Source organism: Lolium rigidum, chromosome 3 (assembly GCF_022539505.1).
Source record: "Lolium rigidum isolate FL_2022 chromosome 3, APGP_CSIRO_Lrig_0.1, whole genome shotgun sequence".
Classification (NCBI taxonomy): Eukaryota; Viridiplantae; Streptophyta; class Magnoliopsida; order Poales; family Poaceae; genus Lolium; species Lolium rigidum.
In genome coordinates this window covers 168,716,417-168,788,505 of record NC_061510.1, presented here as the reverse complement: position 1 = coordinate 168,788,505, position 72,089 = coordinate 168,716,417, and the positions used below count along the sequence as shown (strand labels likewise).

Sequence of the window (72,089 nt, the reverse complement as noted above, 5' to 3'; positions counted from 1 at the left end):
TAATTGATTTGAGATTTCAAAAATTTTCCTGGCCAGTAATAATAAACTTAATACCCAGAAAATGTGCATTTTTCAAAGTTTTCAAAAATTCGCGAAAATTATACCGTTGGTCCTATTTTTCGAAGAGGCACTCGGGAGCACCGAGAGGATGACCTGTGGGGCACCGGAGGGCGCCAAACCACAGGCCGGCGCGGCCTGCAAGGTGGCCGCGCCACCATGTGGTGTGGGCTCCCTCTGCCCCACTTCGTCATCTCTTTCGCCCGAACACTCTCTCTCCCGAAAAAACTCGTACCAAGTTCATCTCTCTCGCGTTTTTGCTCCAGAGCTCCAGATTTCTCGATCTCTTTGCTCAGCCCAGATTTCGTCCGAAATTTGGCACATTTGCTCTTCGGTATGTGACTCCTCCACCCATCCAAGTAGAATTTTGTTTGGTTGAGTATATCTTGAATATTTTGCTGCTGTAGGTAACATGTTTGGTGAGCTTGCATGCTTGTTCTAAGTGGTAGAAACTAGTTTTGATGCATGATTAGTACTCTAGCAAGTTCTTATGGTAGTTTCCCTCAATTTTATGTCACCAAATCAAATTTTTTATGTTGGTTGTTGAAATTTCAGAAAATGGAATGGAATAGATATCACTTGAACCAGCAAGAGTTGGAAGTCCAACAAGTTATGGTAGTCAATCGTGAAGAGGGAGTATACCCCTCTTACTACCCGTGCGCGGATTTCATGAGAAGCGCGGGGATATTTGAAGATGTTCAAACTCTAATTTCTCGTGCAGGGCTGAGTAACTTTGTTGAAGGAGAGCCAAGACAATATGTAAAATTAACTATGGCTTTTGTGCAGGACTTCAAGTTTAATTGGTCGCGATCTAACCCCACGGTCCAGTATAAAATTTACAATAAAACTGTCAACTTGCCATTTAGTGCTTTTTGTGCAGCAATTAGAATACCGCAATGGGGGTCGTGCGAGAAGATAAGGGGATCGCCGCAAGAACTCTCGGATCTTTACAAGATGATTTGCGATGGAAGGAGTTTCTCAGGTGAAAGTGGTAAAATCACTAGTATTCAACTCCCGGCTATCCGCTACTTTGCTTATTTTATTACCAAATGCGTTCTCGCTAAAAGGATTGGTGGTAAACTTTCTATCCCGGATTTGGCTTTTCTAGCTGCAGCATCTGCAAAATAGTAGGTCTTATAATTTGGGGGCATTAATAGCTTATAGACTTGCTACTAACCGTGAGAAAGGTGGAATGTGTGGAGGCCTCATCGCTTCCCGTTTACTAGCTTTTCATAATGTAGAACCTCATCATTTTGATATTCCGTTCCCCATAGAAAGACTTGACATAGCCTCTATGATTAAACATGAATTTGTTTCAGATTCCTCCAACTTGGGTAACCTGTATTACAAGATGATATTTTATAAGAAAGTTTGGAGAATAACTAAGAAAACTGAGAAACTAGTAAGATTGCTCGCACTTGTTTTGTCTAACCTTGATTCCGGGGAGATTGGTCGGTCACAGAAGGTGCACTAGATGCACATATAGAGAGAGGAGGCCAACATGCAAGAGACGACATCGAGGTCGAGGAGCACCTCGACTCATCATCCGATGCAGCAAGTTCCTCGCACCAACATGGTGGATATGCGGAGCCTCCACGCTTTTCTTCTGCGCAGGAGCTTTATTATGACTATTCCACATATGATCCACCGGCGTGGAACCCAGACCCTCGATGGGGTTGAACTCCACTTAGGCCAAAAGCCTAAGCTTGGGGGGGAGGTATACCGGCATCACTCATTCTTTGCATATTATGGTTGCTGGATACTTGCACATACTTGCTTTGTTCGTTTGAGTGGTTTTCTAATGAGAGGAAGATGATATTTGGGGAAGTGCTGCCTGAAAACAGATTCTGGGCTGTTACCATAAAAATTCGTGTGCCCAGCCAGAACGTTATTTTGAGTTGAAAATTTTTGTGCAGGTTCCCCAGGTTGTTATCTAACTTTCATTAGTTGAACACTTTTTGAACTGAGCAACGTAAGATTTTTGTAAAAATCGATTTCTGTACTGCTGTCAGGTTTTGGCAGATTTCTGCCATCTCGCTTTTCTGTGTTTCTTTTAGTTTGCTATTTCTTGTTTCCACTTTGTTTCTTTCCCAAAACACAAAAAGACCAAAAATATTTCTGTTGTTTCTCTTCACCATTTGTTTATCTTGGTTTCTTGCATTTGTTTCGCTTTATTTGCTATTGCTAGTTTGCTATAAGAAAACCCAAAAAGATTTTGCTTTGTTTGCTTGTTTCCTTTTGTTCTTGTTCTCAAATTCGAAAACACCAAAAATATTTGCTGTTCTTCTTTGGTTTGTAAAGTTCATCATGAGTTCAATGGTCTTCGGTGGCTGGAGCGTGGTTTTCATTTCATATTATCCAAGCTACACAAGTGAAAAGGCAATAATGACGATCTACGACAATCCGATTGTGGTGAGAGGCTGGTATGAACTCTATTTGTTTTCATTTTTGTACATATACTCATCCATGTGAGCATGCTTAGTTGGTTCATGTGAGGTATATGTTATTTGAGAAAGTCTAGTAGTTTATGATCTCTCATGTTTAGTTCCAATCTATTAATATGAGTAGCATGTCATGGATGTTTGCTTGCATTGTTTTATTCATAAGTAAGTATGGCATTGTGGTATCCTCCTCTCGAATAATTCATTTATATCGACTTGGCACATGCTCACGCATGCATATGACTGAACAAAAAGTCAATTAAGCCTCGATGATCTATATTGCTTCAGAGTTCTTGTATCACTTTTATGCCTCTGTTAATTTATTTTGCCGCAAGCATGATTATGACAGTTCCTGCTCTCTTGATTTGTCGCTCCCTAGTCTTTTTGCTAGCCTTCACTTGTACTGAGCGGGAACGCTGCTCGTGCTTCCAAACACATGAAAACCAAGTCATTCCAGAGTGTCCACCATAAATACCTATGCATGGCATTTCAAACCATTCCAAGTAAATTCTCATGCGCTACCTTTAAAACCTTCAAAATGCTTCTTAATTTGTGTTAATGTTTCATAGCTCATGAGGAAGTATGTGGTGTTTAGCTTTCAACCTTGTCATTTACTTTTGACGGATTCTCATATGGAATAGTGGCACATCCGCTTATCCAATAATTTTGCAAAAAGAGCTGGCAATGGGATTCCCAGTCCCGAATTAATTAAACTTAAATAGACACTCCTCCATGGTTTGTGATTGTTGGACGGCACCCGAAGGATTCGGTTAGCCATGGCTTGTGTAAGCAAAGGTTGGGGGAGTGTCATCATCATAATAAAACTAAAATAAAAAGGCACTCCTTCATGGTATGAGATTGTTGGCGGGCACCCGAGGATTCGGTTAGCCATGGTTTGTGCAAGAAAGGTTGGAAGGAGTGCCACATAAATATGCAATAATTCATGGGAGCCGCTCTTGAAAGTCCGGTTGGCGAGGTAGTTAGTGTACCCATTACCATTCGTTGACAACAACAAACACCTCTCAAAATAATTTTACTCCTGATTTATAAAAATGAAAAGCTCTAGCGCATGTTAATCCCTGCTTCCCTCTGCGAAGGGTCAATCTTTTACTTTTATGTTGTGTCTCCATTATTTCTTTGAGCACTTTCTTGAGAGCACAACTGTCATTCTTAGTATAATATGCTTGTCTCAAAATATGATTGATTGTGGTATAACTTTGATGCTTTTATCTTTGACAATCACTACTTCTAGTCTTTCTATGAACTTCAAAGGTGCCCGGGCATTTATGTTTTGCCAATCAAATACGAGCAAGCGAGATACCACTTTATCATACTCTCTTATGAACATTGCAATCCTGCTTATATACATGATTCATGATGCTTACTATTAATTGTTGGTACCTCTTCATGATTGATATAGCTGTTAGATGATCTTATTTGCATGTGCCTTGTTATGAACTGCTCAAGTATTAGCCATATCATGAGAATATATACATCATATGAGCAAATGTGTTCGTGAAAGTTCTTTTATCGCTCAGTTGTTAACTGAATTGCTTGAGGACAAGCAATAAGCTAAGCTTGGGGGAGTTGATACGTCCAAAACGTATCTACTTTCCCGAACACTTTGCTATTGTTTGGCCTCTAATTTGTGTATTTTGGATGCAACTAACACGGACTAACGCTGTTTTCAGCAGAACTGCTCCGGTGTCTCGTTTTTGTGCAGAAATCCAACTTTCGGGAAAAACCTCGGAATTTATGCAGAAGGCCCTATTTTCCCAGGAAACTAACGGAGCCAGAAGGGCAATTGAAGTGGAGGCCCGAGGGCCCCACACCACCAGGTGGTGTGGCCCCCTCGGCCGGCCTCCGACGCCCCCCTTCGGACTACTTATTCGCCTCGACCTAAAAACGCCTGGAGAGAAGTCGAAGTCGCCAGAAACCCTCCAGAACGCCGCCACATCGCGAAACTCCGTCGCGGGAGCCGAAGTCTCCGTTACGGCACTCCGCCGGGACGGGGAATTGGAGGAGATCATCACCGCCATCACCGCCAACGCCTCTCCATCAACCAGCAATGTTTCCCCCATCCATGTGTGAGTAATTCCCCGCTGTAGGCCGAAGGGGATGGTAGGGATTGGATGAGATTGGTCATGTAATAGCATAAGATTGTTAGGGCATAGTGCCTAGTGTCCGTAGATGGTACTTTTATGATATTGTTGCAACTTGTTATGCTTAATGCTTGTCACTAGGGCCCGAGTGCCATGATCTCAGATCCGAACATGTTATTGTTTCATCATGATATTCATTGTTTATGGTCTTACCTATAAGTTGTATACACATGTCGCTGTCCGGAACCAATGGCCCCGAAGTGACGAAATCGGGACAACCGGAGGGAATGGTAGTGATGTGAGGATCACATGTGTTCACGGAGTGTTAATGCTTTGCTCCGGTACTCTATTAAAAGGAGTACCTTAATATCCGAGTAGTTTCCCTTGAGGCCCGGCTGCCACCGGCTGGTAGGACAGAAGATGTTGTGCAAGTTTCTCATTGCGAGCACGTACGACTATAATTGGAACACATGCCTATTGATTGATTAGTACTTGGACACCGTTTTATTATTATCCGCAAATGCCCTGCTATGATTGTTACATGAGTTTCTCTCATCCATGCAACGCCCGTCATCCGTCCCCGTGCCTACGGTATTTTAATCCTGCTGTTTACTAAAATCACTACTCGCTGTCTTTGTTACTCTGCTCGTTGTTATTTCACTACTGCTATCGCTATAAAGCTGTTACTACTCGATAAACTCTTGCGAGCAAGTCCGTTTCCAGGTGCAACTGAATTGACAACTCCGTTGTTAAGGCTTCCAAGTATTCTTTGTCTCCCCTTGTGTCGAATCAATAAATTGGGTAATACTTCCCTCGAAGACTGTTGCGATCCCCTATACTTGTGGGTCATCAGCTCCTCCAGTTGAGATCTATCAAAATTGAGAGATCAAATGCGATCTATCTCCTTGGAACTTTGTAAAGGTGGCATAGAGGTACCCCTTTGTGACACTTGGTTGAAACATATGTAATGCAATGATAATCCATGGAAATCCGAGCTAATTAGGACAAGGAGCGGGCACTATTAGTATTCGATGCATGAGGCTTGCAACTTATAGGAGGTTTTATGCATAACACATATGAATTATTACTACCGTTGACAAAATTGTTTACATGTTTTCAAAATAAAAAGCTCTAGCACATGAGTAATCCCTGCTTCCCTTTGCGAAGGGTCCTTCTTTTACTTTATGTTGAGTCAGTTTACCTACTTATTTCTATCTTAGAAGCAAACACTTGTGTCAACTGTGTGCATTGATTCTTACATACTTGCTTATTTGCATTCATCATATTACTTTGTGTTGACAATTATCCATGAGATATACATGTTGAAAGTTGAAAGCAACTGCTGAAACTTAAATCTTCCTTTGTGTTTCTTCAAAACCTTCTATTAAAAATCTATTGCTTTATGAGTTAACTCTTATGCAAGACTTGTTGATGCTTGTCTTGAAAGTACTATTCATGAAAAGTCTTTGCTATATGATTCAGTTGTTTAGTCATTATCTATTTGTTAATAAACTATAGACCATTGCTTTGAATCACTTCATTCATCTCATGTGCTTTACAATAATATTGATCAAGATTATGATGGTAGCATGTCACTTCAGAAATTATCCTTTTTATCGTTTACCTACTCGACGGAGAGTAGGAACTAAGCTTGGGGATGCTTGATACGTCTCAAACGTATCTATAATTTCTTATGTTCCATGCTAGTTTTATGACAATACTCACATGTTTTATATACACTTTATATCATTTTTATGAATTTTCCGGTACTAACCTATTAACAAGATGCCGAAGCGCCGGTTCTGTTTTCTCGCTGTTTTTGGTTTCGTAAATCCTACACAGAAATATTCTCGGAATTGGATGAAACAAAAGCCCATGGTCTTATTTTCCACGGAGTCTTCCAGAACACCGAAGAGGAGACGAAGAGGGGCCACGAGGCAGCCACACCATAGGGGGCGCGGCCCCACCCCTGGCCGCGCCGCCATATGGGGCGGGCCCCTCGGGCGTCCCCCGACTATGCCCCTTCGCCTATATAATCCTTCCGTCGCGAAAACCCTAGTATCGAGAGCCACGATACGAGAAAAGTTACTGAGACGCCGCCACCGTCAACCCCATCTCGGGGGGTTCTGAAGATCGCCTCCGGCACCTCGCCGGAGAGGGGAATCATCACCGGAGGGCTCTACATCACCATGCCCGCCTCCGGACCGATGCGTGAGTAGTTCATCCTTGGACTATGGGTCCATAGCAGTAGCTAGATGGTTGTCTTCTCCTCTTGTGTTATCATGTTTAGATCTTGTGAGCTGCCTATCATTATCAAGATCATCTATTTGTAATGCTACATGTTGTGTTTGTTGGGATCCGATGAATATGGAATACTATGTCAAGTTGATTATCGATCTATTATATATGTGTTGTTTATGATCTTGCATGCTCTCCGTTGCTAGTAGAGGCTCTGGCCAAGTTGATACTTGTAACTCCAAGAGGGAGTATTTATGCTCGATAGTGGGTTCATGTCTCCATTGAATCTAGGCGGGTGACAGCAACCCCTAAGGTTATGGATGTGCTGTTGCCACTAGGGATAAAACATCAATGCTTTGTTTAAGGATATTTGTATTGTTTACATTACGCACAGTACTTAATGCAATTGTCTGTTGTTTGCAACTTAATACTGGAAGGGGTGCGGATGCTAACCCGAAGGTGGACTTTTTAGGCATAGATGCATGTTGGATAGCGGTCTATGTTCTTTTTCGTAATGCCCTAAGTAAATCTCATAGTAGTCATCATGATATGTATGTGCATTGTTATGCCCTCTCTATTTGTCAATTGTCCAACTGTAATTTGTTCACCCAACATGTTATTTATCTTATTGGAGAGACACCACTAGTGAACTGTGGACCCCGGTCCATTCTTTTACATCTGAAATACAACCTACTGCAATCATTGTTCTCTGTTGTTCTTTGCAAAAATACATCATTCTCCACACCATACGTTTAATCCTTTGTTTACATCAGGCCGGTGAGATTGACAACCTCACTGTTAAGTTGGGGCAAAGTATTTTGATTGTGTTGTGCAGGTTCCACGTTGGCGCCGGAACCACTGGTGTTGCGTCGCACTACACTCCTTCACCAACAACCTTCACGTGGCCTTCATCTCCTACTGGTTCGATAACCTTGGTTTCTTACTGAGGGAAAACTCGCTGCTGTACGCATCACACCTTGCTCTTGGGGTTCCCAACGGACGTGTGCTTCACGCGTTATCACAGCGCAGCTCCCGCATGAGCTTGATGTCGCGCGCCTGCCCCTGCCCTGTTGTGTTCACATGCGCGGGAGCCCTTCCTCTGCCCAGTTGTTGCGCTGCTCCACACCCTAGCTGGACCCACATGCTGCATGTTGTTGCTTCTTTCTCTCTCTATTTTGCATCTAACTCTGTTTAGTATAAGCGGTAGTACCGCCCATGAAAGCGGTACTATCGGTTTGGGTCGTATTTTGCATGTCTTCTGCACAGTTTTGGCGCAAAGGGTAGTACCGCTTCAACAAGCGGTAGTACCGGTTTTGCGCGAATCTGACCGTTTTTCCAACCCCCAACAGTCATATTTCTAGGCCCCTATATATACCTTTCTCCCACCTCCGTCCACACTAGTTCTTCCCATCCATTCTCTATCCTCCATTGTTGACCTTGAAGAGCTTGATCCTCCTCTCGACCCCCCACTATTTCTTGCATCTTTTTGGGGGAAAGGAGAGAGGAGATCTAGATCTAGTGCTCCACCAAGTGAACCCCCCTCCTAGTGAGGGGATCTTGCTAGATCTAGATCTTGGAGTAATTTGGTGGTCCTCCTCCTATTTTGTTCTTCCACCCTTATTCCCCCAATAGCTTTTGTAGCTTTGTTGGAATTTGGGAGAGAAGAACTTGGGCATCTTAGTGGTGTGCTTAGCCATTGCATTAGGTGTATCAGTTTGGGTTCTCTCCGGGGTTTCGGTCTCGTGTGAGTTCCCTCTAGGGTTTATTGGGTTGACCTTAGTGGTGTTGTTGCCTTTGTGGCCTTGTCGCCTTTGTGGCCTTGTTGCCTTTGTGGCGTAGTAGCCTTTGTGGCTTTGTCGCCTTTGTGGCGTGATAGCCTTTGTGGCGTTGTTTCCTTTGTGGAGTGTGCTAGACTTTGTGGTTTTGGAGCCGGTTGTGGCGTGTTGGAGCCTTTGTGGCCTTGTTGCCGGTGTGGCGTGTTGTAGCCCTTGTGGCCTTGTAATTGAGAGCATCCGGTGTTGTGGAGTTGCCTTAAGCTTGATACTTGGGTGTCTGCCCCAAGTTTTTACGGGTTCGGTGACCACCCTCCAGGGTCCCTTAGTGGATCGAGGCTTTACCTTTGGTGGAAAGGCTCGAGGAGAATAAGGTGGCCCTAGCGGCTCATTGGAGTGCCTCGTGCCTCCACACCGCTCCAACGGAGACGCAGCACCCAAGGGTGTGAACTTCGGGATATATCGTCGCCTCCTCCTGCACCGGTTACTTCTTAACGCGAGCTCCTTTACCCATGTGCTTTACATTGTGATAGTCTTCATGCTTGATGTTCTATATCTAGTTTGTTATAACCTTGTTGCTTATCATGCATATCATAGGTTGTTGGTGGGCAAACCCTAGTTGATAGGCTTTATGCTAAACAAGTAAACCTTGAGTAGTTTTATTCCGACTTGTTTAGCCCTCAAGTAGAAGTTTTTATAACCCGCCTATTCACCCCCTCTAGGCGACATCCTTGTACATTCACGGAGGTTGGATCATTTAGGGTTTTTGCGTCGAAGGCAATTTATAGGCGGAAGGGCGAGGTCAGTGGGCACCAGGAGGCCCCATACCACCCCATGATGCAGCCAGGGGGCGCGCCAAGGGCAGGTGTGGTCTCTCCCTGGCCCTCCTTTGTCTCTGCTCTGGACTCCGTCTTTGTATCGGGAAAAATAGGAGCTTTGGCTTTTGTTTCGTCCAATTCCGAGAATATTTCCTGTACAACTTTTCTGAAATACAAAAATATCAAAAAACAGGAACTGACACTGTGGCATCTTGTCAATAGGTTAGTTTCGGAAAATACATAAAAGTGCTACGAAGTGTATACAAAACATATAGAAATTGTTGTAAAACAAGCATGGAGCATCAAAAATTATAGATACGTCTGCAACGTATCAGCATCCCCAATCTTAACTCCTGCTCGTCCTCGAGTAGGTAAGTGATAACAAAAATATTTTTGAGGTGACATGAAGCCAACATAATCTTGATCAAGTTATTTTAAAAGCATTGTGAGCTGGGATCAAAGTACTCTAATTATAGGCATGATAGATATAATTCTAACAATAGAACTTAGCAACTATGTTATAACAAGAGAAGTAACTCAAACAAAAGATCATGAATAATGATGCACTGAAAGGAATTGTTTGGTTTTTGGCATAGAGAAAACATAGCAAAGTGGTATTCAGATTGTCCTTTATGAAGTAGAAAAACATAAATGCCAGGACACCTTTAAAGTTTAAAGGGTGACTAGATACAGATAATTTGAGAACAAGGAATAACATAATCATGAATTAATCAATAATAAATTTTGGGATTATGCACATTATACTCAGAATGACAACTATGCTCTCTTAATTGGTGCATACAGGGTGAAGTTATCTCTGCCCTACGAAGTTCTTCTGGAAACCGCACAGAGTCAGAAACTAGAGAGATATTTATCTATTAAATTTAATTGTGTATTTATTTTGCCCCAATGGAACACTATATACAGTGGGCAAGGGGATAGTAGGCATCATAAGGGGGCATGGTGGGACTAAACAAAGAGGATGGAGGAGGGCAGCTGGCTGGCCGAAACCATGTCGCCCCCACCCCCTACCCCGGGTGGCCGGCACACCTGGTCGGGATGGCCACCCCTCCCTTTTTATTTTCTTTCTATTTGGCTTTTCCCTTTTCTTTTTATTTGGCTCCCTTCCATATGGCGCCTAATAAATAGGGATTCCCTCTTTAATTTAAATAAAAATAATATTTTTATGAAATTAAATATATATTAGTATATTAATTCATCTAATCAACATATTAAACATATCCTTCAATTTCCATTGACACCTCCCGAACTATTCTGAACATCTTTCGGACTTCTTCGGAACCATATTCCAAATATATCTCTCAACTCCGATGAATCCAAAACTATCTTTAGTTTCATTGAATCCTTAAGTGTGTTACCCTATGGTTGGGAATAACATAGCTATGAACCGGGACTAGTTCACCGACAATATGATCACAAGGGGGGGGGGTCCAAAGAACCATTACAATCACTATGTATTCCACGAAGATATGATCGTCGTTTGAACCTATGCAATTAGTATTATTCCTTTTGTTCAATCGATACGGGCACTTATAAGTCATGATCATCGGTATCTCGATACATAGTTCGGTATCATTACCGACAAGGCTATTTCACTCGTTCACATGTGATTATGATACGTCTCCGACGTATCGATAATTTCTTATGTTCTATGCCATATTATTGATGATACCTACATGTTTTATGCACACTTTATGTCATATTCGTGCATTTTCTGGAACTAACCTATTAACAAGATGCCGAAGTGCCGGCTCTCGTTTTCTGCTGTTTTTGGTTTCGAAATCCTAGTAACGAAATATTCTCGGAATTGGACGAAACGAAGACCCGGGTTCCTATTTTCACCGGAAGCATCCGGAACACCCGGGAAGGACCGGAGGGGGGCACCGGGCCCCCATACCATAGGCCGGCGCGGCCCGGCCCCGGCCGCGCCGCCATATGGTGTGGCCACCCCTTCGACCCTCCTGCGCCGCCTCTTCGCCTATATAAAGCCTCCGTCGCGAAACCCCCGAGGCGAAAAACCACGATACGGAAAACCTTCCGGAGCCGCCGCCATCGCGAAGCCAAGATCCGGGGGACAGGAGTCTCTCGTTCCGGCACCCTGCCGGAGCGGGGAAGTGCCCCCGGAAGGCTTCTCCATCGACACCGCTGCCATCTCCACCGCCATCTTCATCACCGCTGCTGCTCCCATGAGGAGGGAGTAGTTCTCCATCGAGGCTCGGGGCTGTACCGGTAGCTATGTGGTTAATCTCTCTCCTATGTGCTTCAATACAATAATCTCATGAGCTGCCTTACATGATTGAGATTCATATGATGATGCTTGTAATCTAGATGTCATTGTGCTAGTCAAGTGAGTTTTACTTATGTGATCTCCGGAGACTCCTTGTCCCACGTGTGTAAAGGTGACAAGTGTGTGCACCGTGTGGGTCTCTTAGGCTATATTTCACGAATCACTTATTCACCGTTGAATGGCATAGTGAGGTGCTTATTTATATCTCTTTATGATTGCAATGTGTTTGTATCACAATTTATCTATGTGCTACTCTAGCAATGTTATTAAAGTAGTTTTATTCCTCCTGCACGTGTGCAAAGGTGACAAGTGTGTGCACCGTGTTAGTACTTGGTTTATGCTATGATCATGATCTCTTGTAGATTGCGAAGTTAACTATTGCTATGATAATATTGATGTGATCTATTCCTCCTACATATGCATGAAGGTGACAGTGTGCATGCTATGCTAGTACTTGGTTTAGTCTTTTGATCTATCTTACACTAAAGGTTACTAAAATATGAGCATTATTGTGGAGCTTGTTAACTCCGGCATTGAGGGTTCGTGTAATCCTACGCAATGTGTTCATCATCCAACAAAAGTGTAGAGTATGCATTTATCTATTCTGTTATGTGATAAATGTTGAGAGTGTCCACTAGTGAAAGTCTAATCCCTAGGCCTTGTTCCTAAATACTGCTATCGCTGCTTGTTTACTCGTTTTATCTGCGTTACTATCGCTGCGTTACTCTATCGCTGCGTTACTACTCGCTTGTTTACTCGTCCTGGGCAAAGCACTTTTCTCGGTGCCGTTGCTACTGCTTATTCATACCACCTGTATTTCACTATCTCTTCGCCGAACTAGTGCACCTATTAGGTGTGTTGGGGACACAAGAGACTTCTTGCTTTGTGGTTGCAGTGGTTGCATGAGAGGGATATCTTTGACCTCTTCCTCCCCGAGTTCGATAAACCTTGGGTGATCCACTTAAGGGAAACTTGCTGCTGTTCTACAAACCTCTCGCTCTTGGAGGCCCAACACTGTCTACAAGAATAGAAGCTCCCGTAGACATCAAGCACTTTTCCGGCGCCGTTGCCGGGGAGGAAAGGTAAAAGGCACTCATACTCCGGTTCCGGGTAACAGATACTTTTCGGCGCCGTCGTGTGTGTGCTCGAAGCTATTTCCTTTAGATCCCGCAATTGCATCTTTTTGTTTCTTGTTTACACTAGTTTGGCATAATGGACAACAATGAGCTTCTTATTCTATTTCCTGATTTAAAACATGGATTGTTTGATGCGAAAATTAAAAAACCTATGAAATCTTATTTGCATGCTGGTAGTAATATTAGTATGAACGCTTTGAACACCATTGTTGATGATAATATAGAAAGTTCTAAGCTTGGGGAAGCTGGTTTTCATGATCTTTTTAGTCCCCCAAGCATTAAGGAGAAAATTTTCTTTGATGATACTTTGCCTCCTATTCATGATGATTATAATGATAGTGGTCTTTTGGTACAACCTACTATGGAGAATAAATTTTATTGTGATTATACTATGCCTCCTACACTTGATGAGAATAATAATGATAGCTACTTCGTTGAATTTGCTCCCACTATTACTAATAAAATTGATTATGCTTATGTGGAGAGTAATAATTTTATGCATGAGACTCATGATAAGAATGCTTTATGTGATAGTTATATTGTTGAGTTTGCTCATGTTGCTACTGAAAGTTATTATGAGAGAGGAAAATATGGTTGTAGAAATTTTCATGTTACTAAAATGCCTCTCTATGTGCTGAAATTTTTGAAGCTACACTTGTTTTATCTTCCTATGCTTGTTACTTTGCTCTTCATGAACTTGTTTATTTACAAGATTCCTATGCATAGGAAGCATGTTAGACTTAAATGTGTTTTGAATTTGCCTCTTGATGCTCTCTTTTGCTTCAAATACTATTTCTTGCGAGTGCATCATTAAAACTGCCTGAGCCCATCTTAACGGCTATAAAGAAAGAACTTCTTGGGAGATAACCCATGTGTTATTTTGCTACAGTACTTTGTTTTATATTTGTGTCTTGGAAGTTGTTTACTACTGTAGCAACCTCTCCTTATCTTAGTTTTATGTTTTGTTGTGCCAAGTAAAGTCTTTGATAGTAAAGTAAGTACTAGATTTGGATTACTGCGCAGTTACAGATTTCTTTGCTGTCACGAATCTGGGTCTATCTCCCTGTAGGTACCTCAGAAAATTAAGCCAATTTACGAGCATGATCGTCAGATATGTACGCAACTTTCATTCAATTTGAGCATTTTCGTTTGAGCAAGTCTGGTGGCCTAATAAAATCCATCTTTACGGACTGTTCTGTTTTGACAGATTCTGTCTTTTATTTCGCATTGCCTCTTTTGCTATGTTGGATGAATTTCTTTGATCCACTAATGTCCAGTAGCTTTATGAAATGTCCAGAAGTGTTAAGAGTGATTGTGTCACCTCTGAACATGTGAATTTTTATTATGCACTAACCCTCTAATGAGTTGTTTCGAGTTTGGTGTGGAGGAAGTTTTCAAGGATCAAGAGAGGAGTATGATGCAATATGATCAAGGAGAGTGAAAGCTCTAAGCTTGGGGATGCCCGGTGGTTCACCCCTGCATATTATAAGAAGACTCAAGCGTCTAAGCTTGGGGATGCCCAAGGCATCCCCTTCTTCATCGACAACATTATCGGGTTCCTCCCCTGAAACTATATTTTTATTCCGTCACATCTTATGCACTTTGCTTGGAGCGTCGGTTTGTTTTTGTTTTTTTGTTTTGATTGAATAAAATGGATCCTAGCATTCACTTTATGGGAGAGAGACACGCTCCGCTGTAGCATATGGACAAATATGTCCTTAGGCTCTACTCATAGTATTCATGGCGAAGTTTCTTCTTCGTTAAATTGTTATATGGTTGGAATTGGAAAATGCTACATGTAGTAACTCTAAAATGTCTTGGATAATTTGATACTTGGCAATTGTTGTGCTCATGTTTAAGCTCTTGCATCATATACTTTGCACCCATTAATGAAGAAATACTTAGAGCTTGTTAATTTGGTTTGCATATTTGGTTTCTCTAGAGTCTAGATAACATCTAGTATTGAGTTTTGAACAACAAGGAAGACGGTATGGAGTCTTATAATGTTTACCATATGTCTTTTATGTGAGTTTTGCTGTACCGTTCATCCTTGTGTTTGTTTCAAATAACCTTGCTAGCCTAAACCTTGTATCGAGAGGGAATACTTCTCATGCATCCAAAATACTTGAGCCAACCACTATGCCATTTGTGTCCACCATACCTACCTACTACATGGTATTTATCCGCCATTCCAAAGTAAATTGCTTGAGTGCTACCTTTAAAATTCCATCATTCACCTTTGCAATATATAGCTCATGGGACAAATAGCTTAAAAACTATTGTGGTATTGAATATGTACTTATGCACTTTATCTCTTATTAAGTTGCTTGTTGTGCGATAACCATGTTTCGGGGACGCCATCAACTATTCTTTGTTGGATATCATGTGAGTTGCTATGCATGTCCGTCTTGTCTAAAGCAAGAGAGATCTACCACCTTCATGGTTGGAGCATGCATATTGTTAGAGAAGAACTTTGGGCCGCTAACTAAAGCCATGATTCATGGTGGAAGTTTCAGTTTGGACATATATCCTCAATCTCATATGAGAATAATAATTGTTGCCACATGCTTATGCATTAAAGAGGAGTCCATTATCTGTTGTCCATGTTGTCCCGGTATGGATGTCTAAGTTGAGAATAATCAAAAGCGAGAAATCCAAAATGCGAGCTTTCTCCTTAGACCTTTGTACAGGCGGCATGGAGGTACCCCATTGTGACACTTGGTCAAAACATATGCATTGCAAAGATCCGGTAGTCCAAGTTAATTAGGACAAGGTGCGGGCACTATTAGTATACTATGCATGAGACTTGCAACTTGTAAGATATAATGTACATAACTCATATGCTTTATTACTACCGTTGACAAAATTGTTTCATGTTTTCAAAATAAAAGCTCTAGCACAAATATAGCAATCGATGCTTTCCTCTTTGAAGGACCATTCTCTTTACTTTTATGTTGAGTCAGTTCACCTATTTCTCTCCACCTCAAGAAGCAAACACTTGTGTGAACTGTGCATTGATTCCTACATACTTGCATATTGTACTTGTTATATTACTCTATGTTGACTATTATCCATGAGATATACATGTTACAAGTTGAAAGCAACCGCTGAAACTTAATCTTCCTTTGTGTTGCTTCAATACCTTTACTTTGATTTATTGCTTTATGAGTTAACTCTTATGCAAGACTTATTAATACTTGTCTTGAAGTACTATTCATGAAAAGTCTTTGCTTTATGATTCACTTGTTTACTCATGTCATTACCATTGTTTTGATCGCTGCATTCACTACATATGTTTACAAATAGTATGATCAAGGTTATGATGGCATATCACTTCAGAAATTATCTTTGTTATCGTTTTACCTGCTCGGGATGAGCAGAACTAAGCTTGGGGATGCTTGATACATCTCCGACGTATCGATAATTTCTTATGTTCTATGGCATATTATTGATGATACCTACATGTTTTATGCACACTTTATGTCATATTCGTGCATTTTCTGGAACTAACCTATTAACAAGATGCCGAAGTGCCGGTTCTCGTTTTACGCTGTTTTTGGTTTCAGAAATCCTAGTAACGAAATATTCTCGGAATTGGACGAAACGAAGACCCGGGTTCCTATTTTCACCGGAAGCATCCGGAACACCCGGGAAGGACCGGAGGGGGGCACCGGGCCCCCGGACCATAGGCCGGCGCGGCCCGGGCCCCGGCCGCGCCGCCATATGGTGTGGCCACCCCTTCGACCCTCCTCGCGCCGCCTCTTCGCCTATATAAAGCCTCCGTCGCGAAACCCCTGAGGCGAAAAACCACGATACGGAAAACCTTCCAGAGCCGCCGCCATCGCGAAGCCAAGATCTGGGGGACAGGAGTCCCTGTTCCGGCACCCTGCCGGAGCGGGGAAGTGCCCCGGAAGGCTTCTCCATCGACACCGCTGCCATCTCCACCGCCATCTTCATCACCGCTGCTGCTCCCATGAGGAGGGAGTAGTTCTCCATCGAGGCTCGGGGCTGTACCGGTAGCTATGTGGTTAATCTCTCTCCTATGTGCTTCAATACAATAATCTCATGAGCTGCCTTACATGATTGAGATTCATATGATGATGCTTGTAATCTAGATGTCATTGTGCTAGTCAAGTGAGTTTTACTTATGTGATCTCCGGAGACTCCTTGTCCCACGTGTGTAAAGGTGACAGTGTGTGCACCGTGTGGGTCTCTTAGGCTATATTTCACGGAATACTTATTCACTCGTTGAATGGCATAGTGAGGTGCTTATTTATATCTCTTTATGATTGCAATGTGTTTGTATCACAATTTATCTATGTGCTACTCTAGCAATGTTATTAAAGTAGTTTTATTCCTCCCGCACGTGTGCAAAGGTGACAGATGTGTGCACCGTGTTAGTACTTGGTTTATGCTATGATCATGATCTCTTGTAGATTGCGAAGTTAACTATTGCTATGATAATATTGATGTGATCTATTCCTCCTACATATGCATGAAGGTGACAGTGTGCATGCTATGCTAGTACTTGGTTTAGTCTTTTGATCTATCTTACACTAAAGGTTACTAAAATATGAGCATTATTGTGGAGCTTGTTAACTCCGGCATTGAGGGTTCGTGTAATCCTACGCAATGTGTTCATCATCCAACAAAAGTGTAGAGTATGCATTTATCTATTCTGTTATGTGATCAATGTTGAGAGTGTCCACTAGTGAAAGTCTAATCCCTAGGCCTTGTTCCTAAATACGGCTATCGCTGCTTGTTTACTCGTTTTCATTGCGTTACTACTGCTGCGTTACTACCGCTGCGTTACTACCGCTTATTTACTCGTCCTGGGCAAAGCACTTTTCCGGTGCCGTTGCTACTGCTTATTCATACCACCTGTATTTCACTATCTCTTCGCCGAACTAGTGCACCTATTAGGTGTGTTGGGGACACAAGAGACTTCTTGCTTTGTGGTTGCGGGGTTGCATGAGAGGGATATCTTTGACCTCTTCCTCCCTGAGTTCGATAAACCTTGGGTGATCCACTTAAGGGAAACTTGCTGCTGTTCTACAAACCTCTGCTCTTGGAGGCCCAACACTGTCTACAAGAATAGAAGCTCCCGTAGACATCATATTACATCCCCATGACCTAGTCATTAGCGTCGCAGCTTTCATGAATGTAATATCACTGAGTGGTCCCTTTATAAAAGTATCTTACCATCGTATGGACGGAAAAAATCCCGCTCTTGATAACATAGGCCTCAACCATTCCATCGATATACCCAACTGCACCTTTATGATCACACTATCAATACAACTAAGGCAACATCCGGAGATGATGATTAATACGATCTCACGGTCTAAGGATTAAGTTACTATGGACTTTATGAACATTGCAACATTGAACTTGATATCGATTGATCATGTTGCAATACTTATTTTGTGGGAATGTCCACCATATCATTCATCCAATGAGATGACCTCATTGTCAATGACGCGCGTGTGTGTCCATGATCGGGAAAACCTCGACCAACAATTGACCTCAATGAAATAGTCATGCACTTGTGTGCTTATTAGGGACTACCCTATTTTTACAATATAGTTATATCATGCATGGCACGAAACTAAGTATGAACATTTAATCCACCTTTATTTGAGATTAAAGAAAGACTTACAAGTATCCCTTAATAGATAGTAGCAAGGGTATAAAGACCTTAACTAGTAGCTCCTCGTGGTTCGACTATCTTATTTCGAAACTAGCTAGAACTGAACTGTGCACTTCCAGTCATCAAACTATTTTCTGGCGCCGTTGCCTGGGAGCTCGGCGCTTTTGGTCTTTGGTATTAGTTTCTAATTTATTAATATCTTTACTAAAGTCATTTAATAGTTTCAAGTAAACACCATGTCCGATCTTGGGCTCATGAATAAGCTTGACACAGTTGAATACCTCGGGAGATTCAATCGACGATATGTGAAAGAACTTCCGAATGGAAGTGATGTGAAATATGCAATTCATCCACGTCTCATTGCTATTATGAAAGATAAACGTTATGCAGGAGATGATCCTGATGAGGATCCCATTAATAATTTACATTTCTATACTGAGTTTTGGGTGCCGGTGAATTCTGTAAAAGCTTGAAGGACATCTAATACCATAACATAATCAAGGTTAAATTCATTTGTCGTTTGTTCCACTTTTTTGGTTTCTTTATAAACATTCAGACAATCATAATCTATTTCTATTTCACCTTTACTCCCAAGATCAAAACCCCAAGTTTCTCTATTTCTGTCAACTTTATCTAGGTGTATCCAAGCTTGTTCAGGAGTAAGGTCCATAAAACATCCACGAGATAAAAAATCTAATTCTCTTTTATTACCTTGATCAAGTCCTCCATAAAAGATATGCAAACATACCAAGGTGGTAAATCATGATGGGGACAACTTTGAACCATACCCTTGTATCTCAAGTAGGCTCTTGTCAAACTTTCACCACGGCGGTTCTTGAAATTAGAGATGACCCTTCTCGACGGATTTAACCTTGGGGTAAAATCGATATATGAACTCCTTTATTAGATTCTCCCAAGTATCAATTATTTCTGTAGGAAAAGTTCTATACCAAGATAGGGCAGTGTTGGTTACAGATCGACTAAACAATTTAAGTTTCAATTCATCATCAGAATAGTTTCTCAGTTTAATAGTCCAACATAACACAGTAAAGAAATGTAAATTATAATAGGGATCCTCATCAGGATCATCTCATGCATAACTTTTCTCTTTGATAATAGAAATTAGACGTGGATGAATTGCATATTCCGCATCACTTCCATCGGGAATTCTTTCACATATTCTGGATCACTTCCATTATACTCGACCACCTCAACCCATTGAAGCAATGCAAATGGTAGTTGATACACCTAAAGAAGTGTTGATCGAGAGGCGACCTTATGAAGACCCGCTTCCTTTTCCAAGGACAACATCGAGGCATGTTGGAGCTCAACTCCTTCCAGAGCAAACGAACAAGGAGGAGAAGGTAAAAGAACCGGAAGAAGTTAATAATGAGGAACCCAGTGATGAAGCTATGGAAGAAGAAAAGGAGGTAACTAAGGAGGGAATTTTGGCTATGCATGCACGTTGTAACGTAGTTGAGCTTGACTCTGAAGCCTCCCAATTCGTAGAAGGTACGGTTAAAGCTAATAATGTGGGTAAGCATGTTCTTCATTGCACATTTGGTGGATCTTCTTATTATGGTATTTGTGATATTGGGACAGTCGTTAATGTTATTCCTTATAGACTTTATTTCAGCATTCAAGATGAACTCGAACAAGCAAGATTAGAAGACACATATATGACAATAATGCTTATTAATAAAACTCTTTGAGGCCCTATGGGAATAATAAGAAATGTGCCTATTAGCATTGGACCTTATAAATATCCCATTGATTTCGTTGTCATTGATATGCCATTGACTCTCATTGTCTAGTCATTTTTGGAAGAACATTTCTGAACACTGCAAGGGCTAACATTGATTGTAGGAAAGAAAATATCGCCCTCAAGTTTGGGGAGGAAGTTAGCGCTTCCACTTTTCAAAATTTGAGCACAAGCCTATAATTAAATATTTTGAGGAATAAGAAATTGAGGAAGAAGGTAATCTTACCAATCTTTTTTTATCCTTTATGATACCCCTGAAGATGACATCGAAAGAAGTTTACTTGAGAATGATGAACTATGAGAGATTTAGATAAAGAGGAGATTGATGAGTATTTAGACCCCTCTCATGTTGTTAATTCCTCTCTGAATCAAAGTTATGAAACACCTGAAAGAAAGGGAGATGAAGCTTTACCACCTCCAGAACCGAAACCTCTCCCACCGGATTCTAAATATAGGTTTCTAGATGAAACAAATAAATATCATGCTATTATAAGTGCTAACCTTGCATAAAAAGAGGAGGACCAACTAATGATGGTACTTAAATGCATTGTAAAGCCTTTGGGTATTACTTAGATGACTTGAAAGGGATTAGTCCCTCGATAGCCACTCATAGAATATTCATGGAAGAAGGATCTCAACATGTGGTAGTTTTCAAAGAAAACTTAAACCTGAGATGAAGGAAGTGGTAAGAAAGGAAATCATCCTCCTTCTTGATGCAGTGATTATTTATCATGTTAAAGAGAGTGATTGGGTGAGTCATATTCATGGTGTTCCTAAGAAAGGGGGATTTATTGATGTTCCAAATAAACACAATGAAATGGTCCCTCCTCGAACTGTTCTAGGACATAGAATGTGCATTGATTTTAGAAAACTCAATAGAGAAACTAGAAAGGATCATTACCCATTAACCTTTATATATCAAACATTAGAAAGGCTTGCCATACACTCTTACTTTTGTTATGTAGATGTATACTCCGGTTTTTCTCAAATAGCTGTTCATCCTGAAGATCAATAGAAAACAACGTTCACTTGCCCCTTTGGATTATATGCTTACCGCAGAATGACTTTTGGTTTATGCAATTCACCAACTACCATTCAGAGATGCATGACTGCCATATTTGTTGATTATATTGAGAAAATAATGGAAGTATTCTTGGACGACTTTTCTCTCTACGAAATTCATTTAACCATTGTTTGCGCAATTTGCATAAGGTTTTGTAGATATGTGAAAACACAAATCTAGTCTTGAACTGGGAAAATATCATTTCATGGTTCACGAAGTGATAGTGCTTGGTCATAAGATCTCAGGCAAAGGAATATAAGTTGATAAATCAAAAAGTGGAAGCCATAGAGAAAATACCACCTCCACGAGATCTTAAAGGTATAAGAAGCTTTCTTGATCATGCCGGATTTAATAGAAGGTTTATTAGAATTTTTTTCCAAAATTGCAAGACCTCTAACTAATTTGTTACAAAAGAATGTTTGTTTTAAATTTGACGAAAACTGTCTTATTGCTTCCAACATTCTTAAACAAACTCTTCTTAAAGCTCCAATGATCAAACCACCTGATTGGAGAAAACCTCTTGAGTTACTTTGCGAGGCAAACAATGAATCCTTTGGTGTTGCTTTGTGCCATCATGATGGTAAAGAACTAAATAAATCATGTTAGCCGCAATCTCAACAAGGCGCAAATAAAATACCCAATGGTTGAAAAAGAATTCTTTGCAATTGTGTTTCCTACTGAAAAAATTAGATCTTATATTACTAACTAGAAAGTTAGAGTCTATACTGATCGTGAAGGCTTGAAAGAAATCCTTGAAAGGACAGATTTAAGCCTAAAATGATCCGTTGGATTTTTCTTTTGCATGAATTCGATCTACAGATTTTGCAAAGAAAGGAAGAACCACTTGAGATTCAAGAACATCCAGATGAAGAAAGACCATAGAAAAAGGTGGCTGCAATTTGTGTGCCCCCAGGAACTCTCCACCTTGACAAAGGTTTTTTCCCTATTCTTTGTGATGGTGCTAGCAAATATTTGTTACCCACCATATACGAAGGAAAAGGGAGAACAACCTAAAAAGTTCAAAAAGATAAAAATATCTCGGTAGAGCTTACGGTGAGTAAGTCAAAGGTATTTCTGCTCTTTTCAGTTCTTAGTCTCTAGTTTTTCACCTTTTAGTTCGTGTTTTTGAGTTCCTTGCGTTTTCTGAGTTTACAACTAGTTTTTCGACCTTGGTACGGGTGGGATTCCGCCGCATGCACCCGTACAGATGGTCGCTATTCTCTCCGCACTTTGTGTTTCGTTTTCTTCCAACTATGTTTCTCTTCGGCTTGAGTACGGGCGGATGGTACGACCAAACGCGCCCGTACGGACGGTCGTTATTTCTTCTGTATCCTTCGCCATGTTTTCTCTCGTTTTAAAGAAAAAATACCGCCTCTAAGAGTCAGTAACTCTGCGACCGAACTGTACGGGGCCCGTACCAAAATTTGGGAAGGTTTTAAACCTACATTGTTTGTTTGGATTTTTGGGAAATCATCGGGTACGATCGGGTGGTACGGGCGGCACCCGTACCGATGGACGTCGTGTGCACCAGATATTCCTTTTTAACTCTTTTTGTCTTCCTTATTTATTGGGATTCTTTCTCGATATTTTCCTTTACCTAACCCTTAATAAAGTTCCCAAAGCTTCTTCTTCTTCAACTCTTTCAGATCTTCGTCAAAAGATGCGTTATTCCACTCCGGTCAAAGAAAAACCTCTCGGTTTCATGGCTCGGTCTTGGGGCAGCTTCCAGACCTCGTCCATCGAAGCCGATAACTGCGAAGTTCAGGGCCTCATCCCGAAGAACCCGGAGTCGTCCTACGACTCGTTCTTTGAAGATTACAAGGTCTTCATGCATCAAGCCTCGCGCGAAAAACCTCTCGGTTTCGTGGCTCGGTCTTGGGGCAGCTTCCGGACCTCGTCCATCGAAGCCGATAACTGCGAAGCTTAGGGCCTCATCTCGAAGAACCCGGAGTCGTCCTACGACTCGTTCTTTGAAGATTACAAGGTCTTCATGCATCAAGCTTCGCGCGGTTGGAAGCAACCAGAGCACTTTGCCATGGTGACACCTGAAGACAAGGAGGAAGCTAAGAAGCCTCACGGGAAGGGGTGTGTGGAGTCGCTCAAGCTCATCTCCACCAACTACGAGTCAATGAAGTTGATGTAGGAACCTATGAAGAAATCACCGCGCACACGTCTACAACGAAGAAAGTCACGTTGAACGCCCGCATCAGTGTCAAGCCGCTGGGGAGTGGGATTTCAACCTCAAGGATGAACCAACTCCACCAAACAAGCCACTCATGAGGACCAAACAACATATCAACCACCATATCAACCAGCTGGAGAAGTATCAGAAGGAAGAACTCGTCCATCGAGACATATTGCGTCGGCGTCTCCTGAATATGGACAACAAAAAGAATGTGTTTGGTGACGCGACATTTAGGATGTGTTTGGTAGATCGTATGTACTCTAGGTGGAGCAGAAAACATGCTGATTTGTTGCCCAGCTGGCCTCTAGGTTGTGGCCAGTGCGGTTCTTAAAGCACCAAAAAGATGCCTTGGGCCATGTCCCGGTTGAACGCTCGAATCAACCATTTCCCTGGAGCCTGCCCCATTCTCGCGCTAGCTTGCACATGAAGATTTCTACGCTCACCCTCCCTCAAACTCATTCACCCTCCTTCACCTCTACTACATTCAAATCACCACAATCATGCTTCAAATACATATAAGATGTACGTGAAAAATAGGTGTGTCATTGATATGAATCCATTCCGACCGGTTTCGAGTTTTGAGTTTTATCAGTCGTAAATTGTAAATTTCACTTTATTGTTTAAAGATTTTTTTGAATGATTTTTTTTTCCAAATTCGCCACACACAGTCGACCGTTTGAAATTTTCTTTCAGAAGTACGTCACCTCACCATTACGCACAATTCTCGTGTTGTAAGTTTTTCGTTTTAGTGGACGTAGATGAATAGATAAATAACTCACTAGTATATTGTAACTAGTACGTATGTGATAGTTCATTTGGGTGTACTGTAACCTGTTGCTCAAAGTCTTACTTGTCTTCTTGATCATCTTGTTCATCGGTTCAAAGTCTCACTTGAGCCGTCGTGGTATGCATTGTGCCTGACTTCGTGGATGGCGATATGGTCATGGTAGGTGAGTGGTGAGAGAGCGTAATCCATGGTGGTACCACCGCCGTTATTGACAACATCATGGTGGTATTTACATGTGCGTCGTGGTAGACCTTGTGCACTTCGTGGACAGTGACATGGTCATGGAAGGCGGGAGGTAAGAGGTGGCAATCTATGGTGGTAGCCAACGTCGATTGCGGTAGTATAGTGGTAATTTTTGCGCGCCATCATGGTAGCCATGGTGTCGTACTTCGTGGAAGGCGGTGTGATGATGGTGGTGGTAGGTGACAGGTGGTAATCCGTGACGGTAACCGTTGTGCCACCGTCATTGTCGGCAACATGGCGGTAACTGGTGTGGCCAGCATCATTGGTGCATGGTTTCGTGAAACGGAGACGTGGTGATGGTTGCGGTAGGTGAGAGGTGGTGATCCATGACGGTAACCGTTGTGGCCATCATCAGCAGCAGCGGCATGGCGGTAACCGGCGCGGCCACCGTCCTTAGCGGCGACATGGTGGTAATCGCCATGGCCATGGTCGTCATCGGCGGCATGGTGATGGTTCTGGTAGGTGAGAGGTAATGTGACCATGTTGAGAAAAGGTAAGGCTAAATCAAAGCACGCGGGCAACCAAACAAAGTGTCACTTTGGTAGCAATCCATGCATCACGATTAACTAAACAAGTGATAAAAAGTTAGCTGGTAGCTCGCTTGCAACGCGCAACACCTCCCATCTTCATCCGCTAGTAAGCCCCAAATCAAAAACAGGCTACCAAACTGTCGTCGTGGTGAACGAGCAGATGCCATAGGATGGCTTAAGTTGGGGCCGAATGGACGTATGAGGATTCGGGGGAGGGTTTGTGATCAGGTGTGATGAACTTCCGGATGGTTTCCTCAAGAACTTGGCCAGGGCCAGAGGTTGAAGAAGAAAGACACAAGGAAGAACTCGCTCTAGATCATCATGTTCATTGATTTCCACATGGTTACAGGTTTCTCAGTACAAGCTATTCTGTGTTCTCGCTACGTGCCCGTGAAGAAGGGCTGCCCCCTCTCCTTATATAGGGGAGAGGGTGGCTTACAGGGCAAGAAACCCTAATGGCATCTTTGACTGGACAAACTACTTTACAAAGCTACTTTAATCATAGATGACACCGGAGTCCTCTTTAATCGGGGGCGCTGACGTCCTCCGGCTTCTTTGACCGTCATCCTTCCCTTTATCGTCATCCCTTCGTATAAAGTTACTTTGCTTAGCTCATCCTTGTCTTCTAGCTCTGGAGAGAATCTTTGACCAGCTTTGCCGACAAGCCCTTCCTTCCGGTGGCCCGGTACCTTTTCTATTCGGTTCCGGTATCCCTCTTATGAGGATACCGGCTTAGCCTGTTCAGCCAAATGCCTATCTTAGACTCCGGCATGAACGTCTAACCGGTATCCTGATGGCTCAAACCATCCGGTTTGGCATGCCTTTGGCATACCGGGGGTCATCCCCCCAACATTAGTCCCCGAAGCTGGTATAGTCTGGCGGATCCTATCCAACAGACCATGCCGAGTTCTTATGTCTGTGATACCGGTTTGATTCATCCGGCGTCACGCTCGAATCCGGCATCTTTGCCCGGATCCTCCTTATCTTTTCTCTGCAAGTCATACCCCGGTATCTTATCTTCCGGTAGCTTAACCATTAAACGCTTCCTCGGCGAAGTCGAGAATATCTCGGGCCCCGCGCCTGACAGAGACATGCGCACTGTGACTGACGCGCCAGTGTCAGTTGTCATTTCACTTCGACTCCCGCGCGCTCATTTAATGCACCGCAGCGGATCCCACTAGCCGTTCTAGATCTCTGTGTGCCCCCGTGTGGCCTTCGGTTTTTTTGCGTGTATCCCTTCGACACGTGGCGGCCCATGGTGTGAACCGCCGTGGGCCGCGAGGCGAACCGCCGCGGCCCAGCGGTTTCCAGCCCACTTCCCTTCTTCTTTATAAGCGCAACCGCCGCTCCTCCTTCATCTTCTTCGCATTCCCCACTTCCCTGCGCGCAGAGTTCATCGCCTCCGTGCCTTTGCCATTCTCCGTCGCCGCCGCTTGTTCGAGCCCGCCGTCCGGCGAACTTACTCCTTTGTTCCGCCGGACCTCGCCGCGCGGAGATCCTTAGCTGTAACTTCACCGCGCCCGCAGCATTTGTGTTTCCTCAAGCTGTTCTTCGCCTCGCCGTCGCCGGACTTCCTCGCCTGCCCCAGGCTCGTCGCTCCTCCAGCAAACTTCTTCCCTCGCGACTTCGCCGCCTCGAGTTAGGCTCGACGCGCCTTTACCTCTTTCTCTTTTGCACTTTGGATCTCGGGGACGGTAGAGTATTTATTCGCTCTTTGTTTTGCTTTTCCTCTTACTCGTAGATCTTCGCGCGAGGGTTCGTTTGGGGGAAAACTCGTTTCTCGGTAGATTTCGGCATCTCCTAGATCTCCATGTCTAGCGAGGGATCTCTCCCTGCCGCCACTTCTAGCACCCAAGATAGCAACGCCTCCGATGGGCTAACCGACGACCTCGCCCGGATGGGCCAGGCATCCAGCCGGAAGCAAGAGGCCGGCACATCTAGCCGGGCCTCCGGAAAGGACAAGACACGCAGAGCCTGGAGAAGTTCCGACGTGACCCAATATGAGATCGACTGGCTCTACCGGTCCAGGAGGATTCCGGAAGGAGTTACCTGCCGGCTTCCTCGCGGCGAAATCCAACCGGTGCTCGAACCGGGTGAGGCCGTTGTTTTCCTTGCTCACTTTGAGCGTGGCTTCGGCCTTCCTGCCTCAGATTTCTTTCGCCAACTCCTTGACTTCTATCGCCTCCAACCTCATCATCTCCCCGGCAACGCCGTTTTTTATCTTTCTTGCTTTGTGGCCTTCATGGAGGGCTACATTGGCATCCGTCCCGCTCGCGAGACGTTTGCCCGCTTTTTCTCCCTTCGGATCAATTCGGTCCAGGGCAAGGACATTCCTAAGCCCAAACCCCCCGTTCAATGCGGGTCTTGTATTATCGGCTCCCGCCAAGGGAGCCCCTTTTTTAAGTTCAACGGCCTCGAGTCTTGCCGCTTGTGGCAGACGACGTTCTTCTATGTGAAGAACGCGGGCGACGAGGACCTCATCAACTTGCCGGCGTTCAACCCGGCGCCACCCGCCAAGACCAACTGGCATTACAACCCCGGAAGGGATCACACCGAGACGAACCGGGTGGTGCGCTTCATGCAGGGGTTGATGAGGGACACCAAGATCTGCTCCGACGATATCATCCGTGCCTTCATCAGCTGCCGGGTGCTTCCCCTTCAGCAGCGCGCGCACAAAATTAGTGAGATGTACGGCCCCGGCGATCCCACCAAGATGACCGGCTTGGCTTTGAGCAAGGAGGACGTGGTCCTAAAGGCGGGCCAAATCTGCCAAACGGACATGCCGGATGACTGGGAGTGGGGCCTTTGCCCTCTTAGTGCCAGGAATCCTCCGTCCAAAGATGTAAGAAGATATGTGGCTCGGGTCGTGTTACCGGTAACTTTTGTGCAAGTGTCTAACCTTTCTTTTTTCCTTTGCTTTCAGGCCAAGGCCCGCTTCCCCCGGATTGATTCAGACCGGCGAGGCCCTGTCCAGAAGAGGCCCTTGGACAAGTACGATCCGGATCCTGTCATTCATTGGCTGGATCTGAGGATGGGCCGGACTCCAGCTTCCCGCCTCGGCAAGTCTCCGCCGGAACCAGCTGGTTCGTCTGATGATTTGACCATACTTGAGGTAGCCTTTCTGTTCGTTTTCTTATGCACTTTTTGCTATTTCCGTTCTGTAGACATTCCCTCGATCGGCAACAAACCACAGGTCCATGAGCACGTGCCTCCGTTGCAAGCTGAGGTGGGGGACGAGTTCCTCGGACAACCTTATGGCCGAAGGCCGAAGAGTGATCCTCCGGCCGCTGATGCCGGCCCCAGCCGTGCCTCTTCCGGCAAGCGCCCTCGGACCGAGGTCATCGGCGGGAAGCAGGTCAGCACCAAGCGCTACAAGCAGAGGCGGATGCCGATGTCTTCCGGGTAAGTTTTATCTCTTTTTATACTCTCTTTGTTTCCACCGAATTCTTCTCCGGTTGCTTTTTTCCAACTCGTTCTCCTTTTCTTTCTTTCAGCCCTGCACTTGAGCTTGGCTCGGCCGGCTCTGCTGGCTCCGCCGGCTCCGCGAGGACTTCAACTCCTCCTCCTCACTCAAGTCCGGCACCATCTGGTGCCGGCAACACCTCTGCCTCCCCTTCGGGGGCACTACAAGTTCGGGGCGCGCGGCCCCAACACCTCCGGATCACCGCGCGGAGGAGGACTCTACCTCCCCTCCGGAGACCCAAGACACCGGCGCCGGCAACATCGGCGCCGGCCAAGCTGATGTCGGGCGGGCGGAACCTCTGGTTCCCTCTTCCCCGAAGAAGAAGAAGAAGCCAAGCTCTTCCCCTACCGCGCCGGATGCTTCCGCGCCGGTCTTTATTCCTCCTCCTGAGGCCACGCCGACACCGCCGCCCAGCCAAGGATCTTCCGCGGCCAAGCAGCCGGTGCCGTCCAAGACCCCCAAGATCACCACTTTTCTAAAGCCCGGGGCTTCCCGCGGCAAGGCTGTGGAGGGCGGCACCTCTGGTGGCTCGGGAGATGTGGTGCCGCACGTCGGCCCCGCCGCGCTCGTTGCACGGGACAAGCCCACCGGCCTCCTAGGTCGGATCGTTGAACCGAAGCGCGCGGGCAAGGACCCGGGGCACCTCCTCCCCTATGCCCGGAAGTGGAACGAGGCGGATATCTCTGCCTCAACCCGCGGCCCGGGGAAGGACCGCCTTCTCGCGCCGGATCCCGCCGGGGCTCGGTCTCATCGAAGAACACTTCACGCGCGTTAAACGCGCCGTGAAAGAGTTCGACAGTGCTTGGTACGATGCTACCAACAATGTGGTGGTAAGTTCTGCTAAACCTCTTTCATAATTCCTGTTGATGCCGGTTTCTTTTTCTTTCCGGATCTTATCTATTCTCCCAGTCCCCGAGTTTTGTGGTGAGAGCGCAGCTCTTGGCGCAAAACTTTAACTTAAAACTTAGCGTGAAACCGGCACTGCCAGTCCCCGAGTTTCGGGTTAAACACCTTCCTCTTAGCACACAACTTAGTTTAAAAACCTAGCATGACACCGGCGCTGCCAGTCCCCGAGTTTCGGGTTGAAACTTTGTTTCTTTCTCACAATTGCCTTCCTTTGAACAGAGCACCGCTGACGCTCGGAAGATTCTCTTTGAGGAACTTCTGTGGGAGCATCGGGACCTTGCCGAGGCCCACAGCCACTGCCAAGGTTCGCTTGGTTTCTCTTGCCTCCGGCATCTTTTCACCGGAATGTTTCCTTCTTTGATACTTACGCATTCTTTGTTTACCAGTTGTTCCGGAAGCTAGTCTCGAGGCCCTGAAGGCCCAGGTCACCAAGCTTCAAGGTACCATCCTTTCTTTTCCTGCTAACTTGTTCCTTTTTTCACTTCATCTATTGTTTCTTGCTAAGACTTTTCTTTCCGGTACCTAGGCGAGAAGGAGCAGCTTCTCAAGGAGCACAACGAGGCGCTGGAGGCCCAGAAGACCGCCTTGGGGGAGCTCAAGGAGCAGGCTATACAAGCCGCGCTCCGGCATGAGCAAGCCTTGAAGGACGCCCGGGTTGCAGCGGAGGCTAGGCTGGCGGAGGTTGTGGAGGACTCCACGAACGCCAATACCGTCTTGACGGCAGAACTGGAGGAGGAAAGGAAGGCGCGGAAGGCAGCGGAGCGCCTTATTGATACCATGACCACCGATCACCGGGAGTACGATCGGTTGGTTATGAAAATAGATGCGCTAGCTCTCCGTAAGTCTTTGCCTTGTCCCTTCTTTTGCTTACAAGCTTTTTTCCTTTTGAAGATATATCTTTGTTCCTTTCTTTTCCGACATACTCTTTTCCGGTGTCTTGTGTTTATGTTTTTTCTTTCTTCCTGTAGAGCACTTCCCGGAATCCCAGGCCTATGCTGTGAAGAAGGTGAGGGAGGATCGGATTGCGCGGGAGTTTCCGAACATGGATGCGCACTGGGACGGGTACGACTATCTTGTCGCCCTCTCAGCGCGGGTTCAACATATGCGCTGCGTCGACCGGCTTCTTGTTGACCTGCCAACCGCCGCCATCCAGATCTTCAAGGTGTTATGGCCTGAGGAGGAGCTGCCGGAGAACATCACGCTCACCGCCAACCGGCTCAAGGATGCCGGGCACCGGATCCGCGAGTGGCAATGTTCTGCGGCTCGCGCCGGAGCTGACACGGCGCTGCGCTCCGCGTGCTCATGGTACCCTGCTCTTGATTTGGATGCTCTTCAGGGCGTGCGCGCGGATGCTCCCACGGACACAGACCCGGCGCTCACTGCGAAGCGGCAGGACCGTGCATACCGGCTTGCTGAGTATGCCGAGGTCCGCACCTTCATCCCACCCCTCCCGGTGTCAAAGACTACCTCGGCGATGAGGAAGAAGAAGACGAGGGAGATGAAGGTGAAGCTGCCGGGACGTGCCGCCGGAAGCTCCCGAAGCCGGCGCTGCTCCTCCTGAAGATGCCGAGGCCGGTGCCGCTCCACCCGACGCCCCCGCTGCCTGATGACCTCTTATCAACTATTTGCCTGAGACTTATCTGTTGGCCCTGCTTGCCTTAAAAACAATGTCTGTTAAATTCTGCCCCGGAATGCCGGGGTCTATGATGTAAAACTTAAGTTTGCTTGTGGTTGTGGTACAACATTTTCTGCCGGTAGGTTATACCGGTAGCTAATTATCTTGAGTTTGCTTTAGCACATTTGCTTTTGGTTTTGCTTTTATCCTGTACCGCAAAGATTTCCCAATTGTTTCCGCATCCAATTTGATGCATACTTGGTTCTTTTGCCTTGGCTCTGCCTGCCTTCTCTGGGCGTTCTTTGGCGTATGAGCACAAGGTTCTTTCACCAAACAAACATCTTCTTGAACTTAGAAATAACTTTGAAATTTTGCAAAAAACCGGTTTAACCGGGGTTAGTTAAATTTTCCGGATTGTTCTTTCCTGCTTTCCCCTTTCGCAGTTCATGTGCTTATCTCCTACCGGTTTATCTTGCTTGCCATGAAGCCGGTTTTCGGACAGCAGCAGAGTCGAAGACTCCGGTAGGATTTAGCACACTACTAAACCGGAAAGAAAAAACATTCAATAAGCAACCGGTAAACTGAAAAAATAGACAAGTTACATGCAACTTAAGTTGGGGTAGTCCCCGAGACTCATTTAAGGTTCCGACATCTTTTATTCATAGCATATAAGGTACAAAAAAGGAACTTCTTACACCACCACTTCAAGAGTAGAAAGGACGCAACAGAGCTACGTTCCATGGACGCTTGCTCTCTTCTCCGGACTTGTCCGCCTTTCCTTTTTTCCACTCCTGTGCATCGATCAAGTAATACGCATCATTGTGAAGCACCTTGCTTACAATGAAGGGACCTTCCCAAGGTGGCAAGAGCTTATGCCGGCCTTCAGTGCGCTGCACTAGGCGAAGCACAAGATCTCCTTCCCGGAAAACTCTTGGATTGACTTTCCGGTCATGATATCGTCTGAGGTTTTGCTGGTAAATGGCTGTTCTTGCCAAAGCTAGCTCTCTTGCTTCTTCTAGCAAGTCCACATCATTTTCTCTGGCCTCTTTGACCTCCTGCTCAGTATAGAGCTGCACTCTTGGTGAATCATGGATGATGTCGGTTGGTATGACCGCCTCTGCTCCATAAACCATGAAGAATGGAGTGTATCCGGTAGACCGGTTTGGGGTTGTTCTTATGCTCCACAGCACTGATGGTATCTCATCAAGCCAACACCCCGGTGCTCTTTCCACTGCGTCAATGAGTCTGGGTTTGATACCGGAGAGTACCAAAGCATTCATTCTTTCCACTTGGCCGTTGCCTTGTGGATGTGCCACCGAGCACAAATCCAACCGGATATTCTTATCCTCACAGAACCTTTTGAACTCCCCTTGAGCAAAGTTGGTTCCATTGTCAGTGATGATGCTGTGCGGGTATCCATACCGCAAGATGATATCCTTCAAGAATTTCACAGCTGTATGCCCATCACACTTTGCGATAGGTTTTACTTCTAGCCATTTGGTGAACTTATCCACCATGACCAAGATGTGAGTCATGCTGCTTCTTGCAGTCTTGAATGGGCCAACCATGTCCAGGCACCAAACAGCAAATGGCCATGTCAGCGGTATTGTCTTTAAACCGGACGCTGGGGTATGATTTTGCTTGGCGTACCTCTGGCACCCGTTGCATTTTCTTACCAAATCCTCAGCGTTCGCCAAAGCCGTGGGCCAGTAAAACCCATGCCGAAACACTTTTGCTACCAGCGCCCTTGACGAGGCATGATGCCCACATTCTCCTTGGTGAATTTCCTCAAGCATTTCTTTCCCTTCTTCCGGTTCCACGCATCTTTGAAGGACACCGGTAACGCTTCTCTTGTACACCTCACCATTGATGAATGTGTAAGCTTTGGACCTTCTTTGTATCCTCCTTGACTCATTTTCATCGGCCGGCAAGGTGCCGTTGATTAGGAACTCCTTAATAGGTTTAGCCCATGACGGTATCTCTCGAACCAAAAACACCGGTGCATCTATCTCCATGCTATCCACCAGCATCGTTTCTTCCGGTATGGGCACGGCAGTCCCCGAGCTTGCCGGAACAGGCTCCCGGGTTCGCCGGAGCGGTCCCCGGGTTCCCTCCATCGATATCCATTGGCACAATGTGTGACTCCGGAACAAAAATTGATTCCGACTCGGGACTTGGCTTGATTGATGGTACTCTCGGGTGTGCCGCAGCTATTCCGGGAGGAATTTCTTGTCGGGATGAGCCTATCTTGGACAAAGCATCCGCAGCCTTCATTTTCCGCACGCGGTACATGGTGAAACTCACAACCTTCGAAGAATCCGGCAATCTTTTGCACGTGAAACCGGTACGAGGCCATGTTGGCATCTTTTGCATCCCAATCTCCGGAACACTGCTGTACTACAAGATCTGAATCTCCATAGCAAATGATCCGGTGCGCACCGACTTCTTTTGCGACCTTAAGCCCATGGATCAAGGCTTCATATTCAGCGACATTGTTCGATGCCCTGAAATGTACTTGCAAAACATACCGGAGGTGATCTCCTTTTGGTGAAGTAAGCACCACACCGGCACCTAGACCCTCCTTGAGCTTGGATCCATCAAAGTGCATTTTCCAGTACTCTATCTTCTGATCCGGCGGTTTGTATTGCATCTCCGCCCAATCAACAAGGAAATCAGCCAGAGCCTGTGATTTTATGGCATCTCTTCTTTCATACACCGGTACGTATGGTGATATCTGGATCGCCCATTTCGCAATCCGGCCGCTGGCGTCTTTGTTGCACATGATGTCAGAGATGGGTGCTTCACTCACCACCTTCATAGGATGTTCCTCGAAGTAGTGCTTGAGCTTTGTGGCGGCCATAAACACGCCATAGGTCATTTTCTGGGAAGTGCGAGTAGTTTTGCTTTGAGAGGGAGAGCACCTCGCTCGGGTAGTATACCGGCCTCTGGACGGTTTTTCCTTCCTCTTCTCTTTCTACTACCACAACAACACTCACGACCCGGTTGGTTGCTGCTATGTACAACAACATTGGTTCTCTTTCCAACGGCGAAGCCAATATTGGCGCGGTAGCTAACATTGTTTTCAGCTCTTTGAATGCTGCGTCTGCCTGAGGGGTCCAGACGAACTTATCGGATTTTCTCATTAAGGCATACAATGGCAAGGCCTTCTCTCCCAACCTGCTTATGAACCGGCTTAGCGATGCTAAGCTTCCGGTAAACTTTTGTATGTCCTTCAAATCCTGTGGTATTGTCATTCTTTCGATTGCCCGGATCTTTACCGGATTGACCTCAATGCCTCGGCTTGAGACGAGGAAACCCAGCAGCCTTGCCGGCGAGGACACCGAAAGTGCATTTTGCCGGATTGAGTTTCATCCGGAACCTCCTTAGGTTATCAAATGTTTGCCGGAGATCATCGATCAGGGTATCTTTTACCTTAGTTTTTATCACGATGTCATCCACATACACCTGCACATTCTTTCCGATCTGATCAAACAAGCATTTTTGCATACAGCGCTGGTACGTTGCACCAGCGTTGCGCAAACCAAAAGGCATAGTGATATAGCAGTAAGCCCCGTGCGGGGTAATGAACGCAGTTTTTATTTGATCTTCCTTTTTCAAGGGAATCTGGTGGAAACCGGAATAGGCATCCAGGAAGGACAACAACTCACACCCAGCGGTTGAATCAATCACTTGATCGATTCGTGGCAAAGGAAAAGGGTCTCTTGGGCAAGCTTTGTTGAGGTTGGTGTAGTCGATGCACATGCGCCACACCTTCGGAGCTTTTGCCTCCAGGTTCTCATCTTTCTTCTTTTCAACCATCACCGGATTGGCCAGCCACTCTGTGTGCGTGACCTCCACAATGAATTTGGCAACAAGCAGTTTGGTTACCTCTTCTCCTATGATCTTTCTTCTATCTTCAGCGAACCGGCGCAAGGGTTGTCGCACCGGCTTGGCATCTTTTCGAACGTTCAAGGAGTGCTCAGCCAGCTCCCTCGGAACACCTACCAAATCTTCACGTTGACCGGGCAAAGATATTCCGATTCTCACGGAGGAAGCCGACGAGCGCGCTTTCCTATGCTTGATCGAGGCCGGCACCGATACGAACGGTGCGCTCCGGGTAGGCCGGATCCAGCACAATGTCCTTTGTCTCATTTGTTGGCTTGAATGCCGGAGCGCTCGTACTTGCACTCATTGCCGCTAAGCTCAGCCGTGAGGACCGAGCCGCCGCAACAGCCTGTTTGCATCCTTTTCTTTTCCTCCGCGATCACCAGCGATTCCGCTAGGTTCGATCCGGCGACGCCTGTTTCCAGCGAGACCTTGTAGTTTCCCACCACGCTCGGAGGTCCACGAGGTGCCGGCATCTTCATCTTGAGATAGGCCGTGTGGGTCGAGGCCATGAAGGCCGCCGATGCTCGGTCTCCCCAGCAAAGCATGGTACGGACTATCTAAGTCCACCACCTCAAACTCCGTGTTCTCAACCCGGCAATTGTCACGTCCTCCAAACGACACGTCCACCCGAACTTTTCCAACCGGTGCGCAGGACAAACCCGGAACGATCCCGTGGAACGTTGTGCGCGTTGGCTGAAGCATGTTCTCTGTTATGCCCAACGTATGCATGGTGTGCTTGTACATGATATTGATGCTGCTGCCATTGTCTATCAGCACCTTGCTGAACTTCACTCGAGTTTGCGGCCCTTTCATGATCGGGTCCACAACAAGAGCATATCCACCCGGATTCGGCATGATCTTGGGGTGATCCTTGATCGACCAAGCAATTTCCTGGTTGGACCACTGCATGTATTTGGGCACTGCCGGCATCACAGCATTTACTTCCATGGAGCGGCGGTGCATACTTTGCTCCGTCTCGTCGGCTCGGTGACAAAAACAACACAGCACGGATGCGGGTCTTCGTAAACATTCCGGCCTAAAGGTGGCGGTGGAGGTAGCTGGTTATCATCTTGTTCCACCCGGTTAACTTGCCGGTACTGCTGCCGGTTTGGCTGCACCGGTAAGGCGTTTGGCCCGGTAAGCGGCGGTGGTGGCGGTAGCTGCTGCTGCCGCATGTCCGGTGGTGGCATCATTGCATTGCCTCCTCGCCCTTGAGCATCTTTTACCGCCCCTTTTTCCATCAAGTACTTGGTCCAGGTACAATCCTTCGTCAGATGGTTTGACGGGTGTGCCGGATTCGGTGTGTGCCACCGGCATGGTTGGTCCATGGCAGCTTCCATGGTGTATTTTGCGGGTTCTTGCCGCTTTCTTCTGGACCCAGGGTTTCTTTTCCACCCATTGCTTCTTTGGACCCGCCCACGGCTGCGATCCGGTTCTTTGCCTCTGGCTGCCGCTGGCATCAGAGTCTTCCTGCACAGCAGCAACTTGCTGCGGGCCGTACCTTCGATCCGGGAAATCTTCCCTCCTCTTGTTGTTCCGGTTGTCCCGGTGTTGCTCTTGGCGTTGTCTGTTCCGGTTCAGGTTGCATCGCCGGCTGCGTTGGGTCTCCCAACGCGTAGTTATCCGCCACACGTATCATCTCTCGCCAACGTTGTCGGCATGTTCCGCCGCAGCTTTTGCCACAGCTGGCGAACCTCTTTTGCACCCACCGCTAAACCAAGCAATGGCCTCGTGCCTCGATTACCCCTTCACAAGAGTTCCTTGTGGTGTTCCACCGGGCCGGATAATCCCGGTCCGTTTCGTTCTGGCGCCGTACACACGTAGCGAGTTGTCGCGGCCTCGTTTGGCCTCCGATAGGTGCTGCTGAAATTGCTCACAAAAGCCTCCTCAAAATCCAGCCAGCCATTTATGCTTCCTGCCGGCAAGTTGTTTAGCCAGATTCTTGCCGGTCCAACCAGAAATGATGGTATGATCCTCACAGCCCAACGCCGGTTTCCTCCGCCTGCTACGGTTCCTCCGCCGCCTGCGACGTATACCGCGGTCACGTAATCCGCGAGCCAATCTTCCGGCTTCGTAGTGCCATCGTATGTTTTTGTGTCACGGGGCAACGTGAAGTTGCGAACTGGTGGTTTTTCTCTCATGATTCTTGGGCCAAAGCACTTTGGACCTGGGGGACCTTCCTCCTCGATCATTTCCGACAAGTATACTCTATCCAGACGGTGCCTCGCATCCCGTTCCGGTAAGTATCTCTCTCCCAAGCGTTCTCCCAAAGGGTTCCGGTATGCTGCCGGTCTGTTAGAATCGGCTTCATCGTAACGTTCCGGTGCCGCGGCCCTTGCCTCGCCGGTACCTTGGTGGAGGCATCTCTTCCTCATCTTCATCATACGCTGCCCTTGCATCCGGATAGTTTTGCCCGGTTTCATGTTTACCGGCATGTTTGTTTCCGGCATAGCCTTCTTTGGCGTAGCCTCGCTCTCGCCCCTTGGCTTTTTCTACCGGCATCGTGTTGCCCGGCTTTTTGTTTACCGGCAAGGACCGGATCATACACGCTCATCTGCCGTGCGTTCACTTCTTTTTCTTTTCTTCCGTCCGGATGGGGGACGAGGCCTGCCCCTCGGGACTTGCTTCCGGCATTCTTTGTTGAACGCGCGGATTTCGAGGCTATAGCCTTGTTCAGCTTAGCCAGCCGCTCAGCCGTTCGCTGCTCTACAAGCATCTAGCAGCTCTCCGACACGCTCTTGTTGCTTTGCCGTAGCCTCTCCGGTAAGCGAATCACACGGATCTACAAGCAGCCTTAGCAGCCTTTTATTGTTTTATCCGGACCGCTCGTACTTAGGTTTCTCTACAATGCTAACCGATGCAGAGGTACTTTTTCCGGTAAGAACTTCCTTACGCAAATCCCGATCTAGATTGCGAGCCTTAAGCCGGTTTTCCGGCATCCTAGCAGCATGAGCGCTAACAGAAGCAAAGCCATGGGCAGCGTTATACTCACGTACGGTTAGGTTCAGCTCGCGCTGCGCCTTGACGACGTCTTTGCCGCTCTCGAGTATCCTCGAGCGCCGCGCCTCCAGCCTCCGCCTGAGCCGCTGCCGGGTCGATGTTCTCGCGCGATGGGGGTTGCCGGCGCGTTCATCGCCGTTTGGAGAGGCGTTGCCGGTGGCGCGGATGATGCTCCCGCCGCGCTGCGTCGCGCTCCGCCGGTGGCTTAGCCGCACGGGTCGAAACCGCGCGACCAAGCACCTTCGGCCTCAACCTCCTTTCCCCGCACCAGCCACACCAGCCATCATTACCTCGACGCCGCCGGGAGCGCGACCAGCACGGAGCCATCTTGGCGGGTCCGGTGCTACCAGCACCGGCGAGAGGCGCCAGCGCACGGGGACGGTGCCGAGCAGATGCGGTGGCTGCCGAACTCGATGACGCGGCCGTTCTTGGGGAAGATGCCGCCGTTGGCGAAGCAGCCCGCGTTGTCGTTGATGAAATCGATGGAGTAGAAGCTCTGCACAAGCGCAGACACCGTCCGTTCGCCGGCGAACTCGAGGAGGCCCGCCCGAATGTGTACTCCAGCATGCGCCACTTCATGCCCCACGGTGGGCGCCAACTGTCGTCGTGGTGAACGAGCAGATGCCATAGGATGGCTTAAGTTGGGGCCGAATGGACGTATGAGGATTCGGGGGAGGGTTTGTGATCAGGTGTGATGAACTTCCGGATGGTTTCCTCAAGAACTTGGCCAGAGGCCGGAGGTTGAAGAAGAAAGACACAAGGAAGAACTCGCTCTAGATCATCATGTTCATTGATTTCCACATGGTTACAAGTTTCTCAGTACAAGCTATTCCCTGTGTTCTCGCTACGTGCCCGTGAAGAAGGGCTGCCCCCTCTCCTTATATAGGGGAGAGGGTGGCTTACAAGGCAAGAAACCCTAATGGCATCTTTGACTGGACAAACTACTTTACAAAGCTACTTTAATCATAGATGACACCGGAGTCCTCTTTAATCGTGGCGCCGACGTCCTCCGGCTTCTTTGACCGTCATCCTTCCCTTTATCGTCATCCCTTCGTATAAAGTTACTTTGCTTAGCTCATCCTTGTCTTCTAGCTCCGGAGAGAATCTTTGACCAGCTTTGCCGACAAGCCCTTCCTTCCGGTGGCCCGGTACCTTTTCTATTCGGTTCCGGTATCCCTCTTATGAGGATACCGGCTTAGCCTGTTCAGCCAAATGCCTATCTTAGACTCCGGCATGAACGTCTAACCGGTATCCTGATGGCTCAAACCATCCGGTTTGGCATGCCTTTGGCATACCGGGGGTCATTCCCCCAACACAAACACGCCCCTAGACATCTCTCAATGCACTAGTATGTGTTAAAAAGAGAAATTCATTCTTCATTTTCTTTTCATGTTTAGATGCTTATCGTGGGCTGAGGATATCCATGATGAGACAGATGAAGTACATCGTTACATTCGTCCTTACTCTGCTCTCTTTTTTCACAGTTGATTGGTCGGCGTGAAATGTTGTACTTATCGACCTTTAATCGTCAGAGTACCTTCGGATTAGCATTGTCAACCGACTTACGGCTGGAAACGCTTCATCTCACTGGTAGAAAAACAGGCTTCCGGGAAGCCACATAAGTCGCGAAGGTAAAGGAACCGCGACTAATGGGGTCTTTAGTCGCGGTTCGTGTGGCGAACCGCGACCAAAGGCCTGGGCCCAGGGGCACGGTGGCCAGCTGGTGCACGTGGGGGGCTTTAGTCGCGGTTGGCCAGGCCAACCGGGACTAAAGCCCCTCCCCTATATATACCCATCCAGCCATTTGGAGCCATTCTCTTCACAAACTTCACAAGTGAGTGTTAGGTTTGCTTTTGGTTCCTCTTATGCACATAAGGTGTTTGATGAAATGCCCCAAGAGCATGAAACAAACATGATATGAAGTGTTGGAGCCACACTTGAGCTTTCTCATTTATTTTTTCCTCCTCGATCGCGGTTAGCAACTTGAACCTTTGATGTGTCGTCATTGATACAATATGCATGTGTGTGTAGTTCATTGTTTAATTTATATTGTTTGTAGCTAGTTAGTTTAACAAATGCATGATGGTTAATTATATATTTTATATTATAATAATGCAGATGAATCGGCAATGGATGTACGGTAACCGACTCTCTGGCGAGTTTAGTACGGGTTTGAAAGATTTCCTCGTAGTGGCTAATGCGAACAAGCAGGGGGGTTTTGTTATCTGTCCATGTGTTAACTGTAAGAATCAGAAGGGTTACTCTTCCTCAAGAGATGTTCACATGCACCTGCTTCGGCACGGTTTCATGCCAAGCTATAATTGTTGGACCAAGCATGGAGAAAGAGGGGTTATAATGGAAGAAGATGAAGAAGGGGATGATTTCATCGATGAAAGCTATCTTGCTCATTGCGGTGATACTTTCATGGAGGATGCTGAAGGTGAAGGGGAAGGTGAAGGGGAAGGTGAAGAAGAGGCACGTGATGATCCCGTTGATGATCTTGGTCGGACCATTGCTGATGCACGGAGAAGCTGCGAAACTGAAAAGGAGAGGGAGAATTTGGATCGCATGTTAGAGGATCACAGGAAGGCGCTGTACCCGGATGCGATGATGGTCCGAAAAGCTGGGCTGCACACTGGATTTGCTGAAATGGAAGGCACAGCAGGTGTAGCTGACTCGGCATTTGAAAACTTGCTGAAAATGTTGAAGAATATGTTTCCAAAGAATAACGAGTTGCCCGCCAGTACGTACGAAGCAAAGAAGGTTGTCCGCCCTCTAGGTTTAGAGGTTCCAAGATACATGCATGCATCAACGATCGCATCCTCTACCGCGGTGAATACGAGAATTTGAATGAATGTCCGGTATGCACCGCATTGCGTTATAAGATCGAGGCGATGACCCTGGTGACGATGTTGAGGGCCAGAAACCCGGGAAGAGGGTTCCCGCCAAGGTGATGTGGTATGCTCCTATAATACCACGGTTGAAACGTCTGTTCAGGAACAAAGAGCATGCCAAGTTGTTGCGATGGCACAAAGAGGACCGTAAGTCGGACGGGGAGTTGAGACACCCCGCAGATGGAACGCAATGGAGAAAGATCGACAGAGAGTTCAAAGATTTTGCAGCTGACGCAAGGAACATAAGATTTGGTCTAAGTACGGATGGCATGAATCCTTTTGGCGAGCAGAGCTCCAGCCATAGCACCTGGCCCGTGACTCTATGCATCTACACCCTTCCTCCTTGGTTGTGCATGAAGCGGAAGTTCATTATGATGCCAGTGCTCATCCAAGGTCCGAAGCAACCCGGCAACGACATCGATGTGTACCTAAGGCCGTTAGTTGATGAACTTTTACAGCTGTGGGGCAGACCTGGTGTCCGTGTGTGGGATGAGCACAAAGAAGAGGAATTTGACCTACGAGCGTTGCTTTTCGTAACCATCAACGATTGGCCTGCTCTTAGTAACCTTTCGGGACTGTCAAATAAGGGATACAATGCATGCACGCACTGCTTACATGAGACTGAAAGTGTACATTTGCCAAATTGTAAGAAGAACGTGTACCTTGGGCATCGTCGATTTCTTCCGAAAGGTCATCCAGTAAGAAAGAAAGGCAACCATTACAACGGCAAGGCAGATCACCGGCCGAAGCCTGCGGAACACACTGGTGCTGAGGTATTTGATATGGTCAAGGATTTGAAAGTCATCTTTGGAAAGGGTCCCGGCGGACAATCAGTTCCGAAGGGAGCCGACGGGCACGCAGCCATGTGGAAGAAGAAATCTATATTCTGGGAGCTAGAATATTGGAAAGTCCTAGAAGTCCGCTCCGCAATCGACGTGATGCACGTTACGAAGAATATTTGCGTGAACCTCCTAAGCTTCTTGGGCGTGTATGGGAAGTCAAATGATAGAAAGGAAGCACGGCAGGACCAAGCAAAGTTTGAAAGACCCCGATGACCTGCATCCGGAACGGTTTCAAGGTCGTGCCGCCTACGCTCTGACCAAAGAAGAGAAGGTCATCTTTTTTGAATGCCTGAGCAGTATGAAGGTCCCGTCTGGATTCTCGTCCAATATAAAGGGAATAATAAACATGGCGGAGAAAAAATTAGAAAGGGGGAAAGAAGTTGCCCAGCTCGGGGAACAAAGTAAACAATCGATCGCCCCGCTCATAGTGCAAGCCGACGGTCCGGATGCCCCCGATATCATAGCAGCTGCGGCAACACATGGATTGACTGTAACGAGTGCCAGAGAACAAGCGGCCACCTTAGGTATCACTCTTCGTGCACTGTTAGGCCTTGATGAGGCGCCAATGAAGGACGTAGTATTTACATATGTGAAGAATGGCCCTCTCGTCGAGCCTCGCGCAGAAGAGGATCTACCTCGACAAATGAAAGGTCTGCTAAATTGGTACAAGAGTTACATAAAACTTAAAAACGCCAAAGACTATATTTATGCGGAAGTTAGAGCTGAGCATCACTTCAAACATTAGTTTATAACAATTCATCGGAGTGAATTGTTCCAGCTGTTCAATCTGCGCGACCTCGACAAATCTATCATCAGTTGCTACGTTCTGTAAGTGATTTATTAATTTCTACCCCATCTCGTTCATTGCCTGCACTATATATTGTCCTAACTATCTTGTTGTGTACGCTATTATGCAGAATGAAGAAGCGGGAAATGCAAATAAGGAACATCCATGATGTTGGGTTCATTGACCCACACATCGTTAATTCATATGTGTTAGAACACCACCCCGCCGACGTGGAGGAAGACTCGTGGCGGTTTCTTAGAAAACAGGAACTCAAAAGTGATATTCTATTTCCTTACCATTTTGGGTGAGTGTTTCTGTCTTGAGCACATTCTCTTTTGTTTACTCCATGCATGGTATGTGGCTAATCGATGAGTTATATATGCATGACTGTGCATGTATCGTGTCCGTGAGTTCCACTGGATTCTGATGGTAATTCAATTTCACACCTCCACAGTTCTCGTCCATGACTCTCTGAATATGGATGCGGCGCTTTGGGCCGACATGAGAAAAATGATGCAAAAGTAATTGTTTTCATTCATTTGCGCTCTATATCGATCGGCCTATTTCGTTCATCATTTCCTAATATCAAGTAACTAATTAATAACTCTCTTGTTCATTTAATTTTCTTTGCCTCGTAGGGTTTGGAGACGGTTCGTAGATGAAAAGGTCGGTGAATTCAAAAAAGAGCTACATTTTAAAAGGGCAGTGCGGACGACCGGGGATATTCAGCCACCGGGGACCAATCTATGTGGATACTATGTTTGTGAGAGGATCCGGAGATACACCAATGAGCGGGACCAGTCGGATGAGATCAACATCAAGAGGAATAACCTCCGGAAGACGCTTAGTCCGAAGCTCGCTTCCGACCACTTCAGGAGGAACTAGCTGGATGGTTCGCGAGGGAAGTCATCGATCCTACAGGACAACACTACGTAGAGGACGTAGAACTATACATGCATTAAATTATGTATGGAAACTTGTTCAAACTTGTATATGGTCATCCGATGATATTGAATATATATTGTATATTCCTCTTGAATTCTTTTTGGTTCTAATTTCAAATTTGTTTGAAATTGTACATTCATATGCATGCATGTATGTAGTACCGTAGAATATGTGAAACTCCTTCAAAATTACAAATAAAGCACAAAAGAAATAAAACAATACAAATTAAACAGAAAACAGGTTTAGGGGGCAGGTTTAGGGGGGGGGGGCCTAAAACCCTAAACCTGCGGCGGCCTTTAGTCGCGGTCGGCCAGTAGAACCGCGACTAAAGGGCCTCCGCCCCGACGGTCGTCTGGCGCCCACGTGGACGGACCTTTAGTCGCGGTTCGTAAGGAACCGCGACTAAAAGGGGGGGCCTTTAGTCGCGCTACTTTGGTCGCGGTTGCGCAACCGCGACTAATGGCAGTTGCGAACCGCGACCAAAGGCCCTTTTTCCACCAGTGTCTGGGTATCCTCGAGTTAGCAAATCCGCCCAATCCTGCATTTGTACTAGACCTCTAGACCCTACAGGCATGTGCGTCATTGATGGCTTAACAGTGTTGTTCATCCTATATATGTGTGTCTGACAGTCTGAGTCGATGCAAAGTTACTGGCAAAATCTACAGCAAGACAAGCAATGGCGATGGCGACGCTATGGTTGGCAACAGGTGCGTCCGCGAAGCTCTGCTTCCCCGGGAAGATGGACGCGAACTCAGCAAGAAGGGGGATCAGCCGGATCTTCTGGCCCGCGCATCCAAGGTAAAATCTGGAAAAAAAGAACCTCTTCTTGCGGCTCGTACACCAAATCAGGACCAGTTGTTCATACTTAAATCCAAGTGACAGAATTGAAGCGAACTCTGCCGAGCCTGCATTTCTGCAGCAGCTGAGGCTTCAGTTCAGTTATTATGAGCTGCAATGCTGCATGATGATACCAGCCACGCCTAGCTATGACGCACGCGCTCGTCCCCGCCACTGACCAGTTTGTCATCCGTCTCCTGCAGAACCCTGGCAAGGAGATGGACTACCGCTGCGTCTACAGCTGGGCCCAACGGTGGAGTTCACGTGGAGTGCCCGCCGGTGCCGGGGGAGCAGGTGGAGGTCATGCGGTCGCTGAACGGGTGGGTGGCGGACAACATGCTCCCGCTGCTCGCCCCCGTGGAGTCCTCGTGGCAGCCCCACGACTTCCTGCCGTGCTCTGCTCCGGCGTCCGGCGAGTCCGAGGGCGAGGCGCTGGCCGCGTTCACGGAAGCCGTGGCCAAGCTGCGTGAGGGTGTCGCTGGCGTACCGGACGAGATCCTGGTTTGCCTGGTGGGCAACATGGTGACGGAGGAGGCGCTTCCGACGTACCAGACCATGGGAAACCGCGTGGAAGGCGGCTCCGACGAGACCGGCGCCAGCAGCCTCCCCTGGGCGCAGTGGATACGCGGCTGGACCGCCGAGGAGAACCGCCACGGGGACCTCCTCAACCGCTACCTCTACCTCTCCGGCCGCGTCGACATGCGCCAGGTCGAGACCACCGTCCACCACCTCCTCCGCAACGGCATGGTACGTGCGCAACGAAGATATGCTCCCTTCCCAGAGCTTTCCTTGATTTATGATTACGCTGCTGTAATTGGCGTGAAGGAAATGCTGGTGCCCAACAGCCCGTACCACAGCATGATCTACGGCGCGTTCCAGGAGCGCGCAACCTTCATCTCCCACGGACACACGGGGAGGCTCGCCGGACAGCACGGCGACAAGGCGCTCGCCAAGATCTGCGGCGCCATCGCTGCCGACGAGAGGCGCCACGAGGCGGGATACACCAGGGGATCCGCGAAGCTGTTCCAAGTGGACCCCGACGGCATGGTGCGCGCGCTGGCGTATGTCATGCGCGGCAAGGTGACCATGCCCGGCCTGCTCATGTCGGACGGCCGCGACGGCGGCGAGACTCTGTTCGAGCGGTTCTCCGCGGTGGCAGAGTGCATCGGGGTGTACACCGCGAGGGACTACGGCGATCTGGTGGAGCACTTCGTGCGCAGGTGGCGGGTGGCCGAGCTCACTGGGCTGTCCGGTGAGGGCCGGCGTGCGCAGGAGTACGTGTGCGGGCTGCCGCCAAAGATCCGGAGGATGGCGGAACTGGCCCATCAGAGGGCTGCCCGCAGCGAGTCGCGAACGCTGCAGTTCAGTTGGATCTTTGATAGAAGTGTCATGCTGCGCTGATCCGCGTCCATCGCTGTGTACTCTAGGCTCATCTTTGTTCCATCGCAGCAGTTTTTCTTTTTTCCTTTTGGCTTTCTATCGTGTGCGTGATTTCCAATTAGACACGGATGATTCTTACCGCGCGAGTAAGTCCTTTGTGCTAATCTCCTTAGATAATAAAAACCCCAATGGCATCCACTCTCTTTCATCATTGTTCCAAAATTATATTCCAACACAAACATGGGTGAGTGAAATACATGCATGTCCCCGTATTTGTTGGCGGGTTCACTTTACTTCATGGATACCAATTTTTTATGGTAACCAAATACGACTTACACGCTCAGTTATAGTCGGTTTGTGCATAAAGTAACTTTGGATGGGCAATTTAACTTCGGTCATTGATGTTAAGATGAAATTTCCTCTTCGGCAAAAATCAGCCACAGACTCGAATTTCCTCTTTGGCGGGCGATCGCGCCGCACTGTCACACTCTTGTGTGAAGTGCTCCCGTCACACGCTAACCATTCCGTTTTGTTGTTTTCTGCTCTTTTCACTTCCCTTTCGAAATACCCAGGAAGGCATCGACGAGAATGAAGAAACCAGCCCCCCCGCATTTGCTCCATCGGAGACGATGGCTAGGAAAATGAACACCCCGGGGCGGCGGTTTTGCGCAGCCAGATAATCAGGCGAATGCTAGGGGCATGAAAGTCGGCGGCGCACGTGGTGGTGGAGAGGTGGCGACGGAGTTGTGCGTGCGGCGTCACGTGCAAGGAGGACGTGCGGTGAGGGAAGAATGTGTACGAGGGGATAAGATAATGTTGGGGAGAGGTGGGCTACATCGGCTCGCCTTGGCCCTTGTTGGGCTGATTTTTGCCGAGTTGGAACCGGACATGCAAGGGGTTTTTCGCCTACTTTTTTCTTCTTTTTTTCTATTTTCTATTTTCAGAAAATATTAGAAGGCGTGGGGAGGAAGAAGAGGGGCTACATATGTGCGAAAGTTGTGTGGCTAATCGGGGGCGACGAGAGGATAAGGGTTGAGGGTGCGTCAGATTTTTTTTATAATTCCCTTTTTGGGGCTGAGGATAATTTTTAGGAGGAAATAACGGGTGGGGAAAATCGCTTTCAACTTAAATGCAATATCATTTTCATCTATGATCTCAAATGATGATGTTACCAAGGCGTTACCGAGGTAGCTAACAACATGGTTACGATGTGTTGCTACCAATGTGATGGTGATATAGTTATCAAGGTTTTTACGATGTAGTTACGAGAGTGTTGAGTAACTCACTTATAAACATCATTACTATGAATATCAAGGTACTGAGTAACTTTTCACCAACATGGTGATTATTTATTTATTTATCGAGATGTTGATTAACAAGTCACTGATACATCTCAAACATATCTATAATTTTTGATGCTTCATGCTTATTTTACACCAGTTCATATGTGTTTTGTTTACACTTCGTTGCACTTTTACATGATTTACGGCACTGACCTATTAACAAGATGACACGGTGCTAGTTCCCTGTTTTCTGTTGTTTTTATATTTCAAAAAAGTTGTATAGGAAATATTCTCGGAATTGGATGAAATAAAAGCTGAAATCAATATTTTACCGAAACGAAGACAAAGTCCAGAGGGGGGTCGAAGAGGTGCCACAGGGCGGCCAGACCACCCCATGGTGCGGCCTAGGCCTGGCCCGCGCCTAGGGGGGTCTGTGCCCACCAGGCGCCTCACCGACCTAAATCCTCCGCCTATTTATACATCTTCTCGGGAAAACCCTGGATACCCGAGTCTCCATCCATGAAAAGTTCCATCGCGACCGCCATCGCCGAACCCATCTCGGGGGGTCCTCAAGCTCTTCCCGGCACCCTGCTGGAGGGGGAAATCATCGCCGGGGGCATCTACATCGCCATGCCCGCCTCCGAAGTGATGTGTGAGTAGTTCATCCCTGGACTATGGGTCCATAGCAGTAGCTAGATGGTTGTCTTCTCCATCTTGTGCTTCATGTATCGATCTTGTGAGCTGCCATACATGATCAAGATCATCTTTATGTAATCCTATATGTTTAGTTTGCTGGGATCCGATGAATATTTAATACTATGTTGAGATTGATTATATATTCATGTCATATGTTATTTGTGATCTTGCATGATCTTCGTTGCTAGTAGAAACTTTGACCAGGTGGATACTTATGACTCCAAGAGGGGGTATTTATGCTTGATAGTAGGTTCATGCCTCTAGTTTTCTAGGAGAGTGACTTTATAACTTCTAAGATTGTAGATGTGCTGTTGCTACTAGGGAGAAAACAACAATGTTTTATTCAAGGGTAATTCTATTGTTTACTTTACACACATTGCTTAATGTGATAGTCTGTTGCTTGCAACTTTATACTGGAAGGTGTGCGAACGCTAACCTGAAGGTGGGTTATTATTCATAGACGCAGTTGGATTACGTGGTCTATGTATTATGTTGTAATGCCCAATACCAAATCTCATAGTAATCATCTTGTCATGTATAGTCGATATTCTGTCAATTGCCCAGCTGTAATTTGTTCACCCAACATGATATTTCTTTATGGAGAGACACCTCTAGTGAACTGTGGACCCCGGTCCTTCTTCCTCTACTGATAAATTCAACTGCAATCATGTTTTGTTTACTTTCTGCAAACATCTCTTTCCATTCGATACGTCTAATCCTTTGTGTTCAGCAAACCGGTGAGATTGACAACCTCACTGTAAGTTGGGGCAAAGTACTTTGGTTGTGTTGTGTGCAGGTTCCACGTTGTTGCTAACGCCGGAAGTATGCCCTGCCACTAGTCAGCCAACAACACCTTCAGAAGTCACGCTTTTCTCCTACTAGTCGATTAAACCTTGGTTTCGTACTGACGGAAAACTTGATTATGTGCTCATCACACCTTACTCTTGGGGTTCCTCAACAACGTGTCTGCGTACGACGAGCACACGCCATCAAGCTGTTTCTGGCGCCGTTGCCGACGAGAAAGAGGATTTCTGCAAGGGGATTCCCTCATCTCCAATCTTTTTTACTTTGTTATAGTTTGCTTAGTTTACTTTACTTTGTTTTGTTTGCCTTATTATATCAAAAAAAGTTTACTTGTATAGTTGTCTTTATATCTAAAACACACAAAAACTAGTTTCTTACATACTTGTTATTTCGTTTCTAGTTCATTATGTGGATTCCTAAGTACGATCTGAAGGACCTATCAGTAGGTAGTGATTCTATAATTGAGAAAGATAACATTGAAAAATTCTTTAATCATGTTAGTAAGCGTAAAGATATTGATGATAAATCCCTGGTAGAACTTGCTCCTGATTATGAAACTGCTGCAGCTTGTTTAGTTCAAATGTTGGATGCTAGATTTGTTAGCCTCATTCCATTTATGCAGCAAATGTTTTTTAAACTCCATGAAATTGAGGATGATGAAAAGAAAGATTTATCCTAGAAACTTTTCTTAGAGAATTTAAAGATGTGGTTATAGAAGTTAGGAAACTTTTTGATCGGTTTGATAAGCTAGGCTTATGCGTAGATATCTTTGGTACAGTTGATCAAACCAAAATTAGTAGAGAAGCTAGAATACCAATACCTTTCAAATTAGTAGCAATGCATGAAACTTGGGAAAAGAATTTTGAGTGGACTGTTCCTGAAAATCTATTTGATGAAATTAGTGAACCTAAAAGTGCAGAGAAAGGGTCTTCTAAGACTCATATTGATAAAATACAAATCTTTGTTGAAAAGGCTTCTCGCATTGATCTTAATGTTTCTTCACTTGATAATACTTGATGCTCGGATTTTTACTGCACCTAGCTGAAAGGCGTTAAAGAAAAGCGCTTATGGGAGACAACCCATATTTTATTTACAGTATTTTTTCTGTTTTGTTGAGTCTTGGAAGTTATTACTACTGTAATGACCTCTTCTTATCATTTTTATTTCGTTTTTGTGCCAAGAATAGCCTCTAATAGAAAGAAAGTAATGTTTGGGGAAGTTGATGTCCTGAAAACAGATTCTGTGTTGTTACCATAAAAATTCCTAAAAATAGCCAGAGCGAAATTTTGAGTTGTACTTTTTTATGCATATGTCCCACGTTATTATCTAACTTTTTGTTAGTTGACCAGTTTTCAAGATAAGCAACATAGGATTTTCAAAAAAATCGAACTACCTGTTGTTCTGTTTTAATAGATTTCTGCACTATTTGCATTCGCCTCTTAATTTTTTTTAAATTCTTTTGATAAAAGAGATTTTTGAAAGGTTGCTACAGTAAACTATGCTTTAATAGATGTTTCGTATATGTTAGTACTCAACACAAGTGGATTTGTTTATTTTGATTGTACTAATGCTGCTAATAAAGAATTGTGTGAAGTTTTTGTATGAAGGAAATTTTCAAGTGTAGGGAGAGAAGAATAATGTGATGAGATAAAGAATGGACAAAACCTCAAGCTTGGGGATGCCCCTGAACCCCAAGACATATTCAAGAGGTACGAGCGTCAAAGATTGGGGATGCCAAGGCATCCCCTCTTCACCAAAAAAGCAACAAATCTTCTTTCTATACACTATATTTTTATTGCTTCATACGCTATGTGTTGTTCTTGGAGCGTATTTATTTTTGTTTTTATTTTTGTTTTATTTTGTTTGCTGTAGAATATGTTGGATCCCGGCATATTTGTTTTGGATAAAGACCCGCTCCTTTTTAATTGCATAGAACGCTCTAGTTTTCGCTGTTATTGTTCTGCGAGTGTTCTAGTTTTCTGGTACTGCGTTTAGCTCTTGTTCTTTCACTTGAATTTTGTTCAGAGCTAATTAGTATTATTTATTTATATATGGTTAGCTCTCCGGTCCATAATGTATTTCATCTCTAAGAGTTATTTCAAATAAGTTGATTGGTGTTGGATACGAGAAAACTATTTTATGACTATATATAGTGATGCAAAAGGAAGCTTGTCTAGACTGTGGCATAGACTTTGGCATGTCATGTTGGATGATATTCTTATCATATACTTAGTATTTATTGTTTTATCATGACTTGTTTCAAATGGCTGAGAGTGCATAATGTGTCATTGAAAGGATCAAGTGTTGTTTCTATCATAAAAGCATAGTATTGTGGTATTCTCCTTTGATGCTTTATTGGGTTGACTTGGCACATGGTTATACAATGTTATGACTATAACTAGTCAACTAAAGCCTCTATGATCATTTATTTTTTGATTTCTAATATCACTTTATGATTTGATTGATAATGTTTTGTCACTATGCATGATTATGGCCATTACTGCTCTCTTAGTTGGTCGCTCCCGGTCTTTTTGCTAGCCTTCACCTATACTGAGTATGATCTCTACTCGTGCATCCAACCACCAAAAACAAAAGTTGCCAATTATGTCCACCATATCTACCTATATGTGGTATTTCACCGCCACTCCAAAGTAAATTGCTTGTGTGCTACCTTTAAACCTTCAAAAATCATCACCTGTTTTGTGTAAATTGTAACTCATGGGAAAGTAGTCTAAAAACTATTGTAGTAAGTATTATGTCCTATGCATTTTTATTTCTTGTAAGTTGCTTGTCGTGTGATAACCATGTTGTCATGGGGAACACCATCAATATGCCTTTGTTGAATATCATGTGAATTACCATGCATGCTCATCTTGTTTGAAGTAAGGGAGATTTAACATGAGTTGCAAAGATTGGAGTATGCATATTGTTAGAGAGGAACATTGAGCCGCCAACTAAAGCCATGTTCACATGGTGGAAGTTTCAGCTCGCAAAAGTCCAAATATATGTTGTCCTTGTTTTCCCGGTATGGATGTCCAAAAAGTTGAGATACATCAAAATTGAGAAATCAAATGAGATTCATCTCCTAGGACCTTTGTGCAGGAGGCAAGGAGGTACCCCTTTGTGACACTTGGTTAAACCATATGTATGTGATGAAAATTCATGGAAGTCCAAGCTAATTAGGACAAGGTGTGACTGTGTGAGCACTATTGGTATATTATGCATGAGGAAAGAAAACTTGTAGGAAGTAATTATGCATAATCCATACTATTTATCACTACCGTTGACATGAGTAGCACCTCTCAAAATAAATATTTTCAACACTCCTATTGTTTTCAAAATAAAAAAAGCTCTAGCACATGGGTAATCCCTGCTTCCCTCTGTGAAGGGTCTTTCTTTTACTTTCATGTTGAGTCTTCATCTTCTACCTTATGAACCAATTAAAAGAGCATAGTTGTCATTCTTAGTGCAATGTGCATAGTCCCAAAAATATTATTGATTGATTCATGATTGTGCTATTTCTTGCTCTCAAATTACTTGTATCTAGTCACCCTCTGAACTTTAAAGGTGTCCTTGAATTTATGTTTTGCTATTCCATATGGACATGTTGAGTACCACTTTATTATATTTACTCTATGATCATAAACACGCAGTTACTTTTAATGCACTATTATTCATGATCCTTTGTTTAAGGTACTCTTCATGTTATAACATAGTTGCTAAGTTCTATTGAATTATATCTATCATGCCTATGTTAGAGTACTTAGATCCCAGCTCACAATGCTTTACATGTTTGATCAAGATTGTGTTGGCTTCATGTCACCTCAAAAATTATTTTGTTATCACTTACCTACTCGAGGATGAGCAGGAGTTAAGCTTGGGGATGCTGATACGTCTCAAATGTATCTATAATTTTTGATGCTCCATGCTTGTTTTACACCAATTCATATATGTTTTGTTTACACTTTGTTGCACACGATTTCCGTCACTAACCTATTAACAAGATGCCACAGTGACAGTTCCCTGTTTTCTGTTGTTTTTGTATTTCAGAAAAGTTGTACATGAAATATTCTCGAATTGGACGAAACAAAAGCCGAAGTCAATATTTTACCAAAACGAAGACGACGTCCAGAGGGGGTTAGAAGAGGCGCCACTGGGCGGCCAGACCACCCCATGGCGCGGCCTAGGCCTGGCCCGTGCATAGGGGGTTTGGGCCCACCAGGCGTCCCACCGACCTAAATCCTCCACCTATTTATACATCTTCTCGGGAAAACCCTGGATACCCGAGCCTCCATCCACGAAAAGGTCCATCGTGGCCGCCATCGCCGAACCCATCTTGGGGGGTTCTGAAGCTCTTCCCGGCACCTTGCCGAAGGGGGAAATCATCGCCGGAGGCATCTACATCGTCATGCCCGCCTCAGAAGTGATGCGTGAGCAGTTCATCTGATGTGATCTAAGGTTCCCGATCTTTCGATGAGAGTGGATAACTATGATTTTTGGAGGACTCGACCCTCACGATCCGACTACCAACCGTACAGGGAGAACCGTACATGACTGATATCCACGGCAATCGCTGAACCAACTCCACGATGTTATCAACCTTGCCAACGGCGAGATCAACATGTCCACGAAGGACTTTTCCTGCATGCAAATCAAGAACAAGCAAGAAAATAATAGCGTAAGCAATCTCAAAATAGCGAATATGCTAGATTAAAATAATAGTCTCAAAGACGAAAATTTTGGGTCCTGATATGATGTCTGATGGTCGCACTAGCCGCTACGAGCGCTGACAAATAAAAGTAGCAAAGCTAAACTTTCTCTAAACAAAACCCAATCTAATCCCTAACGAAGACGAGCTATTTATTGGGTCCATAGCAGTAGCTAGATGGTTGTCTTCTCCACCTTGTGCTTCATGTATCGATCTTGTGAGCTGCCCTACATGATCAAGATCATCTTTATGTAATCCTATATGTTTGGTTTGCTGGGATCCGATGAACATTGAGTACTATATTGAGATTGATTATATATTCATGTCATATGTTATTTGTGATCTTCCATGCTCTCCGTTGCTAGTAGAAACTTTGGCCAGGTGGATACTTGTGACTCTAAGAGGGGGTATTTATGATCGATAGTAAGTTCATGCCTCTAGTTTTCTGGGAGAGTGACTTTATAACTTGTAAGATTGTAGATGTGCTATTGCTACTCGGGAGCAAACAACAATGTTTTATCCAAGGGTAATTCTATTGTTTACTTTACACACATTGCTTAATACGATAGTCTGTTGCTTGCAACTTTATACTGGAAGGGGTGCGGACGCTAACCTGAAGATGGATTATTATTCATAGACGCAGTTGGATTACGGTCTATGTATTATGTTGTAATGTCCAATACTAAATCTCATAGTAATCATCTTGTCATGTATGGTCTATATTCTTTCAATTGCCCAGCTGTAGTTTGTTCACCCAACATGCTATTTCTTTATGGAGAGACACCTGTAGTGAACTGTGGACCCGGTTCTTCTTCCTCTACTTATAAATTCAACTGTAATCATGTTCTGTTTACTTTCTGCAAACATCTCCTTCCATTTGATACGTCTAATCATTTGTGTTCAGCAAATCGGTGAGATTTACAACCTCACTGTAAGTTGGGGCAAAGTACTTTGGTTGTGTTGTGTGCAGGTTCCACGTTGCTGCTGACGCTGGTAGTGCGCCCTGCCACTAGTCAGCCAACAACACCTTCAGAAGTCACGCCTTTCTCCTACTGATCGATTAAACCTTGGTTTCGTACCGAGGAAAAAGTAGCTATTATGCTCATCACACCTTCCTCTTGGGGTTCCCCAACAGCGTGTCTGCGTACGACGAGCACACGCCATCAATCACCAACATGGTGCTAATATAATTATCAACTGTTATGTAACTAGTCACCAATTTGTTGATTATGTAGTTATGAAGGTATTTAGTAACTAGCGACCAACTCAGCGTTCTTGTTGTTATCAAGGTGTTCAAATAACTAGTCACCAGACAATTGTAATATAGTTACCAGTATTGTGTTGTTGTAATTATCTAAGTGTACAGTAAAATAGCATCACGTTGATGATGGTGATGTAATTATCAAAGCATTGAGTGAAGAGTTGCACACTATGTTATTTTCTTACTCACTATGGTGTTGAGTGAAAAGTTGCCGCAAACCATGGTTTAATATGAAATTGCTGAAGCAAAAAGTCACTAAAATATTTAAAAAAGTACAAAATTAAATCTTCGGGTTTATTACTTGTTACATTTACCTTTGATAAACCACAGGCAGAGGGTTGATAACATTTAGCCAAAAAAACTTATCATAACATGTCAACATGAAATCTAATTTCAAAGATTTGTTGGTGAAAATAGATTTTAAATTAGATTTGTCATTTGGAGAAATATTTTTGTACTGACACGCATGGGTGTGGATGTTTCCGTCACCGTCTATTATTACTTAAGATTCAGATAAAAATATGAGAGAGAAATGAATGTTTCCATCTAACATGGTGAGCAAAAATTTCTAGGAATAAATGGACGATGACGAAAACATCGCACTCATGCGTGTAAAGTAAAAAATCCACTCTCTTGTCGTTTGAGAGATAAAGATAAAGCGTTTTGAATTCTTAAATGGGAAGAGAATATGGCTGACATCAACAATTTCATTATGTAATACGCACATGCAGAACTTTTCATAAATAAACCACACTACAATCCCAAAAAAACTACACAAAAGAATTTTTTGTTGTCCAGAAATGACCCGCTCGAACTAAACGAGCGGAGCTACCCTTGCCTCCTCAAACCTGCATCATGAAGTGCTCTTCTAGACTGGTTAACTATGATCTAATTATTGAAGGGCTGACAAGTTTTTATAGAACCTACATGGGATGGTAAATTTTTACTAGCTTCCATGTCGATTTGGAAAATCAAGATACCACCAAAGTTTGTTTTTCTTGGTATCTTCGTAGATGAGTAATGCTAACAAAAACAACCTTGTAAAGTGTAATTGGCATGAAACTAGAAAGTGCATATTTTTTCACCATGATGAGATAATTAAGTACTCCCTCCGAACCAAATTAATTGACTCAACGTTATCAAGATACAGATGTATATTTATGATGGGATTCGTAGTATAGAAAACAAAAAAAAATCCTACCGCAAGAACGAAAACCAAGCCAAGATGCAATCTAGAAGATGGGAGCAACGAGAAGATCATGAGACTAACCCTCGAAGATTTCCAAAGCCTACGAGATTAGATCTCGTTGTTGCAGAAGATGATCACTTGCCGCTTTCAAAAGTGCGTAGAAGATCTTGACGGTGCCACAGTCGGGCAGCACCTCCGTACTCGGTCACACGTTCGGTGTTGATGACGACGTCCTTCTCCCCGTTCCAGCGGGCAGCGAAAGTAGTAGATCCTCCTCGGAATCCCGACAGCACGACGGCGTGTTGGCGGTGGTGGTGGAGATCTCCGGCAGGGCTTCGCCTAAGTGCTGCGGGAGAGGTATGAGGAGGGGGCGGCTAGGGTTTGGGAGAGGGGAGCTGGGGCGCCGGCCTCTGGTGGCTTGGGTGGTGCGGCCAAGGGTGTGTCCGGCTCCCTCCCTCTCCTCATGTATATATAGGTGGAACACACCAAGGGTTGCCCAAAGAACGAATAAGAGTCCAACTCAAAAACCTTCCATATGGACGAATCCTACTCAGGGTGGGATTCCCCCTTTTCCTTTGGTGGGGTGGCCGGCCCCCTTAGGTGGAGTCCACCTGGGACTCCTTGATGACCCACAAGTATAGGGGATCGCAACAGTCTTCGAGGGAAGTAAAACCCAATTTATTGATTCGACACAAGGGGAGCCAAAGAATATTTGTAAGCCTTAACAGCGGAGTTGTCAATTCAGCTGCACTCGGAAACAGACTTGCTCGCAAGAGTTTATCGGTAGCAACAGTTTTATAGCGATAGCAGTAGTGAAATATCAGCAGCAGTGTAACAAAGACAGCAGTAGTGATTATAGTAAACAGCAGGATTAAAATACTGTAGACACAGGGATGGATGAACGGGCGCTGCATGGATGAGAGAACTCATGTAACAATCAAGGTAGGTCATTTGCAGATAATAATAATAAAACGGTATCCAAGTACTAAACAACCATAGGCATGTGTTCCATATATAGTCGTACGTGCTCGCAATGAGAAACTTGCACAACATCTTTTGTCCTACCAGCCGGTGGCAGCCGGGCCTCTAGGGAATCTATTGGTAATTAAGGTACTCCTTTTAATAGAGTACCGGAGCAAAGCATTAACACTCCGTGAACACATGTGATCCTCATATCACCGCCTTCCCTCCGGTTGTCCCAATTTCGTCACTTTGGGGCCTCGGGTTCCGGATAGCAATATGTGTATACAACTTGCAGGTAAGATCATAAAGCAATGAATATCATCATGAATTGATAACATGTTCAGATCTGAGATCATGGCACTCGGGCTCTAGTGACAAGCATTAAGCATAACAAGTTGCAACAATATCATAAAAGTACCAATTACGGATACTAGGCACTATGCCCTAACAATCTTATGCTATTACATGACCAATCTCATCCAATCCCTACCATCCCCTTCAGCCTACAGCGGGGGAATTACTCACACATGGATGGGGGAAGCATGGCTGGTTGATGGAGAGGCATCGGTGGTGATGATGGCGATGATCTCCTCCAATTCCCCGTCCCGGCGGAGTGCCAGAACGGAGTTTCTGGTCCCGAGAAGGAGTTTCGCGATGGCGGCGGAGTTCTGGATGTCTTCTGGCAATTTTGTCTAACCCCCATGTGTTTTTAGGTCGAAACCCTTAAGTAGTCCAGAGGGGGGCGTCGGAGGCTGGCCGAGGCGCCGCCACCATAGGCCGGCGTGGCCCAGGGGCCCACCGCGCCGCCCTGTGGGGTGGGCGCCTCGTGGCCCCCCTCCTTCTGGTCTTCTGGCTCCGTCCATCTTCCGTGAAAATAGGCCCATTGGAATTAATCCCGGGGATTTTCCCGAAAGTTGAGTTTACGCACAAAAACAAGACACCAGGGCAATTCTGCTAAAAACAGCGTTAGTCCGTGTTAGTTGTATCCAAAATACACAAATTAGAGGCAAAACAATAGCAAAAGTGTTCGGGAAAGTAGATACGTTTTGGACGTATCAACTCCCCCGAAGCTTCGCTTATTGCTTGTCCTCAAGCAATTCAGTTAACAACTGAGTGCGATAAAAGAACTTTCACGAACACATTTGTTCATATGATGTAAATATTCTCATGATATGGACAAGTACTTAGGCAATTCATAATAAGATACATGCAAATAAAGTCATCTAATAGCTATGTCAATCATGGAAAAGGTACCAACAAATTAATAATAAGCATCATGAATCAAGTCTATGAGCAAGATTGCAATGTTCATAAAAGGATATGATAAAGTGGTATCTCGCTTGCCCGTATTTGTACAGCAAAACATAAATGCTCGGGCACCTTCGAAGTTCATGGAAAGACTGGAAGTAGAGATTATCAAAGATAAAAGCATCAAAGTTATACCACATTTAACTACAATTTGGGACAAGCATATTGTACTAAGAATGACAGTTGTGCTCTCAAGAAGGTGCTCAAAGAAAGGATGGAGACTCAATGTAACAGTAAAAGATTGACCCTTCGCAGAGGAAAGCAGGGATTAACATGTGCTAGAGCTTTTCATTTGTAAAACAGGAGTAAAATTATTTTGAGAGGTGTTTGTTGTTGTCAACGAATGGTAGTGCGCACTCCAACTACCTCGTCAACCAGACTTTCAAGAGCGGCTCCCATGAAGGACGTTATCTCTACCAGCAAGGTAAATCATCCCTCTTCTATTTGTTTACACATATATTTTAGTTTCATTATGGATGACACTCCCCCCAACCTTTGCTTACACAATCCATGGCTAACCGAATCCTCGGGTGCCTTCCAACATTCACATACCATGGAGGAGTGTCTATTGGCAAATTAAGTTGCTTACTGATAAATCAGGGCAAAACATGTGAAGAGAATTATTGATGAAAGTTAATTAATTGGGGCTGGGAACCCCGTTGCCGGCTCTTTTTGCAAAATTATTGGATAAGCGGATGTGCCACTAGTCCATTGGTGAAAGTCTGTCAGGAGTAAATGACAAGGTTGAAAGATAAAACACCACATACTTCCTCATGAGCTATAAAACATCGACACAAATTGAGAAATATTTTGAAGGTTTAAAGGTAGCACATGAGAATTTACTTGGAATGGTTTGAAATGCCATGCATAGGTATTTATGGTGGACACTTTGGAATAACTTGGTTTTCAGGGGTTTGGAAGCACGAGCAGCGTTCCCGCTCAGTACAAGTGAATGTAGGGATTCGTAGCATAGAAAACAAAAAATTCCTACCGCGAGAACGCAATCCAAGCCAAGATGCAATCTAGAAGACGGTAGCAACGAGGGGATGAACGAGACTAACCCTTGAAGATTTCCAAAGCCTACAAGAGGAGGTTCTCGTTGCTGCGGTAGACGATCACTTGCCACTTTCAAAAGCGCGTAGAAGATCTTGACGGTGCCACAATCGGGCAGCACCTCCATACTCGGTCACACGTTCCGTGTTGATGAAGACGACGTCCTTCTCCCCATTCCAGCGGGCAGCGGAAGTAGTAGCTCCTCCTTGAATCCCGGCAGCACGACGACGTGGTGGCGGTGTCGATGGAGATCTCCGGCGGAGCTTCGCTAAGCGTTGCGGGAGAGGTGGAGGAGGTGGGGCAGCTAGGGTTTGGGGAGAGGGGGTGGCCGGCCACTATGGGGTGCGGCCAAGCTATGGGCTTGTGGTAGCCGGCGCCCTCCCCTTGCCCCTCATTATATAGGTGGAACCCCCAAGTGTTGGACTACAAGTCTTCGAATAAGACCCCAACCCAAAACCTTCCATGTGTAGGGAAACCTACCCAAGGTGGGATTCCCACTTGAGGTGGGACTCCCACCCTTCCATGAGGGGGGGTGGCCGGGCACCTTGGTGGAGTCCACCGGGACTCCACCCTCTAGGGTTGGCCGACCATGCTAGGTGGAGTCCCTCCGGGACTCCGCCTTCCATAGTGATTTCTTCCGGACTTTTCTAGAACCTTCTAGAACCTTCCATAAATGCACCGGATCATTTCCAAACTTGGAATATGACTTCCTATATATGAATCTTATTCTCCGGACCATTCCGGAACTCCTCGTGATGTCCTGGATCACATCCGAGACTCCGAACAAAACTTTGAACTCCATTTCATATTCAATATCTACTAATACGACATCAAACCTTAAGTGTGTCACCCTACAGTTCGCGAACTATGTAGACATGGTTGAGATCTCTCTCCGACCAATAACCAATAGCGGGATCCGGGAGATCCATAATGGCTCCCACATATTCAACGATGACTTAGTGATCGAATGAACCATTCACATACGATACCGATTCCCTTTGTCACGCGATATTTTACTTGTCCGAGGTTTGATCATCGGTATCTCTATACCTTGTTCAACCTCGTCTCCGACAAGTACTCTTTACTCGTACCGTGGTATGTGGTCTCTCATGAACTATTCATATGCTTGCAAGCTAATATAGACGACATTCCACCGAGAGGGCCCAGAGTATATCTATCTGTCATCGGGATGGACAAATCCCACTGTTGATCCATATGCCTCAACTCATACTTTCCGGATACTTAATCCCACCTTTATAACCACCCATTTGCAGTGGCCTTTGATGTAATCAAAGTACCTTTCCGGTATAAGTGATTTACATGATCTCATGGTCGAAAGGACTAGGTAACTATGTATCGAAAGCTTATAGCAAATAACTTAATGACGTGATCTTATGCTACGCTTAATTGGGTGTGTCCATTACATCATTCATATAATGACATAACCTTGTTATTAATAACATCCAATGTTCATGATCATGAAACTATGATCATCTATTAATCAACAAGCTAGTTATACAAGAGGCTTACTAGGGACTCATTGTTGTTTACATAACACACATGTATCAATGTTTCGGTTAATACAATTATAGCATGATATATGAACATTTATCATAAACACAAAGATATATAATAACCACTTTTATTATTGCCTCTTGGGCATATCTCCAACAGTCTCCCACTTGCACTAGAGTCAATAATCTAGATTACATTGTAAGGTACCTAACACCCATGGCATTCCGGTGTTGGTCATGCTTTGCCCTAGGGAGAGCTTTAGTCAACGGATCCGCTACATTCGGATCAGTGTGTACTTTGCAAATCTTTACTTCTCCATCTTCGATGTACTCGCGAATCGAATGATAACGCAGCTTGATATGCTTCAGCCTCTTGTGTGACCTTGGTTCTTGTGCATTGGCGATGGCACCCATGTTGTCACAGTAAATGACTAGTGGGTACAATGCACTAGGAACCACACCGAGCTCTACAATGAACCTCTTCATCCATACCGCTTCGATGAAGCCTCGAAGCCGCTATGTACTCCGATTCTGTTGAAGACTTCGCCACCGTGCACCGCTTCGAGCTTGCCCGACTTATCTGCAGCACCATTCAATATAAACACGTACCCAGATTGAGACTTAGAGTCATCAGGATCGGTGTTCCAACTTGCATCGGTGTAACTGGTTACAACGAGCTCTTGGTCACCTCCATAACAAAGAAACATATCCTTAGTTCTTTTCAAGTACTTTAGGATATTCTTGACCGCTGTCCAATGTTCCATTCCTGGATCACTTTGATATCTGCTAGTCAAACTAACAGCATGTGCTATATCCGGTGTAGTACATAGCATGGCATACATGATAGAGCCTACTGCCGAGGCATAGGGGATCTGATTCATCCTTTCTCTTTCTTGTGCCGTAGCTGGACCTTGAGTCTTACTCAAGACCTTACCTGGTAACATAGGTAAGAATCCTTTCTTACTTTCGTCCATTCTAAACTTCTTTAGAAGCTTGTCCAGGTATGTACTCCGTGAAAGCCCTATTAGGCGTCTTGATCTATCTCTATAAATCTTGATGCCTAATATGTACGATGCTTCACCAAGGTCTTTAATTGAAAAACTATTATTCAAATAACCTTTTACACTGCTTAATAGTTCTATATCATTCCCAATCAATAATATGTCATCTACATATAATATCAGGAACGCTACAGAGCTCCCACTCACTTTCTTGTAAATACAGGCCTCTCCATGACACTGTATAAACCCGAATTCTTTGATCACCTTATCAAAGCGTCGGTTCCAACTTCTCGATGTTTGCTTCAGTCCATAAATTGAACGCTGAAGTTTGCATACCTTGTCAGCATTTTTAGGATCGACAAAACCTTTGGGTTGTACCATATACAACTCTTCCTCAATGTCTCCATTAAGGAACGCCGTTTTGACATCCATCTGCCAAATCTCATAATCGAAAAATGCAGCTATTGCTACCAAAATCCTCACAGATTTTAGCTTTGCTACAGGTGAGAAAGTCTCATCGTAGTCAACACCTTGAATTTGTCGGAAACCCTTTGCGACAATTCGAGATTTATAGACAGTAATATTACCATCAGCATCTGTTTTTCTTTTGAAGATCCATTTATTCTCGACAGCCTTGCGGTTATCAGGTAAGTCTACCAAAGTCCATACTTTGTTATCATACAGGGATCCCATTTCGGATTTCATGGCTTCTTGCCATTTGTTGGAATACGGGCTCATCATCGCTTCTTCATACGTCGCAGGGTCTTCATCATTGTTGTCCACAATCATGACATTTAGACAAGGATCATACCAATCAGGAGTGGCACGTTCCCTTGTCGATCTGTGAGGTTCAGTAGCTATCTCGTTCGAAGTTTCATGATCATTATCATTAGCTTCCTCTGTTGCCGGTGCAGGCGGCACAGGAACAACTTTCGGTACTGCGCTACTTTGATCAACGAGTGAAGATTCAGTAATCTCTTCGAGTTCTACTTTTCTTCCAGTCACTTCTTTAGTGAGAAATTCTTTCTCAAGAAAGGTTCCGTTCTTAGCAACAAAGATTTTGCCTTCGGATCTGTGATAGAAAGTGTACCCTATAGTCTCCTTAGGGTATCCTATGAAGACGCATTTCTCCGCTTTGGGTTCTAGCTTCTCCGGTCGTAACTTTTTTACATAGGCTTCGCAACCCCAAACTTTAAGGAACGACAGCTTAGGTTTCTTATTAAACCATAATTCATACGGTGTCGTTTCAACGGATTTAGATGGTGTCCTATTTAAAGTGAATGCAAGCTGTCTCTAATGCATAACTCCAAAATGATAACGGCAAATCGTAAGAGACATCATAGAACGAACCATATCTAAGAGAGTTCGATTACGACGTTCGGACACACCGTTTCGTTGTGGTGTTCCCGGCGGTGTCAATTGTGAAAGTATTCCGCATTTCTTTAACTGCATGCTAAACTCATAACTCAGATATTCACCTCCGCGATCAGATCGTAGAAATTTAATCTTCTTGTTACGTTGATTTTCTACTTCACTTTGGAATTCCTTAAACTTCTCGAAAGTTTCGGATTTATGTTTCATGAAATAGATATACCCATATCTACTCAGATCATCTGTGAAGGTTAGAACATAACGATAACCACCGCGCGAGGCTGCACTCATTGGTCCGCACACATCAGTATGTATGATTTCCAATAAGTCTGTAGCTCGCTCCATAATACCAGAGAATGGAGTCTTAGTCATTTTTCCCATTAGACATGCTTCGCATCTATCAAGTGACTCAAAGTCAAGTGATTCAAGTAATCCATCAGTATGGAGTTTCTTCATGCGTTTCACTCCAATATGACCAAGACGACAGTGCCATCAACTTTATGAATATGTGTATCACTACTATCGAGATCTAATAGAAATAAACCATTCTTTTCAGGTGCTCGACCATAAAAGATATTATTCATAAAAATAGAACAACCATTATTCTCAGACTTGAATGAATAGCCGTCTTGCATTAAACACGATCCAGATATAATGTTCATGCTCAACGCGGGTACAAAATAACAATTATTGAGGTTTAAAACTAATCCCGAAGGTAGATGTAGAGGAAGTGTGCCGACAACGATCACATTGACCTTGGATCCATTTCCAACGCGCATCGTCACTTCATCCTTCAATAGTCTTCGTTTATTCTTTAGTTCCTGTTTCGAGTTACAAATATGAGCAACCGAACCAGTATCAAATACCCAGGTACTAGTACGAGAACCAGTAAGATAAACATCTATAACATGTATATCAGATATACCTTCTTTGTTCTTCTTGATAAGGCCGCTCTTCAGATCCGCCAAATACTTGGAGCAATTACGCTTCCAGTGTCCCCTCTCCTTGCAGTAATAGCACTCAGCATCAGGCTTAGGGCCAGTCTTAGGTTTCACAGGAGGCGTGGTAGCTTTCTTGCCACCCTTCTTGAATTTGCCTTTAGACTTGCCCTGTTTCTTGAAACTGGTTGTCTTGTTGACCATTAACACTTGGTGCTCTTTATTTATCTCAACCTCAGCAGATTTCAGCATGGGGAAGAGTTCAGGTAACTCTTTGTTCATGTTCTGCATATTGTAGTTCATCACAAAGTTCTTGTAACTAGGTGGTAGTGATTGAAGGACACGATTAATCCCCAGTCTGTTAGGAATCACTATTCCCAGATCACTGAGTTTCTTTGCATGCCCGGTCATGGCGAGGATGTGCTCACTAACGGAGCTGCCTTCTTCCATCATGCAACTGAAGAAGTGTTTCGATGCTTCATAGCATTCCACTGCCGCATGAGTTTCAAAGATAGCTTTTAGCTCATTGACCAACTCATGAGGACCGTGGTGCTCAAAACGTTTTTGAAGATCGGCTTCCGGATCGCATAGGATGGCACACTCGAACTTGAGAGTAACGAGTTTTCCGAGTCGCGTAAACATTCTTTACTTCATCGGTTTCTGTTTCTGCAGGAGGGTCACCTAGCGGTGCATCAAGCACATATTGCAGATTTCCGCCAGCGAGGAAAATCCTCACATGACGGAACCAATCGGTGAAGTTGCTACCGTTGCTCTTAAGCTTTTCTTTCTCTAGGAACTGGTTAAAATTGATTGGGGACGCCATATCTACAACATATATTTGCAATAGTTTAGACTAATGTTTATGACAAATTGAGTTCAAATTTTAATTCAACAAAATTAAAAATCTAGGTGAACTCCCACTCAAAACAATATCCCTCGCATTGTCTTAGTGATCACACGAACCAAATCCATTATATCAAGCCCGATCATCACGAGACGAGATGTAACTTCAATGGGGAACACTCAAAGTTTTCATCACATCAATCATATGATTCATGCTCTACCTTTCGGTATCACATGTTCCGAGACCATGTCTGTACATGCTAGTCTTGTCAAGGCAACCTTAGTATCCGCGTGTGCAAAACTGGCTTGCACCCGTTGTATACACTTGTTGAATCTATCATACCCGATCATCACGAGATGTTTCGAAACGACAAGCATTAGTAACGGTGCTACTAAGGATGAACACTTTATTATCTTGATATTTTAGTGAGAGGGATCATCTTATAATGCTACCGTCGCAATCTAAGCAAAATAAGATGCATAAAAGGATTAACATCACATGCAGTTCATATGTGATATATGATATGGCCCCTTTGTCTTTGCGCCTTTGTTCTTCATCTCCAAAGCACGGACATGATCTCCATCATCAACGGGCATGATCTCCATCATCGTCGGCGTAGCTTCAAGGCCAATTGCGCCGTCTTCATGATTGTTCTCCCATGTAGCAACTATTACAACTTCTTTGAAATAGTACTCAACATGAAATTTAAAGACAACCATAAGGCTCCTGCCGGTTGCCACAATACAATAATGATCATCTCATACATATTCATCATCACATTATGGCCATATCACATCACCAAACCCTGCAAAAACAAGTTAGACGTCTCTAATTTGGTTTGCATATTTTACGTGGTTTAGGGTTTTCGAGTGAGATCTAATCTACCTACGAACATGAACCACAACGGTGATACTAGTGTTTTCAATAGAAGAGTAAATTGAATCTTCACTATAGTAGGAGAGACGAGACACCCGCAAAGCCACTTATGCAATACAAGTTGCATGTCGAGCGTGGAGCAAATCTCATGAACGCGGTCATGTAAAGTTAGCCCGAGCCGCTTCATCCCACTATGCCACAAAGATGCAAAGTACTCAAACTAAAGACAACATAAGCATCAACGCCCACAAAACAATTGTGTTCTACTCGTGCAACCATCTATGCATAGACTCGGCTCTGATACCACTGTAGGGATTCGTAGCATAGAAAACAAAAAATTTCCTACCGCGAGAACACAATCCAAGCCAAGATGCAATCTAGAAGACGGGAGCAACGAGGGGATGAACGAGACTAACCCTTGAAGATTTCCAAAGCCTACAAGAGGAGGCTCTCGTTGCTGCGGTAGACGATCACTTGCCGCTTTCAAAAGCGCGTAGAAGATCTTGACGGTGCCACAATCGGGCAGCACCTCCGTACTCGGTCACACGTTCGGTGTTGATGAAGACGACGTCCTTCTCCCCGTTCCAGCGGGCAGCAGAAGTAGTAGATCCTCCTCGGAATCCCGGCAGCACGACGGCGTGGTGGCGGTGGTGGTGGAGAACTCCGGCAGGGCTTCGCCTATGCGTTGCGGGAGTTTGTATGTGGAGGAGGGGAGGCTAGGGTTTAGGGAGAGGGGGCTATGGGCGCCGGCCTCAAGGGGGCAGGGGTGGTGCGGCCAAGCCATGGCTGCCCCTCTTCCTCTCCTCCTCATTATACAGGTGGAACCCCAAGGGTTGCTGCGGTAGACGATCACTTGCCGCTTTCAAAAGCGCGTAGAAGATCTTGACGGTGCCACAATCGGGCAGCACCTCCGTACTCGATCACACGTTCGGTGTTGATGAAGACGACGTCCTTCTCCCCGTTCCAGCGGGCAGCGGAAGTAGTAGATCCTCCTCGGAATCCCGGCAGCACGACGGCGTGGTGGCGGTGGTGGTGGAGAACTCCGGCAGGGATTCGCCTATGCGCTGCGGGAGTTTGTATGTGGAGGAGGGGAGGCTAGGGTTTCGGGAGAGGGGGCTATGGGCGCCGGACTGAAGGGGGCAGGGGTGGTGCGGCCAAGCCATGGCTGCCCCTCTCCCTCTCCTCCTCATTATATAGATCGCTAAGCGTTGCGGGAGAGGTGGAGGAGGTGGGGCGGCTAGGGTTTGGGGAGAGGGGGTGGCCGGCCACTATGGGGTGCGGCCAAGCTATGGGCTTGTGGTAGCTGGCCCCCTCCCCTTGCCCCTCATTATATAGGTGGAACCCCCAAGTGTTGGACTACAAGTCTTCGAATAAGACCCCAAACCAAAACCTTCCATGTGTAGGGAAACCTACCCAAGGTGGGATTCCCACTTGAGGTGGGACTCCCACCCTTCCATGAGGGGGGTGGCCGGCCACCTTTGGTGGAGTCCACCTGGGACTCCACCCTCTAGGGTTGGCCGGCCATGCTAGGTGGAGTCCCTCCAGGACTCCGCCTTCCATAGTGATTTCTTCCGGACTTTTCTAGAACCTTCTAGAACCTTCCATAAATGCACCGGATCATTTCCAAACTTGGAATATGACTTCCTATATATGAATCTTATTCTCCGGACCATTCCGGAACTCCTCGTGATGTCCTGGATCACATCCGAGACTCCGAACAAAACTTCGAACTCCATTCCATATTCAATATCTACTAATACGACATCAAACCTTAAGTGTGTCACCCTACGGTTCGCGAACTATGTAGACATGGTTGAGATCTCTCTCCGACCAATAACCAATAGCGGGATCTGGAGATCCATAATGGCTCCCACATATTCAACGATGACTTAGTGATCGAATGAACCATTCACATACGATACCGATTCCCTTTGTCACGCGATATTTTACTTGTCCAAGGTTTGATCATCGGTATCTCTATACCTTGTTCAACCTCGTCTCCTGACAAGTACTCTTTACTCGTACCGTGGTATGTGGCCTCTTATGAACCATTCATATGCTTGCAAGCTAATATAGACGACATTCCACCGAGAGGGCCCAGAGTATATCTATCCGTCATCGGGATGGACAAATCCCACCGTTGATCCAAATGCCTCAACTCATACTTTCCGGATACTTAATCCCACCTTTATAACCACCCATTTACGCGAGTGGAGTTTGATGTAATCAAAGTACCTTTCCGGTATAAGTGATTTACATGATCTCATGGTCGAAAGGACTAGGTAACTATGTATCGAAAGCTTATAGCAAATAACTTAATGACGTGATCTTATGCTACGCTTAATTGGGTGTGTCCATTACATCATTCATATAATGACATAACCTTGTTATTAATAACATCCAATGTTCATGATCATGAAACTATGATCATCTATTAATCAACAAGCTAGTTATACAAGAGGCTTACTAGGGACTCATTGTTGTTTACATAACACACATGTATCAATGTTTCGGTTAATACAATTATAGCATGGTATATAAACATTTATCATAAACACAAAGATATATAATAACCACTTTTATTATTGCCTCTTGGGCATATCTCCAACAGTGAAGGCTAGCAATAGACTGGGAAGCGACAATCAAGAGAGCAATAACTGTCATAATCATGCTTGCGACAAAATAAATTAACGGAGGCATAAAAGTGATACAAGAACTCTGAGGCAAAGTAAATCATCGAGGCTTAATTGACTTTTGTTCAGTCATATGCATGCGTGAGCATGTGCCAAGTCGATTCAAGTGAATTATTCAGAGGAGGATACCAAAATGTCATACCTATCTATGAATAAAACAACGCAAGCAAATATTTATGATATGCTACTCATATTAATAAATTGGAGCTAAACATGAGAGATCATGAACTACTAGACTTTCTTAAATGACATATACCTCACATGAACCAACTAAGCATGCTCACATGGATGAGTATATGTACAAAAATGAAAACAAATAGAGTTCATACCAGCCTCTCACCACAGATCGAGTTGTCGTAGATCGTCATTATTGCCTTTCACTTGTGTAGCTTGAATAATATGGAATGAAAACCAAGCTCCAGCCACCGGAGACCGCTGAACTCCATAATGAACTTTACAAAACCAAAGAAGAACAACAAATATTTTTGGTGTTTTCGAATTGGAGACAAGAACAAAGGAAACAAGCAAACAAAGCAAAATCTTTTTGGATTTTCTTATAGCAAACCAACGATAGCAAATAAAGCAAAATAGGAACAAGAAACCAAAATAAACAAATGGTAAAGAGAAAGAACAGAAATATTTTTGGTCTTTTTGTGTTTTAGGAAAGAAACAAAGCAAAAAACAAGAAAATTAAAATTAAAAGAGTCACATAAACACAAAGTAGCAGAAATTCGTCAAACTTGACAGCACTACAGTAATCTATTTTTACGAAAATCTTCAGCTGCTCAACTCGGAAAGTGCTCAACTAATGGAAGTTAGATAATAACCTGGGGAACATGCAAAAAAATTGGCTTCGTAAAATAACGTTCTGGCTGTTTTTGGGATTTTTTTTGGTATCAGTCCAGAATCTGTTTTCAAACAGCACTTCCCCAAATATCATCTCCCTCTTATTAGAAACCACCTTAAGAAGCTAAACAAGTATGTACAAGTATCCGGCAATTGTAATATGCAATGAATGAGTGATGCCGGTATACCTCCCCCCAAGCATAGGCTTTTGGCCTAAGTGGAGATCAATCCCATGGTGCCCATGAAGTGGCACCTCCGTAGTATGACGAAGAAGGATCCTGTTCTGGGTATATGCTGGAAGACGCACCAGGATACGTGACGGTGTACCCGTAGGAGGGCTCAGCGTCCTCGGAGTCATGCTGCTGGTGGAAACCATGTATCCTCAGATGCTCATCCACCTCCTCCTTAGAGCGCGACCACGGTCTCCTGTGAACACTGAACAAATCGGCCTGCGGCAAAGGGATTTCCCTCTCATCCCCGTCAATAAACAACATTTTATAAACAATATTTTCTAATAGAGTCAGTTGTGACAAATTGGTGACTCTTCATAGCAGCAATATCAAGCCTTATAGGAGTTAATTTTTCATCAGTAGGATCAAGAGGAAGATCTAGATATGCCATAATACGTGAGGCAACAATTCCTCCAAAAATAGGCCCCTTATTGGATAAACGAAGAGCAACAAGAGCATCAAGATGATAAGGTGTATTTCCAGTAAGTGCAGCAACTAGGAAAGCAAGATGATAACTAGAAATGTTGCTAGTGTTCTCCCTACCAATAATGCTAGTAGCAAGATAGTAAGCGAAATATCTAATGGCAGGGAGTTGAATGTTTCTTATCTTGCCGCGCTGAATGGTGCGGCTATCATCATTGGTAACTTCTCGATAGAGCTCCATCAAAGCTTTGGGGTTTTTCTCGATCTTCTTCGATGTACCTACAGGAGTAATATCCAATGCAGCACAAAAATCCTTCAACTTCATAGTAATAGGCATGTCATAAATCCTAAATGTAACTGTTGGTGAGAAGTGTGCGTTGTTGAACTTAAAGCTTTCAACGAAGATTTTAGTTAGCATGTAGTATTGACTCCTCTCATCTTCCATATAGGTAGATAAGCCCACATTATTGATGAGGAACAAGAAGTCATCAAGCAGCCCTGCATTACGCAAAAAGTCATAGCATGGAAAGGATGAAGCATTAGGAACTCCATTATCCTCTTCAACTTCGAAGCTCGGTGCGATGACATCCTCATTATAGGATCGTCTAATTCGAGTGGCTTCCCTTGAGGGCCTCCCCGTGCTTGTCGTCTCTCTTTCGAACACTTCTCCAAAGGTATGGTTATGCATCTTCTTTTTCTGAAATTTTTCAACAAACATTATAAAAGTTGATTTGGAGACATATAAATGAGGGAAACTACTATAGAAACTTGGTAGAGTAATAAACATGCATCAAAACTAATTTTTACAACTTAGAACAAGCATGCAAGCTCACTTAACATGTTACCTACAACAGCAAAATATTCAAGATATACTCAACCAAACAAAATTCTATTTGGATAATCGGAGGAGTCACATACCGGAGAGCAAATGTGCCAAATTTCAGACGAAATCTGGGCTGAGCAAAGAGATCGAGAAATCCTGAGCTCTTGAGCAAAAACACGAGTGAGAGAAAGTTGGTACGAGTTTTTTCGGGAGAGAGAGTAGAATGGGAGGAAGAGATGACTTAGTGGGGCAAGGAGGGGCCCACACCACATGGTGGCGCGCCCCCCTCCTTGGCCGCGCCGGCACATGGGGGGCAGCCCTGGGGTGCCCCACTGGTCAGCCCAAGGCACTCCCAGGTTGCTCTTCGAAAAATAAGACCAACGGTATAATTTTTGTAAATTTTTTAGAACTTTGAAAAACGCACATTTCTGGGTGTTGAAATTATTATTACAGGGCAGAAAAAGATTTTCAAACCTCTTAAACAACTAAAGCATTTTGCAAAACAAGTAGTGCTATAGCAAGTAAAGCAAGTGGAGAAAGAAAGAAATGTTTCTTAGCTCTTCTATGCATGTAAAATGTACTTGTTAACAAGGTTGATCAAGTCTTGCCACCAAATAAATTTTACATGACATCAGAAGAAATAAACCTCAAATCAATCATGCTACCTTGTATTGAATTGATATGGATCCAATCATAATACTTTGATATCCTTGCTTAGGCTCATATATAGGACAATCAATAGCTCCCACTTTGATGGTTCTCAAATTAGAAATTGTATTAACTCCACATACTTTATCAATCCTCTTGGGAAAATAAACAGTATGCTCCTTGTCATCAACATTGAAAGTAACTTTTCCTTTATTGCAATCAATAACAGCCCCTGAAGTGTTAAGAAAAGGTCTTCCAAGAATAATAGACATATTATCATCTTCAGGAATTTCCAACACAACAAAATCAGTTAATATTAAGCAATTATTAGTAACTTGAACAGGAACATCCTCACATATACCAACAGGAATAGCAGTAGATTTATCAGCCATTTGCAAAGATATATTAGTTGGTATCAACTTATCTAAATAAAGTCTATTATAAAGAGAAAAAGGCATAACACTAACACCTGCTCCCAAATCACATAGAGCAGTTCTAACATAATTATTCTTGATGGAACAAGGAATAGTCGGTATACCTGGGTCGCCCAGGTTCTTTGTCTTTTTTTTACTGTTTTTCTTATGTTTTTTATTGCATTCCTGATTGTCTACCAGCGGCGCGTTGAGGATTGGAAAGCTGAGTACATGTATCAGGTCCTATTTCATCCCAAGAATGAAATTCTGGTGGAGGAGTGGCCTAGTATGTTGAAAGATCTCATGCTGCTTATTGGTCTAGGTTCGCAGACAACCCAGCAATCATTGGGATCTGCATGATGATGATCTGATTCAATTTTTTCGCAATTAGTAGTTGATAGGAAATTCAACATTTTTATTTGTTGTTTTAGTGAACTGAACTTCTCATTATGTGATTGAATTCAGGATACAGATTTAACTAGTGAGGATATGTTCTTTCTTTTTCAAAACAGCAAACTGTACAAAATCTGTGCTGTATTTGTTATTAGTGAACTT

The 72,089-nt window shown here is 44.9% G+C and overlaps 1 protein-coding gene across 1 annotated transcript; it reads left to right on the top strand.

The window, feature by feature from the left end:
- Window positions 1-30,503: 30,503 nt before the first annotated feature.
- On the top strand, window positions 30,504-45,670 carry LOC124695796 (acyl-[acyl-carrier-protein] desaturase 4, chloroplastic-like). Its single transcript, XM_047228610.1, has 5 exons — window positions 30,504-30,623; window positions 30,798-30,877; window positions 44,062-44,139; window positions 44,473-45,016; window positions 45,095-45,670. The coding sequence occupies exons 1-5, from the start codon at window positions 30,504-30,506 to the stop codon at window positions 45,668-45,670; spliced, it is 1,398 nt and encodes a 465-aa protein (XP_047084566.1).
- Window positions 45,671-72,089: the final 26,419 nt, after the last annotated feature.

What these genes read in the sequence shown, in the direction of transcription:
- LOC124695796 (XM_047228610.1), top strand. Translation starts at nt 30,504, where the DNA reads ATGGATGCGCACTGGGACGGGTACGACTATCTTGTCGCCCTCTCAGCG. An exon ending in CCGCCATCCAGATCTTCAAG is followed by an intron (nt 30,624 to 30,797) that starts GTGTTATGGCCT and finishes GATGCTCTTCAG; the next exon opens with GGCGTGCGCGCGGATGCTCC. An exon ending in CGTGCATACCGGCTTGCTGA is followed by an intron (nt 30,878 to 44,061) that starts GTATGCCGAGGT and finishes TGTGTCTGACAG; the next exon opens with TCTGAGTCGATGCAAAGTTA.